At 40.9% G+C, this 72089-nt stretch overlaps 1 protein-coding gene and 1 pseudogene across 2 annotated transcripts; both read left to right on the plus strand.

Moving 5' to 3' along the window:
• The first annotated feature begins 13465 nt into the window (after positions 1 to 13465).
• On the plus strand, positions 13466 to 37623 carry AMD1 (adenosylmethionine decarboxylase 1). The gene is made up of 9 exons (XM_084889898.1): positions 13466 to 13937; positions 29795 to 29881; positions 30725 to 30851; positions 32580 to 32682; positions 34392 to 34434; positions 34533 to 34677; positions 34792 to 34884; positions 34967 to 35122; positions 35484 to 37623. The coding sequence occupies exons 1-9, from the start codon at positions 13828 to 13830 to the stop codon at positions 35622 to 35624; spliced, it is 1005 nt and encodes a 334-aa protein (XP_084746024.1). The 5' UTR covers positions 13466 to 13827; the 3' UTR covers positions 35625 to 37623.
• Positions 37624 to 55578: 17955 nt separating this feature from the next.
• On the plus strand, positions 55579 to 58493 carry LOC311625611 (clathrin interactor 1-like; annotated as a pseudogene). Its single transcript has 2 exons — positions 55579 to 57167; positions 57413 to 58493. The product of its transcript is annotated as a clathrin interactor 1-like (transcript).
• Positions 58494 to 72089: the final 13596 nt, after the last annotated feature.

A 72089-nucleotide genomic window follows, 5' to 3' on the forward strand; every position in this document is an offset into this window, starting at 1 on the left:
CTGACCACCAGGGGGCAACTCCTGCCTTAAGCATCTGCCCCCTGATGGTCAGTGCATATCATAGTGACTGGTCGTTCTGGTCACTTAGGATAGATAGATAGATAGATAGATAGATAGATAGATAGATAGATAGATAGATAGATAATGGAATGATTGTGAACCAGAGTAATGCTCAAGGCTGTGTCACCTGATAGACCCACCACACAATTGTATGCATGTGTTACTTAGCAACATTTCCCTGTCTCCTCTCTCACCTCCTGGGAAACCTGCTGAGAGGCTGTAGAACTTGGCAGGGGTGAAGGAAAATCGAGTGACTGATACTTTATGTCCAGGACTTTTCAGAGGCTATAGGTGACTTTTGGTTTTGAATCGTGGTTTTTGTCCTAGCTTTTTTCCTTTAAGGATTAAAACATATATTGTATATTAGAGAGTTTGCTGCACAATGAAAGATGCAGAACAGCCTAAACCAGATTGGCTCAGTGGATAGAGCGTCGGTCTGCGGACTGAAGGGTCCCGGGTTCGATTCCGGTCAAGGGCATGTACTTTGGTTGTGGGCACATCCCCAGTGGGGGGTGTGCAAGAGGCAGCTGATCGATGACTCTCTCTCATGGATGTTTCTAACTCTCTATCTATCTTCCTCTCTGTAAAAAATCAATAAAAATATATTGAAAGAAAGCAAGAAAGAAAGGAAGAAAGAAAGAAAGAAAGTGCAGAACAGAAACATGTTTGACTGGATAGGGTTTTTTAGCACTGGTGCCACCACACCTTCATTGCTAAAGACATTGATATTGGGAAACGCTGATACTCCCCTTGGGATTACAGCTCTGTAGAGTTAAGCAATACACTACTTCACACTGGAAACCTGAATTTAAATGAGGTACCACTGAATTTTATGTGGGTTAGCAAGGTACATGAAAAAGAAAGTAAATAAGTACAGAGGAGGAAGGAATCACTTCTATATAACTTTTCGGGTATAAGTATAAATCTGAGTTGGTAAAATAAATACTCCTTAATATAATTATAAGCCTGAGTGTATAAGGTCTGATGTACATCAATACCAGCCAAAGTAAACAAAGCTAAGCTGAAATTACTGTAATACTTTGTTCATAATTGTTTTTCAAAGGGCATAAAAATTAAGTGGGTCAGAGAAAAGGTCACCTTGGGAAGCATTCAGTGCTAAAGACTTGCTTCCTGAGGAAGAAGCCCAGAAAAGGAGGAAGAGGGTTCAACATGGCTCTTACTTAGGAAATCAACCAAAATGTCTGACAGGTGAAGATTCTTTAGATCTTTTTTTCCCTAATCCTCAACTGAGGATATGTTTTTATTTTTAAAATATATTTTATTGATTTTTTTACAGAGAGGAAAAGAGAGGGATAGAGAGCTAGAAACTACATCAATGAGAGAGAAACATTGACCAGCTGCCTCCTGCACACCCCCTACTGGGAATGTGTCCGCAACCAAGGTACATGCTCTTGACCGGAATCAAACCTGGGACCCTTGAATCCCAGGCTGACGCTCTATCTACTGAGCCAAACCAGTTTTGGCATGTTTTTAGAGAGAAGGAAGAGGAGGAGGAGGAGGAGGAGGAGGAGGAGGAGGAGGAGGAGGAAGAGGAGGAGGAGGAGGAGGAGGAGGAGGAGGGAGAAGAAGGGGAGGAAGAAGAGGAAGAAGAGGAAGAAGAGGAAGAGGAAGAAGAGGAGGAAGGAGAAGAAGAGGAGAAAGAAGAAGAGGGGAAGAAAGAAGAAGAAGAAGATAAAGAGGAAGAGGAAGGAGGAGGAGGAAGAGAAGAAGAAGAAGAAGACAGATATCAGCCGGGACCGGTTTGGCTCAGTGGATAGAGCGTCAGCTTGGGGACTGAAGGGTCCCGGGTTCGATTCCGGTCAAGGGCATGTACCGTGGTTGCGGGCATATCCCCAGTAGGGGGTGTGCAAGAGGCAGCTGATCGATGACTCTCTCTCATCGATGTTTCTAACTCTCTATCTCTCTCCCTTCCTCTCTGTATAAAATCAATAAAATATATTAAAAAAAAAAAAAAGAATTGCTACTCCTTAAAAAAAAAAAAAAAAAAGAAGAAGACAGATATCAATAGGTTGCCTCCTCTACATGCCTTGATCAGGCTGCAACGTAGGTATTTGTGCTGACTGGGACTCAAACCCACAACCTTTTCTTTTTCTGATGTATTGGATAGTGCTCCAACCAACTGAGATACCCAGACAATGCTAGATCATTTTTATCACATCCATTTCTTGGAGGCTTCATTTCACCCTGTGGATTGTATCCTTTGACACAAAGAAGTCTATGTGTGATGAAGGGATGAATGTCTGACTTTCAAAGGTGTGGCCATTGAATTTTCTCAGGAAGAGTGGGAATACTTGAACTCAGTTCAGAGGGCCTTGTTCTGGCATGAGATGTTGGAGAGCTACAGGAACCTGCCCTCCTTGGGTGAGGATAACTTTCCTCCAGAAATCAATATTTGCCCTTGGGTGTCTTTTTTATTGTGTGCTTCATGGGAGTCCTTGCCTCAGGTGACTGAGATTGAAGCTCTGTTTACTGAGACATGAAAAGGCTTCATAATGTAACATCGAGATTTTAAAGCTGCCCTTTATTCAGATGCTCTACCCACTTCATGATTCATCAGGGGTTGTTCCAGAGCATAACTGTTTATAAAGCCCTATGGCAAACTTAAAATCTACACTAATAAAAAAGAAACATGCAAATCGACTGTCACTCTGCTACACTCACAAGCCAGGCCCACCAGCCAATCAGGAGAGAGTATGCAAATTAACCCAACCAAGATGGCAGTGGCCAATGAGCTGGAATGAACAGGAGGCTTGGGTTGTCCCAGCAATGGAGGAAGCCAAGCTTCCCACCCACCCTGGCCAGCACTAGCCTCTGCTCCAGGCTACAAAGTTTCAATTATAGAAGATAAATAAATCCCAGATACTTGCTTCCAGCTGGCCCTAGCCTCCATTCAAGGAGGAGCTAAAAAAAAAAAAAAAAAAGAGGGGCTGGGAACTTGGGTTGCCAGGGGTGATCAGGCCAGGATGGGACAGCAGTTGTGGGTGATCAGGCTAGTGGGGGGCAGGGCCGCTGGGGGTAAGCAGACCAGCAGGGGTGAGCAGGACAACAAGGGGTGCAGTTTGGAGTGAGCATGCCAACAGGGGGGCAATTGGGGGTGAGCAGGCCAGTGGGGAGGGAATGTGAGGGTGAGCAGGCTGGCAGAGGGGGTATTTGGGTGCAAACAGGCTGGCAGTGGCGGGGGGAGGGGGGCAGTTGGGGGTGAAAAGGCCAGCATGCAGAGTGGTTAGGGGCAATTAGGCAGGCAGGCAGGTGAGTGGCTGGAGCCAGGAGTCCCAGATTATGAGAGGGATATCTGACTGCCGATAGGTTCTTGCTGTTCATCACTTTGAATATTTCTTGTCACTCTCTTCTGGCCTGCATAGTTTCTGTTGAGAAATCAGCTGAGAGTTGTTTGGGTACTCCCTTGTGGGTAACTAACAGTTTTCCTCTTGCTGTTTTCAAGATTCTCTCTTTGTCTTTTGCCCTTGGCATTTTAATTATGACGTGTCTTGGTGTGGTCCTCTTTGGATTCCTCTTGTTTGAGGTTCTGTGTGCTTCCAAAACTTGTAAGTCCATTTCTTTCACCAGGTGAGGAAAGTTTTCAGTCATTATTTCTTCTAATAGGTTTTCAATATTTTGCACTCTCTCTTCTTCTGGCACCCCAAAAATTCAGATGTTGGTATGCTTAAAGTTGTCCCAGAGGCTCCTTACATTATCTTCATATTCTTTTTTACCCTTTTTTCTTTTTGTTTTTCTGGTTGAGTGTTTTTTGTTTCCTCGTATTTCAGATCTTTGTTTTGATTCTTGGGGTATGTTGATCTACAGTTGAGTTTCTGTAAATTCTTTATTTCAGATAGTGTATTCTTAATTTCTGACTGGTCCTTTTCCATTTTTTTTTGGCATTCTCAGTAAGGTCTTTGAAGGTCTCATCAAGTTTCTCAGGAGTTTTTAAAAGATTCTTGAGTAAACTTATGAATGTGGTCCTGAACTCCATGTCGTCCCATAGTTTGCTTTCCCCCATTGCCCCCTTTTGTGACATACCTCTGTGTCTCTGCATTTTGTCTGCTTCCCTGTGTTGATAGAGTGGATTTGTGTGGTAGGTGACCCACAGGGGCCAGTAGCTCAGCCCCCCCAAGCACCCGAGGTGGACGGTCTTGGTACACCCCCTTGTGGGATGAGTGCAAAGTCTTGGTATACTTAAGTCTTAATTCCAGTTGGTACACTGGGAGGAATTGACCTCTAGGCCAATTGGCTGTGTTTATAATGAAAGAACTGCTGCACTGGAGACACTCTTATGGTGCAGGACTTGTTTCAGTGGGGCTTGGATGCTCACTGAGTCTGCCTCTTGACTGTATCAGTTATGAATGTGAGGAGTTGAAATCTGTGTCTCACACTGACCACTAGGTACACTGGCTTCTGGATCTCCAATGGGGTGCAGGTCAGCTACTGTCTGAGGTCACCCTGCAGGAGCTACAGCAAGAACTACAGTCCTCTCCTCCCTGCTTGGCATTTATAGATTATGGAGCTGTCTGAACCGGTTTGCAAGTTTGCTAGGTTAAGCGGTGATAGTGAAGGCCATTCATACCCAAAAGCCACTGCTTGGAGCTTGGGTGTGTTTGTAGATTGTGCAGGGCAGAATCTCAGGGCTTCACTAGGCTAGGACATGGCAAACAGCAATGTCTGGCAGTGAGCCCTCCCGCACCTCCAACTGTGTCTCCGCATCTCGTGCCCCAGTGCAGCAAACAATTATTCTTGCGCACAGCTCTGCAAGCTAGCCATCCTCACTTTCCAACCCGATGGCAGACAGTCCAGCTTCTCCCCATAGGAGTTTGGGTCTTGTGAGTCTCCCCTTCGGGTTGAAGAAAGCAATGCCCACCACCAGCCAGGATCCACAGCCAGCCAGGATCACGCACACCCGTACCTGTTTTTCAGCTTTTGTGCACTGAATGCTCCACTCTCTTTCCATCTGGTTGTAGAACTTCTACTCAGCCAGCCCTCCTGTGGCTCTGGGTGATAGATGTTTTTTGTCTTTTAGTTGTAGTTTTGAAATTGTTGTGCACGGCCGAAGTTTAATGTGTTTACCTATGCTGCCATCTTGGGTTCTCCCAGGAGAACTTCTTAACCCAGAAATGGCTTTGTGTTGTTCCAATGGGCCCCTGGAGCATCTCAAGAATTTTTTTTCCTCCTTGCAAGAGAGAGGTTTTGAACTAATTAGGCCATTTGATATGTTTTAATTGTATGGGAAACTTTGGCAATTAAGGAAATAGTTGTGCTGTATTTGTAGGCATATGTTGCTATTATTAAATGGATCTTATATATTTGAGATTATATTAAAATCTCTTAAGAGTCTATAAAATCCTAATACAATAATCATTTGTAATTCTTTTTTTTCTTCTTCTTTTTTTTTTTTTTTTTTTTTTTTTTTTTCTAATTTAGAGAGGGAGAGAGAAATAGGAACATCAATGATGAGAGAAAATCATTGATTGGCTGCCTCCTGCACATCCCATACTGGGGAATGGAGCCCAAAACCCAGGAATGTGCCATGACCTTCTACCCTGTTTCCCCGAAAATAAGACAGTGTCTTATATTAATTTTTTCTCCCAAAGTTGTACTAGGTCTTATTTTCAGAGGATGTCTTATCTTTCCATATGCCAGGTCTTATTTTCGGAGGATGTCTTATTTTCAGGGAAGCATGGTAGTTCATAGATTAATGCTCAACCACTGAGCTATGCCAGCCAGGCAATACTGAAACTTTTATTCTTAAATTTGTGTATATGTAGGTATAGACTAAACATACATGAAGTGTGATGCAGACTTTACATTAGTAGCAAAATGGACATATTATACTGGAATTGCAGTTAGTTTAATTTTCATGAATATATTTAATAGTTTCATTAAATTTTTAAAAATTAAATTTAAAAACTTTAAAATTGCCCTAACTGGTTTGGCTCAGTGGATAGAGCATCAGCCTGCAGACTCAAGGGTCCCAGGTAAGATTCCAGTCCAGGGCATATACCTTGGTTGTGCACACATCCCCAGTAGGGGGTGTGTGGGGGGAAAGGGGAGAATAGGGAGGGGGCAGCTGATTGATGTTTCTCTCTCATCAATGTTTCTAACTCTCTCCCTCTCCCTTCCTCTCTACAAAATCAATAAAAATATATTTTAAAAAATAAAAATAAAAACTTTATAATTATAAACTTGAGTTAATAATTAAAATTCAGCCGAAACTGGTTTGGCTCAGTGGTAGAGCGTCGGTCTGCAGACTGAAAAGTCCCGGGTTCGATTCCGGTCAAGGGCATGTATCTTGGTTGTGGGCACATCCCCGGTAGGGGGTGTGCAAGAGGCAGCTGGTCGATGTTACTCTCTCATCGACGTTTCTAGCTCTCTATCCCTCTCCTTTCCTCTCTGTAAAAAATCAATAAAATATATTAATATTCATATATATGTTGTCTTTAATTGTAACAGATGATTATACAGTTTGGAAGAAAAATACCAGAAAAAAATTTAATTTGTGATGTTTTTACACTTCTTTTATATTTTAACATATATTTAAAACAATTATAGTTTTAATTCTTTAGCTGACAGGATGAGTACAAGTTGAGAGCATGATAGAAGAAGAGCCCTGACTGGTTTGGCTGAGTGGAGAAAGTGTCAGCCTGCGAACGGAAGGGTCCCAGGTTTAGTTCCGGTCAGGGGCATGTACTTTGGTTGCGGGTATATCCCTAAGGGGTGTGTGCACAAGATGGCTAATCGATGTTTCTCTCTCATCTATTTTTTTTTTTTAAACTTATTCTCAGGAGTATTTGAGTTCTTTTTTTTTGTTTGTTTGTTTTAATATATTTTATTGATTTTTCACAGAGAGGAAGAGAGAGGGATAGGTAGTTAGAAACATCGATGAGAGAGAATCATCGATCAGCTGCCTCCTGCACACCCCCTACTGGAGATGTGCCCGCAACCAAGGTACATGCCCTTGACCGGAATCGAACCCGGGACCTTTCAGTCCGCAGGCCAACGCTCCATCCACTGAGCCAAACCGGTTCCAGCTCTCATCTATTTTTTTAAAAATATATTTAAGTGATTTTTTACAGAGAGGAAGAGAGAGGGATAGAGAGTTGGAAACATCGATGAGAGAGAAACATCGACCGGCTGCCTCCTGCACACCCCCAACTGGGGATGTGCCCACAACCAAGGTACATGCCCTTGACTGGAATCGAACCTGGGGCCTTTCAGTCTGCAGGCTGATGCTCTATCCACTGAGCCAACGGTTTCGGCTAATCAATGTCTCTAACTCTCTGTTCCTCTCCCTTCTTCTCTGTAAAAAAAATCAATATAGTATATTCTAAAAATAAAAATAAAAGATAGAAGAAAATACAGAAGTGCAGCTTAAAAACAGAAAAGCCTCAAAAGAAAAAATACAAAATCCTTTAAAGAGGCCATCATCTGCATAAATATTTAAAAACTGAAGTTGTGGCCAAAACCGGTTTAGCTCAGTGGATAGAGCGTTGGCCTGCGGACTGAAAGGTCCCAGGTTCGATTCCGGTCGAGGGCATGTACCTTGGTTGTGGGCACATCCCCAGTGGGGAGTGTGCAAGAGGCAGCTGATCTATGATTCTCTCTCATAGATGTTTCTGACTCTCTATCCCTCTCTCTTCCTCTTTGAAAAATCAATAAAATATATTTTAAAAAAACAAAACAAAAAAACTGAAGTTGTGTTCATGAACCACATTACAAATTATTTTCTTATTGAATACTTAATTACTCATGAAAATGAGTAAGAAAATTATGTTAGCATATCTTGCCAGGACTCCTGTCAACTACATTGTTTATAACTCTCATTGTCCATTTCCATTCATTAAATTCATTGTCTATCTCTTCTTATTTCTAACTTTATGTCTGCTGTTAAATACTTAATTCATCCTAGGAAACAATTTTACTAAATTTGTTATAGTCTGAGTTTCTTATTCTCTCTTATCAGTTTCACTTTTTCTATCATTTTTCTTTCCCTTATGTCTGCTAAGTTGAAATACAATGAAGGGGAGTTTTTCCACATAAAACTACATTCTCACCTTTGGCATATGTCCTCGCATTAGTCACACCAAAGAAGTCAACAGCTTTTAGGACATTATATCTGGGCACTTTTGTTTCACAATTTAATGTAAAACTTCTCAGGCATTGCAGTGTTATTCCATTCTTCAGTACTTTCGTTTCTGCATTTTGTAGTAATGATACCATATCTTATCTTTATTTGCTGTTTTATAGTTTTCAAATCACTTTTACAATATAATACAACTAGTGACCTGGTGCACAGATACATGCATGTGGAAAGGAAATTAATTAGAAGGTGGCTGTGGGGTGGGATTGGACCAGACAGGCCAGACATGCCCTAGAGCCAACCTCCCTCCCCCAATCCCTTCCCGGCCAGCCACACCTGGGAGGATATCTGCAGAGTGAGCAGGGTCCCTCCAGCAGGTGGGGTCCCTCAGCCTGGCCTGCGGGGATCAGGCCGAAACCAGCTCTCTGACATCCCCTGAGGGATCCCAGAGTGTCCAAGAGGGCACGCTGCTAAGTTGGCTGTTATACAAAGAGTGGAATGCAAACTCAAGTGTGCAGTAAGCCAGATTCAGGGCCAACAGTACCCCAGCAACAACATAACCCACAGCCTAAGGTGGAATCACATGGCCCCATGAGGAATCAGGCTCCCTCTTCTCTGGTTTCAGGGTGCCTCACCAGAAAACCGCTGCTGCCAAGTCACTGCAGCTTAGCAGCTTCTGAGTTGAGCGTCTGCCCTCTGGTGGTCAGTACATGTGGTAGCAACCAGTTAGAGGGACACTTAGCATATTAGCCTTTTATGTATAGACATAAGCCCTACAATAGCCTTGGATGGTAGAATAAGGTGACCAGACGTCCCACTTTAGGCGGGACAGTCCCGATTTTTAACAATTTGTCCCGCGGTGTTTTAAAAAAAGTCCCGACAAATTGTTAAAAATCGGGACTGTCCGGCCAAAAGCAGGACATCTGGACACCTTATGTTAGAACTCACATTTACGGTAGAGAAAACTAGGTTTTTAACATCACAAAGTGACAGGTTTGTGACAACCAGTGGTATACTGTAAATATTTCTCTCTTTTCCATGTCCAGCACGGCTGGTCTGGTTCTTGAGTAGGGGCTATTGGAGATTGAGAAAATGAAAGAAAGAGACAGACACAGAGATGGAAGGAAAAAGCTGGGCCAGCTGGGACCACTGTCCTCTGATGGGGAAACAGGGAACCAGAGCCAATAGAGTGTTTATTTAAAACAGCAAAAACCAGGAAGTTTTACTAAAAGTCAAGACAAAGGAGATTATGCACATTCGTGGGTGGGCCGGAGTTGTATTCATTCCTTGTGCCTGGCTGGATTTAGATAATGAAACCCACCCCCTGGTGCCTGGGCGAAGGTCCGAATGACACACTCCTGCCTCTGGCAGGTAAGGCATGTTTCCAGGACCTGGCTCTGCCAACGCCACTGGATTCAGCTGACAATTAAAGAAATTCTCATGTGCCTTTCCTACAGTATACTGGTAAATGTTTAATATCTGCTTCTTAGAAGGTATGGAGAGCCTTGCTTGCAGAGTTTACCAAGTTCCATGAAGTAAATACTCCCACGATGGCCAATTTCAAGCTATCAATATGATGCCACTGGCTCCTAAAAGTTCTGAAAACTTTTGTTTCCTGTTTTGCAAACAGGAAGAAGCCAGCTCCAGCATACCAGCCAGTTACTTTAAATTAATACAAAAGTATATGAAAGTGCCTTGTTTGAGATGAAATATCTAAATGACATGGATTGTCAATTTAGTTGACAGATTAAACCAACAATGAAGCTATTAAATGGTAGTGTGGTCTTAATTACAAATTCCTTTGGCCATTCCCAATGAATATGACAGATCCTCAATGATCCTGAGTCCTGGTATTCATGCCCTTGTGGAACGTTGGGAGATAAGGTTAGTTTGAAAGAGTTGTACTTATCAGGAGGACAGTTAACAACAAACAAGACTTAGGTAGCTTAAAGTCTAATTTGGCGGTGAGAGGGAGCCAACAACAGTAAGTAAATACAAGAGAACAGTAAGAATTATGCAGAGAATTAAACCAGAATAATATGATAGGAAGTAACTAGCTTGCTACTGCAGATTAGGTGGTACAGAAAGGTGTGGCAGGCCTGCAGATTGTCCCACACACCCATCCTTTCCCTCTTTTAGTAATATAATTGCCCAAGTTTTGACCAGGCAACTAGATACCCAGGTAGCAACCAAATTTCCCAGCCTCCCTTGCAGCTGGGAGTGAACATATGACTAACTCAGCAGAACTAATGTTACAATTTACTGATCTCATTTTCATAAGGAAATTGTTTTTCTCCACTTTCTCTTTTTCTCCTTCCAGATTGGAATATAGACAGATGAGGGCCAGCTTTAATCATGTGAATGAAGTTTGCACTCTATGATAGGACCAGGCTAGAAGGAACCTGGATCCCTGAGTGATCTCATGGAACCAAGCGGCTTGCTCACCCTTTACCACCTGCCTACCTCTGGATTGTTATGTGAGAGAGAAATAAACTGTAATCTTTTTTTGAGTTACTAAATTTGGGCATCTCTTTATTATGGTAGCTTAGCCTGTGCCCTAGTATTAGAGGTTACCTCTCAGAAGAGGTGACATTTAAGCTAAGACCTCAGTGACAAGAATGGACAAACCAGCCCAGTCAATGCTGCTCAGTGGCTGAGCATCAATCCATGAACAAGAAGGTCACAGTTCGATTCTCGTTTGGGGAACATGCCCAGGATCTGGGCTCAATCCCTAGTGCGGGAGTACAGGAGATGTCCCATGGATGATTCTCTCTTATCATTGATGTTTCTCTCTCTCTCTCCTTCTCCCTTACTCTAGCTGAAATCAACAAAAACATGTTTAAAAAAAAAAGAAATTCTGATGTTAAGATAGGAAACCACTGGAGAATTTAAAAATATTAAATTTAAAATATTAAAAAGTGTTAAGTTGGATTTATGTCTAAAAAAATCACTCTGGCTGGTCTATGGTAAATCATCTGAGGGGGCCACTAAGGGAAAATAAAATATTTTACAAAGGACCAGTCCAGTTGGTAGACACCTTTAAAATTATCCTGTATCAAATTAACAAGGACTTACCTTGCCAAGATTTTTGGCACTTTTCTATTAACTTAAATTGCATTAGGAAAAAGCATAATAGTAATTGAAAAACAACTAATTATAAGCAATTATAAGCCAAATTATGTCTGTACTACAATTAGTGTTTGAAGTGGTTTAGTAGACTGGTTCTTCATTTCAATAAGCAACATCAAAATAACTGAATAGCTTGTAAAACACAAATACTTCTTTTATCTTTATTCCAGGTATAATCACCACATTCCCTTTGAATTATTATTACAAGTAACACATTATTATTGTTTGTCCCAATCCCTAGTTTGAGTTGGTTGCTTTTATTTAAAAACATGGCAAGATTAGCATATATACCTACTACACAACACAGCTTCTTTCAACAGGTTTTATGGAGAAATTTGAATAAATAAATGTTTTTGTAAGACAAGTTCTACCCTGCAGGGAATCTAGAATGCAAACTTATGCCCTAACCGGTTTGGCTTAGTGGATAGAGTGTCAGCCTGAGAACTCAACGGTCCCAGGTTCCATTCCAGCCAAGGACACGTACCTTGGCTTGCAAGAGGCAGCTGATCGATGATTCTCTCTCATCGATGTTTCTAACTCTCTATCCCTCTCTCTTCCTCTCTGTAAAAAACCAATAAAATATATATATAAAAACATATCCAGCATTAACAGTTTAAAAAACAATAGAATGCAAACTTAAAATCATGTATTTTTTATTAGATTTTTCACACAACATGATCATATTTCACTTATAGTTAAGGAAAGTCTTTCTCTAAGGATGATAGGCAAAAGTCTTTTATCACCCTGGTAACTTTTATGTCAAGCTGCCTTTTTTTTTTATTTCTGAGTAAAAACCATAACTTTGTTATCACAATTTTGCCACCTCAGGTTAAAATGGGTATTACTTGGCAACTGTTTGACAGTTTACATTTATTGCTGAAATATTAAATACATTGTTCTTTAAAAAAAATTTTTTTTTATTTGTTTCAGAGAGGAAGGAGAGGGAGAGAGATAGAAACATCAATGGTGAGAGAGAACCATTGATTAGCTGCCTCCTGCACACACACACACACACACACACACACCCCATTGGGGATGGAGCCTGCAGCCCGGGTATGTCCCCTTGACTGGAATTGAACCTGGGACCCTTCTGTCCGCAGGCTAACGCCCTACCCACTGAAGCCAAACCAGCCAGCAATACATTGGTGTTTAATTAACCTCTAGTGATTGCTTTGGATCTTTTCCCCCATTAATTTCTATGTACATTCTGATTCACCGAGATGGTAGCACCTTAAATTTTGGAGGCAGTGGAAACCCCTTTCAATCAGTTAATCAACTCCAGACAATTTAAAGAAAAACATCATCAATTTCAAATTATATTAAATAAATCCGTTTCTAGAAATAGTTTTTGCAGAATAAATTCCCACCAGTTGACCTAATAGAGCATGGCGTGGCCAGCGCTTCATGGCAGCTGCTGCGCTTGGCCAACTCCGAGGCTTGGGCGAGCCACAGAGCCACTTGGAGCGAGGCAGGTAGAACCCGAGCCCTCCAGGCCTGGAAGCCTCCTCGCTTTTCCTTTTTTGAACAAGAAGACAACGCTTCTGGCTATTGTGTAAACGGGCCGAGAGCTGCGTTCGTTCCTGCAGCAGCGAAGGCGTGCACGAAAGCGCCTTCCCATCAGATCCTTGGCACCATGTGCGTCCAATGGGGACAAACGCTGGGTTTGAATGCCTCGCTTCGCTCGCCTGGGGGTAGGGGGGGGAAGGGACACACACACATTTCGGAGAAGAGCCAAGCACCTCGGCCACCGCGGCCAAAAGCACGGGATCAAACCACCGCGCCAGCCCAGCAGCGGGCCCGGCCCCCGCCCCCGCCCCGCCGCGCCGATCGGCCTGGGGTCCCACCCACGTGATCGCCACGCCAGTTGGGGTGCACACACAACCGCACAGCCTTCCTCTGCTCCGCTCCCCGACCCCCCGGGCAGGCAATGCCCGGCTCCCGGTCCCCGGCCCGACAACAGAAGGCCATGCTCCCGCCTAGGGAGCAGCGCGCGAGCCGAGCCCGAGCCGCAGCGCCGGGAGGCAGCTCCCCGCGCTCCCCGCAGGCCGCCGGCCGGCCGGCCGGCCAGCCAGCCGCAGCTCGGCCGCCGGGTGACGGACAGGCGGCTGCAGCTATGAGCCGCAGGGGCGGGACGTGCGTCACTTCCGGGCCCGGCGAGGGCGCCGGCGTATATAAAGCCGCGGCTCGCGCAGCGCCCTCGCTTCCACAGTATGGCCGGCGACATTAGCTAGCGCTCGCTCAGCTCGCTCTCTTAACGGGGGAACAGCGGACTGCAAGAGACTGAACTGTATCTGCCTCTCTTCTTTCCAACAGACTCACGTTCAACTTTTCGCTCACACGCATACAAAAGAAAAAAGAAAAAAAAGCCGGGAAAATTTTATTCTTTTTTTTTTTAAGAAAAAGTTAATATAAAAATTGTAGCAAAAAAAAAAAAAGGAACCTGAAACAGCTGGAACAATCCGCAGCAGCAGCAGCGGCGGGAGAAAAAAGAGATTTAATTTAGTTGATTTTCTGTGGTTGTTGGTTTGTTTGCTCGTCGCACGGTGATGGAAGCTGCACATTTCTTCGAAGGGACCGAGAAGCTGCTGGAGGTTTGGTTCTCCAAGCAGCAGCCCGACGCAAGCCAGGGATCGGGGGATCTCCGCACCATCCCGAGGTGGGTGCTGGCCGGGGCGCTCGCGGCGCTCGCCCACGGGCGGCCCCGGGGCTGTCGCCGCGGGGGAGAGAGACTACCCCTGGGCGGAGGAGGAGGAGGAGGCGGGGAGCAGCCGGGTGCTCCGCAGCCTTCAGATGGGAACAGCTCCGCCTTCGGGGGTGTATTTCCACGTCGCGAAAAAAAGGGGGTCCCCGGGGCTGGAGGGAGCATGCGGGGGCCGGGCCGGTGCCTCCCGGCGTCGCCGTTGCCGGGCCGGGCCGGGCGCAGGCCGCGGGGGAGGGGAGGGAGGAGGCCGGTGCCGCCCGCGTGCTCAGGTAACGTCCCCGCTTGGGCCGCGGGCGGCGGCGCCCCGGCTGGGAGCGGGTTCGGCTCGGCGGTCCGAGGCCCCGGGCGAGGGGAGCCTGGGGGGTGGGGGCGGGCCGCGAGGGCTCCCTCCCGGCAGGTGTGGCTGGGCGGGCTTCGTCAGGCGCTAATTCGGGCGTGCCCGCTTTGGGGGTTGGGGGGAGGAGGGAGGGAGTGAGTCCGAGCCGGACTGGTTCTCCTCGCCGCGTGCTGCGGCTCCGGGAGGATCGGGAGGCCCTCCGCGCCCGGGCAGGGGCCGGCGAGCAGGCCTGCGGCGCCCGGGCGGCGGGGATCGGGATGGGGGGGCGGTGGTTGTCGCAGAGGCTGGGCCCCACCGCCGCCCGAACGTGCTCTGCACCAAAGCCTTTCGGGGCGTTCCCGGCCGCGGAGCCCGCCGAGGCTTCCCCGCGCGACTCTTGACCTTGGTGTGTGTAACCTGCTCCCGAGGCGTTGGGGGGGTCCCGGCGAGGTGCGGGGCAGAGGAAGGTTTGTTTGCCGACATGGACGAGCCGGAGGCCCGGGACTTAATGCCTCTGAATGCAATGAGCCAGCAAAGGCCTCTGGGGCCCCGGCCTCCCGCCTCCGCCGGCAGTCACGCGAGAGAGCCGGGCCGGCGCAGCGGCGGCGAGAGGTCCGCCGGGGTCGTGGGGTGAGCGGAGCGCGGGCGGCGCGGGGCCGCAGGTGCCGGGCCCGCCCCCGGGCACGCCGCCCGCCCGCCGCGGCCCCGGAGGCTCCTCAGCACACGGTGCGGCGCAGGAACCGGCGCGGCCGCTTCATTGAGCGCCGGCGGCCAATGAGGGCCCGGCCCCGCCGAGAGCCGCCCGGCCGGGTGCGGCCAATGGGCGGCCCGGGAATGCTGGCTGCGCGCTGCGCTGTCGCCGGCAACAAGCCACTGGCGCAGGCGATCCGGGAGGACACGTGCTGCCGGGACTCGAAGGCTATGTTAGGTCTTGAAGGGTTGAGTCTCTGGTTAGAAAAAGGGTCGGGATGGCTCACGTTGCAGGTCTCGTTTTTTTTCCAAAGCTCGGCGCGGCGCCGAACAGGTTGACCCCGTGGCCAGGGTGCATCCTCGGCGCTGTATGTTAGAGGAAGCAGTTACTTTTCTTACAAGTGTTACGTGGGAGCTTACGTTTCCTCCCTTTCACCATGTGGGGAACTCCCTGTTGTTGGTGATACACTTTGAAAAAATGATTTAGAAAATCTTATTTTAAAAAAAAAAAATGAATAGCCTTGTTTTGCCCTGACTCACTAATTTTTTTTTTTTATTATTAAAGTTTTATCTGTAAGGACACGTTCTTAATACAGGGACGAGAGCTTTACCCTTTCTCCAAGTTCTTGGTAGAAATGCCAGAATGTAAGCTTGGGCGTGTGTGTGTGTGTGTGTGTGTGTGTGTGTGTGTGGGTGGTTAAGAGTTCCTTGAGTCCAGGAGAGAGGCTTATAAAACGAAGGGCAGCTTGCCTGCTTTAAATACTTGAGAACCATTTTTCCTTTGTGCCTTTATCAGTAGCAGTTATCTTACTGCTTGAATATGGCTCATGAAATGGCAAAAGTTTAATCTTCAAGGACAGAATATTCTGTTTTGTACAGTTCACAATTTAGTGCCCGTTTTGTACATATTTAACATAAGTTGAATCACTGTTTTGAGAGTTTTCTCTAAGATGTTTCAGCTGTTTTTAAAAAATTTTAAATATATTTTATTGATTTTTTTACAGAGAGGAAGGGAGAGAGATAGAGAGCTAGAAACGTCGATGAGAGAGAAACATAGACCAGCTGCCTCTTGCACACCGTCGATGAGAGAGAAACATCGACCAGCTGCCTCTTGCACACCCCTTACCGGGGATGTGCCCACAACCAACGTACATGCCCTTGACTGGAATCGAACCTGGGACCTTTCAGTCCGAAGACCGACGCTCTACCGCTGAGCCAAACCGGTTTCGGCTGTTTCAGCTGTTTTAGATGGAGTAACTCAGAACGAAAAAAAATCTATCGATTTAACTGAGAAGTCCATTGTTAGGCTTTTTTGGGAAAGTTTTTCTGTGAACTCTCAGTCAAACAAGAATGCACCGGGTAGGTTATGTTACTAGGAGATTTTAAAAGTACCTGAAAAAATGTTAGATGCTAGTAGATAAATCACTTAGAGTGATAACCTGGCCAGAGGGTGGAAGGATAATTGTCATCTAGAAGAAGATGCATAATGAAATGATGCATGGCCTCTGGAATGTCTAGATTTTAATCAAACAACATTTAATGACTAGCTGTGTGGTATATTTTCACCTCTAAAATGGAGATGATAATGGTACCTACTTCATGGGGTAGTTGTGAGGATTAAGTGGGTTAGTGTATATATAGTGCTTAAAAACAGTGATACAGTAAGTAACCGCTGTAAAAATGTTATAAGTGTTTTATATTTAACTTTAGAACAAAATCTCTCCCACCCCTCTCAACCAAGGGTGAAGAATTAAGTATATGAGATTGTAATTTAAAAGGCTACACAATAATTTGATTTAGTTCATATATATATATATATGTATGTATGTATGTATATGTATGTATATGTATATATATGTGTGTGTGTGTGTGTGTATATATATATATATATATATATATATATATATATATTGATTTTGTACAGAGAGGAAGGGAGAGAGAGAGTTAGAAACATCGATGAGAGAGAGAGTCATCGATCAGCTGCCTCTTGCACACCCCCTACTGGGGATATGCCCACAACCAAGGTACATGCCCTTGACCGGAATCGAACCCGGGCCCTTCAGTCCCCAAGCCGACGCTCTATCCATTGAACCAAACCGGTTTCGGCTTGGTGTAGTTTTTATTCAACTAGAGGAGACGGTGTCACTGGGAAGCTTTTAGATTTGTCATTCTTTAGAAGGATTAATATCATGAAGCAACCTTTAGCAGTATTGTTTTTATTGAATAATATAAAAATTTGGAAGCTAGAAATCCTTGCTTGTCCTTGCCTCGTGTCCCTACTCTCAGTAATTCCATTAAAATGTAAACAGATGGAAGGTTATAATAAAAGATTTTAATAGATTTTACTGTATATCAAATGTAAAACCTAATGACATTGAGAATGAGCAGGCACAAATGTTCTAACAGGATTACTACACATGCTGCATTAACATGTTATGGGAAAATTCCTAGAAAAAATTACTTTCCAAACGTTGGTATAAGAAGAAATAGAAATATAAGTAGTCCTATAACCATTACATACATTGAATTAGTCATTTCGTCCCATAAAGAAAATTCTGGGCCCAGGTGGTTTCACTGGAGTGTTCTCCCTAACATTCAAGGCAGACATTATTCCAGCCTTTCACACATTCTTGTGAATAGATACGTTTCCCAGCTCATTTTGGGATTAGCATAATTTTGATATCCAAATGCTGACAGTCTGTGAAGGAACCAGAACTCTGCTGGTGAGAGTGGAAAGTGAACAAACCACTTTGAGAAATGATTTAGTAGTTTCTTAAAGATTTAATTTCTAGAAAATGCATATTAATCACACCAGTGGTTGCCTAAGGGTTGGGAGTAAAGAAAAGGGTGTGGATTATAAAGAGGCCTGAGGGACCTTTGGGGAGTGGTAGAAGTGGTCACTGTCTTGTGATTGATAGTTTTACGTAGGTGTGTATGTCAGGAATCTTGTAGATAAATACAAAGATGATAAGAATTTGCCCTAACCGGTTTGGGTCTGTGGGTATTACAACTGCCTGCGGACTGAAGGGTCCCAGGTTTGATTCCAGTCAAGGACATGTTCCATGGTTGCAGGCAAATACCCAGTAGGGAGTGTGCAGGAGGCAGCTGAATCAATGTTTCTCTCTCATTGATGTTCCTAACTTTCTATCTCTCTCCCTTCCTCTATGTAAAAAAAAAAAAAATCAATAAAAAAATATATATTTTAAAAACAATCTGATTATTTTTGCATAATAACTTTATCTTTTCAGTGATTATCACCGTGCATATGATTGAATTGCCTCACAAACAGGAATATTAATTTGGTTATTAGCATATATGTTGTATTTACTGCTACAAGCCAAAGAGTAATTTTGGTTGCTGTTGAGCTCTCTCTGCCCTCCCCCCAAGTATGTAAACTAAGCAATTTGCGTCTGTATGAAATCAACTTAGAGCATTATATAGCCCCAAACTCTTTGTACAATAACAAAGATGAATGTGAATTTGGAAAATTGCTGAAATGATTTTAGAGAAAAGCTGCTTTTGTGATGTATAAAGACAAAAATATTTAATTGGAAGTGGTGTGGAGCTTGAAGAATTGTAACATGAAAATAACTCCAAAGATTTTGAACCAAGAGAGAAAGCCATAAGGTAATTTTGAAGGCAATATTCCAGCAGAGTTTGAGGAAGTGGTAATCAGCCAAAGAAAGAAGTATAATATGAAAAATCTGGCTCTTAGTATAACAGCTTGTCTTTTGAATACAGATTTTTTTAAAACTTTGTTGAAACAAAAAAAATTATGAAAATCATAATGCAAACCTAGTTTTCACAAACTGATCACACTCGTGTCGCTAAAGTTTAAGAAATATAACTAGGCAGAACTACTTGCACCTAGGAACAGTTATTTTCCTGCCCCTCTACCGCTGGGGTAACCAGTATCCTAACTTCTAACATACTGTAGATATGGAATCCTTTGGTTTGAGTCAACCAAGGCCTCCACAGTCAACATTGTGTTTGAGGTTTTGTAGTTCATTCTCATTGTTGTGCTTGTAGTTGTTTTGTGTTGATATACCAGAGTTTATCCATTCTACTGTTATGAGCATTTGAATATTTTCTAGTTTGCTAATACAAATAGATTGCATGTGTCTTTTATTGAACATTATGTATTTGTTAGGTCAGAGAGTGCATATATCTAGCTTGAGGGTTCCAGTAGCAGCATAACTTCATCTAACACTTTTTATTTTTTTTTTATTTGAACATATCAAGATTTTGTCATATAATAAAACAAAATATAAAACTTAGAACTGAATCGCTTGGCTCTTTCTCTTATCTCCTCCCAGTTCAAAATGCTTGCATCTCTTAATGGCCAGCATTCTCTTGGATCTGCAGTTAGGCTAAAGGCATTCAAGCCTCAGCACAACCTTCTTTGTAGTTTTAGCCTTTTTTTAAAAAAAATAGGCTTAGTCTGCCCACCATAACCACTCTGCTTCCTGTCATAATGCCACCTGCCCTGTGCATACAGAGAATCCTTGCCCTTTTTTTTTTTAAAATATATATATTTTATTGGTTTTTTTTATTTTTATTTTTTATTTATTTTTTTACAGAAAGGGAGAGAGAGAGAGAGCTAGAAACGTCGATGAGAGAGAAACATCGATCAGCTGCCTCTTGCACACTCCCTACCGGGGATGTGCCCACAACCAATGTACATGCCCTTGACTGGAATCGAACCTGGTACCTTTCAGTCCGCAGACCAACCAGTCCGCAGACCAACGCTCTACCACTGAGCCAAAACGGTTTCAGCTCCTTGCCCTTCTTGTACTGTTACTTTGTGGGGCTGATGCTTGCCAAACTTCGCACAGAAAATTCACTGGGTTTTAGGGATGTTTCGCTCACCAGTTTGCGAGAGCACTATCCGCAGGGAAAGATAACACTTGGCTTTTTTAATTTTAACTATTGTGTGTGTAGTAGTAGAATGTATTTCCCATCATTCTAATGGAGGCTCGCTTCCTTTTTCATATCTTTGTTACATAGATATCTTTTGTGAAATGTTCAAGTATTATTTTTTTCTGGGGTGACTTTATAGTTCTTAATATGTTATGGATGAATTCTCTGTCCAATATGTGTATTTTAAATATACCCTCTATGGGTTTCCTTATTACTGATACCTTTGAAAATAGAAACACATAAGTTTAATATAGTTCAATTTATTAATATTTCCCTTTAATGGTTAGCAGTTTTTATGTACTATGTCACGCACGACATAAGAAATATCCAAACCAGTAAAGAATCTTTGAGTTTATATGAACCAAGCTGAGAAAATTTGCTGGAAAGCAATAGACTGAGAAAGTGCTTTGGAAAATGTCAGTTTTACCACTTATTTTATACATCAGAATACAAAGTAATGCCCGTGGTCTTGATCCAGCATCTAGAAGGGTTCAGCAATCTGGTGAAGGGCTGTGCTTAAATTAAATAAGAGTCCAGAGATGAAACATAATTTTGAAAGGCATTATAGGGAGACAGAAAACTTAGCTAAAAGAACTAAGTTCTCCTAGTCTCAGGACCCCTTGTTTATTAACATAATTTGTCCTAAGGCAAGGTGGATATACACATCAAAGGGTGGGGTTTCTATACACAGTCCACTATCAGAATGGGGAATTGCCTGTGGCTGTTCAGGTGTTGGACCAATAGGACACAATATCATGTAGATTAAGATGCCTGAAGCTGTCTGGCAGCAAGCAATCATCCTTTTCAGGTTTGGGGAAATACCTTTAGCCATTTCCAACAGGCGATAACATATGTGACTCAGCCCTTGATGAGTCCCCAAGTTACATCAACCTTTTGATGAAACTCTTGCAATTATGACATGCTGGAGTTAGCTTTCAGTAACAAGGGGGGAAAACTTAGAGGGGTTACATGAAATCTCTTGGTGATTGGGAAGGTTGGAGAATGCAAAGCTTGGAAATCTCTAGAATTGGATAAAAAGACGGAATAGCCAAAACCGGTTTGGCTCAGCGGTAGAGCGTTGGTCTGCGGACTGAAAGGTCCTGGGTTCGATTCCGGTCAAGGGCATGTACATTGGTTGCGGGCACATCCCCTGTAGGGGGTGTGCAGGAGGCAGCTGGTCGATGTTTCTCTCTCAACGACGTTTCTAGCTCTCTATCTCTCTCCCTTTCTCTCTGTAAAAAATCAATAAAATATATATTAAAAAAAAAAAGACGGAATAGACAATTCTTTTACATTGGTGGATATAGGATAGCTAACTGAACAATTGACATGAAAACAGTGAGGGTTCTTTGGTTTGCTCTGGTACAGTGATTGTGCCCTGAGGGGTCTGGGAAAGAAAATGACTAAGATGTGTTGTCAGGTAGTTGCAAAAAACACAAAAGGCTCAGTTAAGAAAAAGGTTGACCTTTGTCAAGGAATATTCTTGCTTAGTACAGGATTACCTGCCAGGACTCACTTTTATTTTTTATCTCTATTTTTTTTTTTTTTTTTTTTTTTTTTTTTTTTTTTTACTTAACACTATTACAGACGTCCCCATCCCACCCTTCCCTCTGGCCACCACCACACTGTTGCCTATGGATTATGCATTATAGGTTCTTTTGTTAATCTCTTCATCATTTTCCAGTTTCCCCTCCCCTCAACTATCAGTCTGTGGTTTGTATCCATGCCTCTGTTTCTATTTTGTTCTGTATATTTTGATCATTAGATTCACTTTTAGTTAGGAAGTTTTCATTTCAGACCATCTTAGGTGGTTCTTTCCGTCTTTGAGTTTGTATGGCAGCCATGCAAGGCTCCCCTGAGCTTGTCCACAACTATTTGAGATATCTTTGTGCATCCCTCAACATTGTTTTACCTTTCGTGTTTATATTATATCTGCAGTCCACCTGGAGTTGATTTTTTTTTTTTTTTTAATGTGGCATGAGGGAATAGAACACATGTAAAGTAAAATAGACATCTTTCCAAGCAATTTTGTAATACTGGTAATCTTTTACTAATTTCTCAATGGAGATCAAAGGGACACATATAATTGAGGGGAGGGGGTTATTTTTAATAGAAAAATTTGTCTGGTATGGGCTGAGTTAAAGAACACTGGTTAATCATCTGTTGGTGGAAAGCATATCGAAGTAAATAATAAGGAAAGGATGATGTGTTCTAAAACTGAATGTTGAAATGTAAAAAGGAGTAGTATCTTAACCTGTAGTTTTGTCTACTGATTTTTCAGATTTCAAGAGTATGTATAAAAGTGTATTCATACACTAAGTTGGACCAAACAAAAGTCTTATTTTAATGGCAGTTTTGGAATGGATGGAAGTAATGGGGAGGTAGTCTGTCAGAAATAATAAATTTGCTTGGCCCTGAATCAAGGCCAGCAGTTTGCTGAAACTGCTGGTTTCAAGCAGGAGCCTAAAGAAATGTCTTTCTATGGTCTGTTGGCCATTTCAGAACTTAGGAAATGTAATGGTCAATTCATTAGAAAGAAACATCTGAGTAATAAAAAATAAGAAATTTGGTTTTAAAAAGTTTAATTTTATCTTTAAGGACATAAAGTAGGCTTTTGCTTTTGAATTCATCACAAATTTGACCTATTCTTAGTAAGAGGTGGGTGGGTTCAGGTGGGAAATTCTAGTGGAAGTAAAGAGAATAAATAAAAATTTCATTAATTGTGAGAAGCTTCCAGATAAGGTATTTTTACTTTTATAAGCTAAAGGTGGGTTCAGGTGGGAAATTCTAGTGGAAGTAAAGAGAATAAATAAAAATTTCATTAATTGTGAGAAGCTTCCAGGTAAGGTGTTTTTACTTTTATAAGCTAAAATATAACTTGCAGTAAAGTATTAGGGGCAGTTGGAAAGAGAGTAAATCACAGCTCAGCATTAATTTTCCCAGGACTCGAGCCTTATTTGACTACAGTATTGCAGAATTGATAATTTACATTAAATGAATTTACAACCCATTGCTAAAAAAAAACTTTTAGTGTAAATGCTTTGGAGTAGAAAAGTTTCCTGTTAATTAAATTCATTACATTTCTAACAGTTTCAAAAAAGTTTGAACTGCTGTCTCTAAACCACCTTTCTTTAAGAAGTGCACATTGAAAGTACCATAAACAATTATACTGATAGTGATTTAAATTTGGGGTAGAGATTTGAGATGGAGAATACTGTGATAATTGGGTTGGTTTGTTTAAAAAAAAAAAAAAGAAAGAAAGAAAGAAGAAAAAAGAACAGTACTTATTTCTCTAGATATCTTGAATTAACTGCCCTAAGAAGGCATGCTCAGAATTTGTTTTGATCAAGGCTAGGCTTTGTTGGAGAATAATCTTATGTTTTAGGGTTTGACCCAAAGATTGCTATCTTGGTAAGGTGTAGAGACCTGAATGTAAGGAAAGACGTGTTATTAGGTAGTCACAGTTGAGGGCAGCTTCAAATAGGCTTTTTTAGTAAATTGCTTTAAGAAAGTAATCCATTAGTGGAATCTAATCACATGGAGGTCTTTTAAATGCAAACTTTCAAGGGCCATCTATAGTGTCTGACCTATTGGATCTCAGAGTAGGATCAAACTCAATTCTAATTCCTTAGGTGATAAGGGTGAAAACCCTCCAGCAGCATTGTTCCCTCAGTCATTTACATTTTTAATTGTAGTTTAAGAAATCAAACATGAAATTTAATAATTTTAACTACTTTTGAGTACAGTTCAGGATTGTTAAGTATATTCTTATTGTTGTGCAACAGTTCTCTAGAACCTTTTATATCTATAAAGTACTATTTTCCCACCTTTCTCCCCCAGTCTTTGACAACTGTCTTTCTACTTTCTCTATGATTTTAACTACTTTAGATACTTCATATAACTGTTTGGGTACCTCGTCAGTGGAATCACAAAGTATTTGTCCTTTTGTGACTGGATTATTTCATTTAGTATACGTAATGTCATTCGTGTAGCAAGTGATAAAGTATTTTCTTTAAGGGTGAATTATCCATTATATGTATATTCCACATTTTCATTATCCATTAATCTCTTGATGGACATTTGGGTTGCTTCCTACCTTTTGACATTTGTGAGTTATAATGAACATGGATGTACAAATACCTCTTCCAGATCTTGTTTTGAATCCTTTTGGATACATACCCCGAAGTGGGATTGCGGGATTGCTAGATCACCAAAGGTACACTATTGTTACAATTTCTCCACATCCTTGTTCATTGCCAGCGCATGTTATACCCCCCACCCCACCCCCCCCTTTTTTTTTTTTCATCCTAAAGAGTATGAAGTGTTTTTTATTAGCATTTCTTTTATGATTTGTGTAGAGCACCTTTTCATATGCTTGTTGGCCATTTTTTAAACTGGGTTGCTTTTGTTGTTAGAGTTTCTTGTAGATCCTGAATATTGACTTGTTAGATATATGATTTGCAAATTTTCTTTTCACTCATGTCGAGTGCTTTCCTATGATACACTGAAGTTACTAAGTTTGATATAGTCCTGTTTGTCTATTTTTGCTTTTGTTGCCTGTGCTTTTTGTGTTTCATCCAAGAAAACATTACCAAATCCAGCGTCAGACTTTTCCCATAAGCCTTGAACCCATTTTGAGTTAACTTTTGCATATGGTAGGGCTGCAACTTCACTCTTTTGTGTGGAGACCCAATTTCCCCAACATTTAATGAAGAGGCTGTTTTTCCCCAGTTGTGCAATCAGGCAGGCCTGGCCGGTGCCTCAGTTGTTGAGCATCATCCCATGCACCAGAAAGGCCACCGGTTCCATCCCAAGCAGGGATGCCTGGCCAGACTGTGGGCTTGATTGCCAGTAGGAGGCATGCAAGAGGCAGCCAATAGACTCTTCTCATCCTTATTTCTGTCTCATAAAATCAATAAGAACTTTTTTTTTCTTTTGGTTAACCCTCACCTGAGGATATTTTTCCATTTATTTATTGTTGTGTTTGTTTGTTTTTTAGGGAGAGTGGAAGAGAGAGAGAAAGACAGAAACATCAATGTGAGAGAAACATTGGTTTGCCTCCATCACGTGTCCTTGGCCGGAATCAAACCTGGGACCCTTGACCCTCTATCCACTGAGCCAAACTGACTAGGGCTAAAACATTTTTTCAATTTAGTCACTTGCCTATTTTACATATAACTGAGTCAGCTGATGTAGACATCTGTCTTGTCATTTTAATCGTATGTTTTCTCATGTAAACACCTCAACTTATTCTATTTTTTATTAGACCACACACACACACCTGCAGGGAGGAAGGGAGAGATATAGAAACATCAACTATAAGAATCATTAGTTGGCTGCCTCCTACATGTCCCCTACTTGGACATAAAGCAGGGCACTTAAAATCTTTCCCTAACCAGGAGTCAGCAAAAATCTGTAAAGGGCTAGATAGAAAATTTAAAATTTTGCAAGGCAGACGGTACAGTCCATGTTGCAACTACTCAGCTCTGACCTTATAGGGAGAAAGCAACCACAGACACTATATAAATGAGTGGGTGTGGCTAGACTCCAATAAAGCCTCATTTTATTTACAAAAAGATTTACTTTTTCAGGAATGTAATTAAATGATTTGCTGGAATTCTTAGCTGTTTTGGTGTTTTTCACCATTCACTTAATGCACAAGTATAGCACTGTACTAATTTCTTCAGTTTTATTTTTCTGTCACATCTTTTTTGCTGGGGGCCTCCCCCCATTTATTATCTAGAATAATAAAAGCATAATATGCTAATTAGACCAGATGCCCTTCCAGATGAAAGCCGGGTCTGCTAGGGAAGCCTGAGTCCCTGGTGCCAGGGAGAGGAAGGCCTACTCTTGCACGAATTCAGGCCTCAGACCTCTGGTATTTTATTATATTTCTGAGCCTAGGCGCTCTCTTAGGATTATGTCTTTATAACCACTTGGTTGATAGACAATCCAACTGTGTTTAAGATGTTTTCACACAATTGCTTTCTTTCACACTGTGACTTTGGAAAAATAATGACTGCTGGAGGATTTCTGTTTGGTTGCAGAGTTTAAGTAACAGTGAGTGACTTACAGGAGCACTGGTTTCCATTAAGGTGGAATAAGCACCTTTCTAGATGCAACTAAAAACCCTGGACAGAATGCATGGTGAGGGCTCTGAAAAGTAAATGTTAGCAGGTGAGTGGAAGAAGGAAACCAGAATTCACAATGCCACTGAAACAGCCGTGGTTTCTGTTTTTTCCTCTGGAATCTCCTATGGGACTTTCAAAGGCTGCCAGAAACCTGGAACTGCACACCAGATGCAAATAAAGAACTCTAAGAAGTCCTCTTTTTCTGGTCTGTAAAGACAGGAAGGAGGGGGTCCCTTTGGCTCAAAGAGAATGGATGGGATCCCCTTTTGGTTTAGTTTAGTTTTGTTTTTTTCTTCTGTTCTTTCCTGCCACAGACAATGCAGTCCTGTAGTAATTGTAACCAGGCAAATGCTTAAATTCCAAAGAGGGGGAAACGTTTTTGACCAGAAGAACTGTGGTCCCAAGATGGAATAGCATCAGGGATATATCCCTGTTGTTGTTTTCCCTCTGTCAGCACCCCATTTGGCCCAAGATAGACAGATAATCACAGCCAGCCTGCTACAGAGTGGGAAACCTAAAGCCTTGGCTTTCTAGCCAAAGGACCAAAAAGTTCCCCTGCTTCTGCCTTTGAGCCAGAAATTGTCAGAGCTATGATATTATGGAGAGGGGAGAGAGTTGAAGAAAGTGAATCCCATGAAGATTTATATGAACACCCCTGAGCTGTTCATGTTTGTCTGACCCTAAACAGAAGATCCAAGGCTTTGAGGACTGATAGCTCACCTCCCAGTACCAGACTGGCCACTGAGTGCAGGGTAGATCTGAATACCATCCTAATATTCTAACTAGACTGGAGGCAGAAAGACCTTCCCGATGACCTTCCAGGGAAAGCCTGGGCTGCAAGGACCAAGTCCCTTGCACGAATTTCATGCATTGGGCCTCTGGTGGCATGCCTAATAATAGCCTTCCCTAACTAAACTGAAATCCTATCATAACCCATAGAAAAAGTTGTATAAGAATTTGAAGACTAAACCATAACATTTCAATTGCTTGCTAAAACGATTGTTAAATCAATATGCTCCATAGGATTTAAATAAGATTTTAAATTCTATAACTTGGCCTGGATGGTGTGGCTCACATCATCCTTACCCTGAAGGGTTATGGGTTCATTTCCCTGTCAGAGTCATGCCTGGGTTGCAGGTTCAATCCCGGTTTGGGCATGTGTGGGAGGCAGTTGATAGATCTTTGTTTCTGTGTGTGTGTGTGTGTTCTCCCCCTCTCCCCCAAGCATTTTTTTTTTTTTTAATAAAATGTTCAGGCTGCAGTGATGAATTGCTCAATTATACAGATCAGGATATTCTCGGTGTCTCTCAAAGGAAGACAGTCAACATACACCAGCCTTGAGGTGATGTAGATCAAGATTTAAAGGCAGCTGTCATAACCATTTTATAAGTCAGAGTGAATATTCTCAAAATGAAAGAGAATCTTAGCAGAAAAATAGAAGATAGAACTTAAAAATATAACAAAAATAATTACTGGAATAAAAATTATTTCATTACACAGATAATAATTTAATAAAAAAATTATTTCATGGCTTAAGTAGAAGGGACATGACAAAAGAGTGAATGACTTTATCTAGTCAGCAACACAGAATAAAAGCTGAGATGTAAATGTAAGTCATGAAACCATAAAAATCTTAGATGAAACCATAAGCAGCAAAATCTCAGATACCTTTCATAGCATTATGTTTACCCATACATCTCCTGAGCAAAGGGAACTAAGGAGAAAATAAACAACTGGGACTATCAAAATAAAACTTAATGCACAGCAAAAAAAAAAAAATCAACAAAATGAGAAGGAAGCCCACTGTATGGAAGAACATATTTGGCAATGATATATCTGATAAAGGTTTAATATCCAAAATATATAAGAAACTCATGTAACTTCTTATTTATACATACCCTTTTTCCTTTATTTTTTGGAACTCATACAACTTAACCGAAGGAAGACAAACAGCCCAATTAAAGAATGGGCAAAGGCCCAGCCAGCGTGACTCAGTGGTTGAGCGTCGACCTATGAACCAAGGGGTCTCTGGTTCTATTCTAGGTCAGGGCACATTCCCTAGTTGGAGTACCAGTTTACTTAGTTGTATATCTATATTGCTTCAGTTTTGCTCTCTATTATTGCCTGTACTACAGACTTTCTACTCTATTGAAATAGGCATTTTCCCATTTCATTAGAGCCACATTGTATTCCCAAGATCTTGTGGAAATGCTTGTACTGTTGAATTGCTAGCCAAAGGCTTTTTTTTCCCCCCCTTCATTTTTTTATAATGTTTCTCATTTTTTAATATGGTTTTCTTTGGTTTCCTTTATACACACACACACACACACACACACACACACACACACACACACTAGTGTCCCAGTGCACAAATTCATGCACATTGAAAGGAAATTAATTAGAAGAAATATTTTAATATTGCTATTCATGTCTTGCTAATGAAAAGAAAATAGGATTCTACTGAGTCTACTACCTACTCTAGGACTTCTATGAGAATCAAATGAGATGAGGCACGGGAAAACACTTTATACACATTTGGTTAAACTATAAAATGTTTGCACCTGGCTATAAAGCAAGCTGGGCTTTTGGGGAAGAAACTGCAAGGAGGCTAGTCCCTAGGGAGAGGAAACCGGGCGTTGCTACGTGACTTCATTGCCCAGCACCCATAGCCACCGTTTCTGGGCTGGGCTGGGCTGGGCTGGGCTGTGGGCCACATTTTGTGCCATGGGTGTTGGCTGTGATTTCGTGGGGTGTTGCTCTGGCGTGGTGGCAGGGCCTGTGTCCTACTTGGGTGAAGGTGAAGCTGAGTGTTGGGTTTATCAGCACCAGTTCCTGGAGCTGATTATTTTTAAATTAGAGGCGCAGTGCACGAAATTTGTGCACAGGTAGGGTCTCTAGGTCTGGCTGGTGATCAGGGCCTTCTGGTTGCCAATTTGGGCCTCCCTTCATTTTGCACTGCCCTCGGGTAGTTGGTGCACATCATAACAAGTGATGGGTCTCCCAAACTTACATGGGGACATTTTGCATATTTAGCTTTTATATATACATAGATGGCCAGTGTGGTTCATGGCAACTCCTACATTGAGTATCTGCCCCCTGGTGGTCATAGCTACCGGTCAGACAGACGGACACTTAGCCTTTTATATATATACATTTTATATATATATATGAGGCCCATACATGGATTCATGCAAGAGTAGGCCTTCCTTTCCCTGGCTGCCGGCAACTGCTTCCCTCGCAGCCCTGGCTTCATCTGATAGGACGTCAGGTCTAATTAGCATATTATACTTTTATTATTAGAGATAATTGATTTCAGAGAGGAAGGGAAAAAGAGAAACATCGATGATGAGAGAGAATCTCTGATTAGCTGCCTCCTGCATGCCCACAACTTGGGCATGTGCCCCCAACAAGAATCAAACCCCGGACCATTCAGACAATAGCCCAATGCTCTTATCCACTGAGCCAAATGGGCCAGGGCCTTGGTTTCCTTTTGAATTTCCTCTGTACATGGCTTATTCATGGTATTTGTCTTTTTCTTAGTAAAATACCAATGTCATCTTATTTGATGGGTGTCAATATAGATAAGTAACTTTGGAACAAAACTAAATGTTGATATTTATAAGGAGCTACAATAATAATGTACCAACAAATACACAATATGCTTTGTTGATCTTTGAAAAACTTTTAAATAGGATTTATAATTTCTGAGAGTAGGCAAATAGTATGATGAATTAATCTTTTTTGTTAAATAATAGATCCGAATGGGACATACTTTTGAAGGATGTGCAATGTTCAATCATAAGTGTGACAAAAACTGACAAGCAGGAAGCTTATGTACTCAGGTAAGTCCTGTAAAACAAGTGTTACCTAACACATTTCTGTCTGAATTATACTATATATAGAATAGCAAATTGTTCCTCTGGATTTTAGTCTTATTTTTAAAAATTCATTGTAAAATAAAATGTTTATTCAGATATCTCTAGGCAGTAGATTTTGAAGTCTTACCTGAAAGATCTTCAAGATGGTTGCCATCTTTACCTACATATAATGAGCAGGAAGTATCTATAAAGAGAGTAGAATGACATTGTACCTTTACCTTGCAGATTGGGATCTTCCTTTTGGTATATGCCTCTCAATATCAGAACCTTAGGCAAAGTGAAGTTAGCAACAGAAAAAAGCCATTTAACCTTTTTATAAGTACTACAAAGATAATTTATTCAATAAGTATGTTGAATTCTTATACATATAATGGGCCTTGGATTGAACAACTTACCATAGAGATATAATGGTGATTAAAAACAAACATTCATTGCTTCGCTGAGCTTATTTAGTGTAAAAAGTAATGAGATGGCTGTAGAAATACATGTGAGAATGGATGGTGCAAGATGAAGTAAAGTATGAATTTAATGGGGGGATGGGTGAGGAGGAAAATTTAGTAAAAAAGAATGTTTGTAATGAAATAATATGCTTTATAACAAATTCAAGGACTGTTTCTGTGGGTTCTAGAATTTAAACTGATTTTTGTATAATGGAAGAGAAAGACTACTGTACATTATTTGCTTCCTTGAGGTTTTAACATTTAAAATTAGCAAAAACTTATATTGTAAATTATAGTCCAACAATAGGTTAATTATATCAATAGTACATAAACAGCATTATAATATTGTAACTTTTTTCAATTGTAGTGAGAGTAGCATGTTTGTCTCCAAGAGACGTTTCATTTTGAAGACATGTGGTACCACCCTCTTGCTGAAAGCACTGGTTCCCCTGTTGAAACTTGCTAGGGATTACAGTGGGTTTGACTCAATACAAGTAAGTAATGAAAACCATTATTTAATCCTTTAAGTTATAAATAAATTTGTATACTTATTGCTATATTCTTCCTGATGCTAAAGAATAGCAGAATGTGGAGGAAGCAGAGAATGAGTTGGGGGGAAAAATGCATATGGGAGAAAGAAATGGAGAAACCAGACATGTTCAATATTTAACTCCTTGAAGTGTTAATATGAAGGGCAAAGAAACTAAGTGAAAGCAAGAAAAATTAATCCAGTTTTCATAATAAAAAGTTGATTATGTTAAGGCAACAGTATAGAGTTAAATTCTGAAAACATTTACAAATTAAGATGAGAGCCCGGCTGGTGTGGCTCAATGGATTAAGCATTATCCCATGGACCAAGAGGTCCCTGGTTCAGTTTCTGATCAGGGCACATGCCCAGGTTGTGGGCTCGATCCCCAGTAGGGAGCATTCATAGAACCTAAAAGAAAGTTTTCGTTAATTTTTTTATTTATTATTTTTAATATATTTTATGAATTTTTTTTTTTTTTTCCAGAGAGGAAGGGAGAGGGATAAAGAGCTAGAAACATCAATGAAAGAGAAACATTGACCAGCTGCCTCCTGCACACCCCCCACTGGAGATGTGCCCACGACCAATGTACATGCCCTTGACCGGAATCGAAACTGAGACCTTTCAGTCCGCAGACCAACGCTCTATCCACTGAGTCAAACCGGTTTCGGCAGTTTTTGTTATTGATCCTCATAAGAAACTCAAACAATATGTTCTTAGTTTTTGGATCACTGACTCTTTCTTTTTAAATATATTTTATTGATTTTTTTTTACAGAGAGGAAGGGAGAGGGATAGCTAGAAACATCAATGAGAGGGAGAAACATTAATCAGCTGCCTCCTGCACACTCCCCACTGGATATGTGCCTGCAACCAAGGTACATGCCCTTGTTTGGAATGGAACACAGGACCCTTGAATCCGTAGGCTGACACTCTATCCAGAGCCAAACCAGTTAGGGCTACTGACTCTTTTTCTTTTTCTTTTTCTTTTTCTTTTTTAACCAGTATTTTTCTTTCTCTTTTAAAAAAATATATTTTATTGATTTTTTTCAGAGAGGAAGGGAGAGGGATAGAGAGTTAGAAACATCAATGAGAGAGAATCATCGATCAGCTGCCTCTTGCACACCCTCCACTGGGGATGTGCCCGCAACCAAGGTACATGCCCTTGCCCGGAATCGAACCCGTGACCTTTCAGTCCACAGGCCATCCACTGAGCCAAACCGGTCCCGGCGACTCTTTTCTTAAGGGTATATTTTTCATTGATTTTGGAGAGAGAGAAACATTGATGTGAGAGATAAACACTGATTGGTTGTCTCGTGTGCATGCCCCGAAGGGGAACAAACCCAAACCCTGGTATGTGTCGATTGGGAGTGGAACCCATGATCCTTGAAAAAGTATGACCAGAGTTACACTGGCCAGTGCTGAATCACTGACTCTTAAAGTTTAATGTACACATGTTCTCCCACAAAATTTTGGCTTACGTGTCTATTTAAATGCTCATATCAGAAACCACTGCTCTATTGTTTCGTAATTGCTATTATTTTTATGACCCATCATCTGTAGACTGGGTATTTTAGTTCGTAGAAAGTCATTGATGCACTCTGTATTATTAATGCTCTGTTGAGACTTCTCCACAGCTTACGAAGTTGTTCCTAAGAGCACTTGACTCATGGATATTGGTTTATCTCCCTTTTTTAGAGCTTCTTTTATTCTCGTAAGAATTTCATGAAGCCTTCTCACCAAGGGTACCCACACCGGAATTTCCAGGAAGAAATAGAGTTTCTTAATGCAATTTTCCCAAGTAAGTTTAAATAAATAGAATTGAAACCTGCTTTATTAAAGTTTAAAAGTATATATTTTCAGAAATCTTTTATATGTATGAAAACACATTTATGCAAATGTAGCATGTTTATAATTAAGATAAGTGTATCAATATGGTTGATTATAAGTTTTATATTTATGTGTGTGTGCTCACATCAGGTCATTGTTAAAGTGATTGGAAATGAAACGAATTAGTCACCTGCTAGAGGGAGATGATCTAGTCACTTGCTCTGATTTATATCAAATTAGTGGATATGAAGGCTTTGATCCCTTCATCCAGAAAAATGCCCAGTGAGTGACTGCATAATCCTGTGTGCACAGTGAGTGACTGCATAATCCTGTGGTAAGACACCGATCCAGCATTCTATACAGGAATTGAGCTGATTTATAAATTACAAACACAGTGAAATCATAGAAATTCTGATGAGTGAGCTTGACCCAGCAGTTCTGGATCAGTTCTACATGAAAGATGGTGTTACTGCAAAGGATGTCACTTACTTTTCTTCTTACTAGGCAAGTTTTTCCCCCCATTCATTTAGAAAATGTTTATTTACAGATCTTTATTTAAAATATATATATTAAGGATATGTGGAGGGTTTTGTTTTGTTTTTTGCTTTAGAGAGAGATGTGAAAAAGAAACTGTTCAGTTGCCTCTCATGGCCTGAAGAGATATCAAACTTGCAACTAGGATTTGAGCCTGCAACCTTTTTTTTTTTTTAAACGATCTTTTTTTCTTTCTTTTCTTTTTCTTTCTTTTTTTTTTTTTTAATATATTTTATTGTTTTGTTTTTTTTCAGAGGAAGAGAGAGGAATAGAGAGGTAAAAACATCCATGAGAGAGAAACATAAACCAGCTGCCTCCTGCACGACCCCCACTGTGGATGTGCCCACAACCAAGGTACATGCCCTTGACTGGAATCGAACCTGGGATCTTTCAGTCCCCAGACCGACGCTCTATTCACTGATCCAAACCGGTTTCGACCCTGCAACATTTTGGTGTATTGGGCGATGCTCCAATCAACTGAATCACTGGCCAGGGCTATAAACCTTTCTTTTTGAGGTGTAAGGTCAAGGAACTAAGGGTTATCTAATCCAACACCCTTACATCCCAGATAAAGCTGATAATTTAGGATCATTTGAAAATTTGACAAAGTCACTCACTGGCATGATTTTAAAAGAAAATCATATTTCTATTCTTATCTACTAATATGAAACTAAACTGATCTAAATCAGAGAGTGCTAATTATAATTAGTGTGAATATCTACCAATTGTTAATTTACTGTGTTGAGTGAGGCTTTGAAACTATGGAAAGTATTACATAAAATAAACTTGTATTTACTTGGGAGAATAGATAAATGGGTAACCAAATTCTATTTCCCTAATGGACTTAAGGAGAGAAGATGCCATAGTTTTCTCAGCACCACTTAGACTGACTCACTGGCTGCTAAAGAGAATTTCTAAATGACTGTCAGTAAAATATATACATATATTTTTTTTTTTTAATTTTTTTTTTTTTTTAAGGGTAATGGGGAAAGTCTTGCCTACTTGTGAATTCATCCACTTACTTTCCTTCACTGATATTTCTGATAGGAGACAAATAGTATCATCCCAGCTATTGGAAGGGTGAGAAAAAAACCATCCTATCAAATGGAACTGTTGCATTTATTTTACTTTCTCCTCCCTCAACAGATGGAGCAGCATATTGTATGGGACGTATGAATTCTGACTGTTGGTATGTTGGACACAATCTTACGGATTTTTTTTCTTATATACAAGATTACTTTAAACTGCCGTTGTCATTTTTAGAAATGATTTTTTACTTTTGTATAGGTACTTGTATACTTTGGATTTCCCAGAGAGTAGGGTAATCAGTCAGCCAGATCAAACCCTGGAAATTCTGATGAGTGAGCTTGACCCAGCAGTTATGGACCAGTTCTACATGAAAGATGGTGTTACTGCAAAGGATGTCACTCGTGTAAGGATTTTCAATAATTCTGGATTCTGCTTGGGGACTAAAATATATTAACACATTCTTGTTTTATTTTTAAAATTTGTATTTCATTCAATCTCTCTCTCCTTTCCTTTTCAGGAGAGTGGAATTCGTGACCTGATACCAGGTTCTGTCATTGATGCCACAATGTTCAATCCTTGTGGGTATTCAATGAATGGCATGAAATCGGATGTAAGTAATAATATTTGCTTAATGCTTATTTAAATATTTAAGTGTGCCCTTTCCATTATTAACACAAAACTGTTTCTCTAAGGGAACTTATTGGACTATTCACATCACTCCAGAACCAGAATTTTCTTATGTTAGCTTTGAAACAAACTTAAGTCAGACCTCCTATGATGACCTGATCAGGAAAGTTGTGGAAGTCTTCAAGCCAGGAAAATTTGTGACCACCTTGTTTGTAAACCAGGTACTTTGTTTTTTGACAATAAAATCTTCCAGAAAATAAGGGTAGTGAGGAATGTCATAAAATGGCACCTGTCAGTCAGATACGAGTTGAGATTTTTGGGATGAAAAGCTTCCTGAGTTTCATTAAAATTCTATTGGTGCTTGTTTTATATGTAGTTAATTGTTGGGCTTCAGCTGCTGGCAGGATTGGGATGGTGGCTGGTGGACATAGTTATCTTATCTCACTTAAGCCCATAAAAAGGCAGCTTAAGATATTTCAAATACCATAGTTTTATGAAGATGAATGTTTTAAATATTTGTGGCATTCCTGTGAATCTTTTGCAGTATGGAAGCTCTAACAGTTATTTAATTTTCTTCCCCAGAGTTCTAAATGTCGCACAGTGCTTTCTTCGCCCCAGAAGATTGAAGGTTTTAAACGTCTTGATTGCCAGAGTGCTATGTTCAATGATTACAACTTTGTTTTTACAAGTTTTGCTAAGAAGCAGCAGCAGCAGCAGAGTTGATTAACAAAAATGAAGAAAAAACGCAAAAAGGAAACACACATAAAAGAAGGTGGTGGCTGCTTTTTAGATGTTGATACCGGGGGCCATGCTTTCCAAAACCACCACTTTGTAGTTGCAGAAAGCACTAGATGTAATGATAGTGTAATCATTTTGAATTGTATGCATTATTATATCAAGGAGTTAGATATCTTGCATGAATGCTCTCTTCTGTGTTTAGGCAACCTATGCCACTCTTGCTGTGAAATTGAAGTGCATGTAGAAAAAAACTTTTACTATATGAAACTTTACAACACTTACGACAATTCAATTTGGTTTATGCACAGTGTAATATTTCTCCAGGTATCCTCCAAAATTCCCCACAGACAAGGCTTTCGTCCTCATTAGGTATTGGCCTCAGCCTAACCATCCGGGACTGTTCTATTAAATTGCTGCCAGGATGTTACATCCAGTTACCTCCAATTTCTAGAACATATTCTCTACTAATGTTATTGAAAACAATTTCTACTTCATTCAGATATTTTTTGCAATGACAATTAAAGTTTTTCTTCCACGAGTGGAGTCCTCTTAAGAAAGTTAACCATTTTGTGTACTACTGTTTTAACATTATTGCTTCCTGAGTTTGTATTCCTTTCATTGATTTTGTTCCTCATCATGGTGTCTCCCCTCCCAACCCTGCCCCAATAAAGCAATACACTGTTACACTGGGTCTATACCAATCTTATACCCCAGTGGGGGAAAGGGATGGGCCCTAGGATTTAATTTTCTTTTAAGGTCAAGGGAGTTTTTATTGGCATTGGCTCTTTTAGAAGGTGGTGACAAAAGTAAACTTCTAGTGTTGATTAGCAAGGAAGACACAAATTAATTTTAGACTATCCTGGCAGAACTATATGGTAACTATGCCATTCTGTGTTCCAGTAAAATAAGATAGCTTCACATGAGGACCGTGTCTTTCTTTACTAACTTGCTAAGTAGTAGTTTTTTAAAAAATTTATCACTAAATATATATTAACAAGGAGAAAACAAAGGTTATTTATACTGGATTCAGTAAGTCAGATCCAATCATTCACCTAAATTTTTATTTCAGAGCGGCATGCGTGTCATTCTGTCTTGTGACCTGAAGTTCTGTGACTGTGATGCACATGATAGTGTTCTGACTTTCTGTGTTCCTCTTCTTAGTGGTGTTTTCTTCACAGTTTCAGAGGATCATGTGAATGAGAACTGTTCAGGTTATTCAGACATACGCAGTGAAGCAGAAGGCTGTCTATAAAACATACAAAAATCCAAAGTGGTCAATGGGAAATGACTAGAAATACGGGCTTTTTGGAGTTGGCCTGTTTAGTTATATTTTCAAATACTATAAGATTTAAGCAACCTAGGAAACAGCAAAGTTTACTACATTTTTAATTCTTCCCCCCACCCCATCTCTCCCCCTTTGTGGCTTAATGCAGTGATGTTTTTGTTCTGTCCGTATTTATCAACGAAACACTTTTTTTTAAGTGTTTCGAAACAAAATCTACTTGGTTTGAAATCAAGTGGTTGGATCACTTTTGACTTATTTTAAGCACATTCTTGATTCAGAGTTTCATTGAAGAAGCTTTCAATCAATGAATCAGTTTGATTCTTAATTAGCACACAGTACCTACTGTTTTGGTGCTGATTTGAGGACCAATACTCAAAGTGGATTTTCTTGAACAGTGTCCCAGTGGGTTTGACGACATGAGTTGGCTTGAGGTCTAATTTTTTTTCTAATACATTTAAGATTTCTACCTAATGTTGAAAAACTACATAAATTTGTATGAAACAAGACCTAGAAAAATGAAAACTGTAGATTAAGTAGTAAAATTAATCCTCGTATATTATGCTAGAGGAGGGAAACTTTTGATGCCATAATTTCTCTTCATGGTGGTGTTGGACTTAAATCAGGTGAAATGTATTTCTGTACCACAATTTAAGCTTCAATAAAAGTTTGCTTAATTGATTGTCTAGTGACATTCATAAAGTTTTCTGTTGATGTATTTTTTTAATAGTATACTTTATCAAATATTAGGCATCTAAAGTTTTTTAATTAATTGAAAAAACTATTAAATTATTATTTCCTAAGATTTGTGAGTTATGAAGACAAAAAACCTTTGAGCTCCTGGGAGAATGGCTAATTGACATTCAGACTTAAACATCTTTTTTTGTTAGTGGCTTTATTACCTGAAGCTCAGAAGAACTGTTTGGACTGTGTACTGGGATATCAGAGATGAGAAAGGGTAAGTAGTAAGAATTAGAATGTGTTGCCGGGAATTGTCCAGCATGTAATAATTACAATTAGGGAGCTCAAGGGTTGAATCAAATGTAATTACCTGTTGGAAGGGCTGAAGGCACTTGCCCCAAACCTGAATGAGACTGTCTGCTACATGACAGCTCAGGGCATTTTATTGCCTCCTGTTGGCAAAACACCTGAACAGCTGTAGGCTATTCCCCAAAATGACAATGCTTCTGTACCCAATCCTTTGAAGTGTATTATCTCCACCTTGCCTTAGGACAAATTGTGTTAATAAAAGCAGGGTCCTAAGTCAAGGAGGGGAGTCTTCAGTTCCTTTAGCTCAGTGATTCCCAAAGTGGTCTATATCGACCCCCAGGGGTCTATGACAACCTGCAAGGGGTCTACGTCAGCGGGAAAAAAAATTTGGGGGTCCATGAAATGAAAATGGGGGTCCACGATAGTGGATCTCAACATACACTGATAGTACCTATTTACTTACATCATATTATCTTATAATATAAAAACATATAAATTATTTATAAAAGTACCTATGAAGTAAAAAATTTATTATATATGTTTATAAAATTGTGTAAGTTGTAGGATAAAAACCTGCACATAATGATATACCAGTATCATCTTGTTACGAGCATACGGGCAGTAAACATTCTTGCCAATTTTTGTCTCAAAGCTTCGCGAACTTGCACCGACTTGTTCAATTCGTCACTCTATAAATATGAATGTGAGAAAAATACGTTCATTCGTTTCCTGAATCTTGAATAGGAAAGTGCTGAGAAAATATTTAAAAAAAATATAAACTGGTAGTTTATCATACAAATTATAGTGAATCAGTGTTATTTTGTTTGAGAATGCCGGAGAAAAGTAGGTACATTATTTTTTATTAAATTTTAACACTAAACTTCACTACAGTTAGAAATTTACAAAAAAATCAATATCAGGTAAGTAGGGGGTCTACCCAAAACCGAAAAACATGGCAAGGGGTCTACGGCACAAACAAGTTTGAGAACCTCTGCTTTAACTGAAGATCCTCTGGCCCCAATGCCTTTATTTATATATATATATATATTTTTTTTTTAATTGATTTTTTACAGAGCAAGAGAGAGGGGCTGAGAGTTGGAAACATCGTTGAGAGAGAATCATTGATCAGCTGCCTCCTGCACACCCCCTACTGGGGATGTATGTGCCCACAACCAAGGTACATGCCCTTGACCGGAATCGAACTCAGGACCTTTCAGTCCACAGGCCGACGCTCTGTCCACTGAGCCAAACTGGTTTCAGCCCAATGCCTTTGAAAATTATCTTTCTTCTTGGTGTACTCAATCATCTACGCGCAGCCCCTTTCTCCAGAATGCTGGACCCTTTGTAAGGCTGGGAAAAGAACCCCAGCAATGTTTATTTGTGAATTTGGTCTTAGGAGTCAAAGGTTTGAAGGTACAATGTACAACGTTTATTTACAGAACAGTCCTCATAATGGTGGAATAGAGCAGAACAAGCTGTGAGCTTCCTTTATTTAATTGGTGGTTATTTCTATTAACTAGAACATAATTATAGACGATCATTTTGCCTGCAAGAACTTTTTTGTTAATTCTCACCAGAGGATGCCGGTATTTTTTTTCATTGCTTTTCGGAGTGGGAAGAAGGGACAGAGAAACTGGTTGCCTCTCATATGTCGTGTCCTAGTCTGAGTGAACCCACAACCCAGGCATGTGTCCTTGAACAGAATTGAACCTGAGACCCTTCAGTGTGCAGGCCAGTGCTCTGACCATTCAGGCACAACAGCAAGAGCTCATATGCATGTTTTGTGTTTCTTTGGTAAAATTCCAGCTCCTCAGTCTCCTTGGCTACAGTAATCACAATTCTGAACATCAGGATTTTATGAAAATGTCTATTGATAACTTAGAATAAGCTTATTAGAGAACTAGAGGCCTGGTGCATGAAATTTTGTTATGGGGTGGGGTAGGGAGGCGTCCCTCAGCCCAGCCTACACCCTCTCCTGTCTGGGACTCCTCAGGGGGTGCCAGACTGCCAGTTTAGACCTGATCCCTCTCTCAACCACTGGTTCCCAACCACTTGCCTACCTGCCAGCATGATCAACACCTAACTGCTCCCCTGCAGGCCTGCCCCCCCCCCCCCCCCGCAACTGTCCTTCCCTGCTGGCCTGATCACCCACAAACTGCCCTCTCCTGCTGACCATCTTGTGGCCATCTTTGACCACACGGAGGTGGCTATCTTGTGCTATGGTGGGTCAATTTGCATATTATCTTTATTAGGATAGTTCATTGGCTTTGCAACCTGTTGATTGCTTGCTCTGTATAGCATCTTATCCTATTTAGATTTTTTTAAATTGGTTTGGGAGATATTTGAGAATGGCACAAACTAGAGGTAAGTAGACCTACTAGATGGCAACACTAGTATTCTACTGAGCATCTCACTGATGGGGAGGATGAGTTCAAGCTAGCAGAATACGTTTTCATTAGAGGCCTGGTGCATGAGGATTGGTGCATTTGTGTGTGTGTGGGGGGGGGGGGTGTCCCTTAGCCTCGTGCCTGCATACACTCGCAGTCAGGGACCCCTCAGGGAATGTTCACCTGCTGGCTTAGGCCCTGGGGTATCGGATCTAAGCTGGCAGACATCCCTCTGGCAGCCCTTAGGAGATCTGACTAATGGCTTAGGCCCGCTTCCTCGCGCGCGCCCCCCCCCCCCCCCCCCCAAACCACATTCAGACATCCTTAGCGCTCCAAAGGAGGTGAGTGAGGCTCCCACCACCACCACTGCGCATGAGCCCGGATTGTGGCTGAGCAAAGCTCCCCCTGTGGGAGTGCACTGAACACCCAGGGGCAGTTTCTGTGTTGAGTGTCTACCCACTGGTGGTCAGTGCATGTCAATGACCAGTCATTCCTGGTAGTTAGGCTGTTATGGTCAATTTGCATATTATCCTTTCATTATGTAGGAAATTTCCCAAAATTTGAGTAAAGTATTTCTTAGCATAATACTCCCCAGGTCCCTCCATGCTGTCTCAAAGAGATCCTTCTTTTTTACTGTTGCATAGAGATACATATATTCTTTCTGATTGGTGTTCTGGATTTCTTAAGATAGAGTATTTACTCTGTATACTAACAGTTGCCAACTTTTTGGACCTCGAGGACCACTAGTGGCCCGTGGGCCCCTGGTCGGCAACTGCTGCTTTATACAGTGCTCTCATTTAGTAAAAAAAAATTTGAACCATGTATTGAGTAGTATTCTTTAGTATGAATGTACCACTTTTTTTTTTTTTAACCCACTCTGTTAATGAACGTTTTACAGGTTTCCTGTTTGGGGAAATAAGAATGAAGCTGCTGTGAATGTTTACATAAAAAACTTCTGTGGCTTCTGGGTGTGTATATATAGTATTAAACTGCATTGCTCTGATAAATAATTTAAAATTTTTCTCAGCAGTGTCTTGTATGATATTTTCTCATGCATGATTTTTAGTATTTTATGTTTCATGATGCTGGGGAATTTATTTTTCTAATTGCTAGTTTATAGATAAATAATGTTTAAATTTTGTATCAAGAGACCTTGCTAAGCTCGTTTTTTATTTTGCTGCTTTATTACACTGGTTAACACCTCTAATACATATTGAGTATTAGTGACGACAGTGGGCTGTGACTAAAGTGTGGTAAATAAGACACCAAGAGAGCAAAATTCAAGGAGGGGCTTCAGGGCGGTGGCAGAAGGCATCTGAGTGAGCACATCCTTGCATTCCTCCTGGAGGCTCTGCCTCTGTAGTGTCCTGGTCCTGCATGAAGACCGTTTTGTTCAAATTTTAGGAAGACATTCAGTATTCCATCCATGTTTGCTGTTGGGTTTGTGTAGGTGCTTAGATAGATGGCGTCTTACATGGTCTTTGTTTAGTTCTCATCAGGTACCCTTTTCCCCCACCCATTGAAATGGTCATAGCCTGTACCCTGTGAAGATACTATTCCTGTTTGGGGGGAGTTTAGTAATGAAACCTTAGGACTGAAAGAGGCCCCCAAACATTGGAGACAAATGTCTTGTTTTATGCCCAGATTACTGTGCAGTGGTGGCCAGTATGGCAGTGACTAAAGTGTTCTCTGAGGTGGCAACGGGAGAAACCAAAGGTGGCACATGTTCCTGAAGCAGAAGCAATTTTAGTTGATTTGACACGTTGACTTTACAAGACCTCCAACGGGTGACACCCCTCCATCTATCTGCTCACGTGGAAGGACCCCTCAAAACATCACTGACAGAAAACAGCAGCCTTTTGCACCACCTCTTTCAGCAGTAGGCCAAAACTGTCAGGAGCAACAAGGACCAAGCCTGTCTCGAGGGCTAGAGAATTACAAACAACCCGGCATTCATGAGGAGACAAGTCTTAAACACCCCCACAGGTGCCTCCCATCTTATCTGCTCCGGTTGCACCCTGCACCCAGCATTGACCCACCCTCACCCACACATATACCCCTGCCCCTTGTGCATACCACTTCTAATGTCAAAACCTGTGTATTTTCCTTGGCTTTAAAATGTGCCGAGCCATGGTTAAAGGGCATGTGTGATGTTAGATGCTAGTCACAAGCACCCTGACTCCAGACAACAGGCCGCTCCCCAGTCCTCTGGAGATAAAGAGCATGTCTGCAGCCAGGCAGCCTGGAATTACTGGATCTTTACCACTTGAAAGTAAAAACTGCTCTCTTCCACAAGTGCCCGAGTCCATATTCAAACTGGCTCATCAATCACTCAGCTAAACCTTTTCCACCTAAACTAAACCTTGGTGGTTCAGTTGTCTCACATATTTACAATTTTAGAATTATTTTCCCATCACCATGTTTGCTTGGGCTTCAGTTTTAGCATTTTAGTAGTAGGGCAGTTTGAGGTGAACTGAATTGCTCTAGAAATCTTAAAAAAAAAAAAAAAAAAAAAAAAAAAAACCATTTAGGAGTCAGAAATGCTGCCTTAACTAATCCCTTGAAGTCCTTAAACTTGATGCTCCCGCTCACCCATGTTTTCCTCACCAGCCCTGACTGGTTTCAAAGCTTACAATAGAAATTGTGAAACCAAAGCTGATGAGACTTTGGAAATAAAGCAGTTAAACCAATTGGTAGCCTTGAACAGAGTTCCCAAGGAGGGTAAACTGGCAATACATATTTAGCTTCAGGTTTTTTCAAAATAGCCATATATAAAGTTTGCATGTAGTTACAATTTAGATATCAGAATTTAGGGTGCTGGTTAGTTATGTCTAGGCAGCATAATTACATTAAATGTTTAAAGGAAACTGGTTCACTGTAATAAGTAGGTAAAACTGCAAGAATGTTCTGTGAGTTTACAATGCTGATTATGAGTTAAATTTAAGTCATAGTGCTAGATGATAATAATAAAAATGAGCCACTGTCACAACCTAACAGGAAGGTGACGTGGTGATAGGCATGTGGTGTAAGAGCACAGAAGAGTGCCTTTTGCTTAAGGAGGTTGGGAAATAAAATTGGAAGAGGTCATCTTTGAACTAACAGCTCTAGGACCCCACTAAATACCAAGCCAGGGTGTGATACTCATTGTAAGGCAAATATTTTTTAAAAGGTCAAGGTGAATTGCTTCCTCTAGAAATTTCAAGAATCCATTTAGGTGGAGGGGTTGAAAGTGGAGGGAGAAGGGGAAGTGGTTACCATGGTGGTGGAAAGATTGTGGTGGATGCTAAACTTAGATTTCATTTCCCCTTCCACTTCTGCCTTCAGCTCCAACTCATTGAGTATTGGCTACTAGCAGCTCACTGCTCAGTTCCTCCCTAGAAATGGTTCTCAGCTAAAGATTTCTGTGTAAGAAAATTTCTTAAAACTTATTTTGGCACAAATTATTTTATTTTATTGATTTTTTTACAGAGAGGAAAGGAGAGAGAGAGTTAGAATCATGGATCAGCTGCCTCTTGCACATCCCCTACTGGGGATGTGCCCACAACCAAGGTACATGCCCTTGACCAGAATCGAACCTGGGACCTTTCAGTCCGCAGGCTCTATCCACTGAGCCAAACTGGTTTTGGCTATTTTGGCAGAAAATTTAAAGGGACAAAAATAATCCTGGAGAGAGCTTCAAAATGGATTTCAGTCAGGTAGACTGGATGCCAGGAGACCAGTTAAGACTACTACTGGATTCAAAAGAAGACAAAAGGAAGGCCAAGAGGCACATGAAAACATGCTCAAAGTCACTAATTATCCGAGAGATGCAAATCAAAACAACAATGCGGTACCATCTCACACCTGTCAGAATGGCTAACATCAACAAATCAACAGACAAGTGTTGGTGAGGTGGAACTCCCATTCGACCCAGTAATCCCACTCCTAGGAATATATCCTAAGAAACCAGAAACACCAATCAGAAAGGAAATATGCACCCCTATGTTCATAGCAGCACAATTTACAATAGCTAGGATTTGGAAACAGCCTAGGTGCCCATCAGCAGATGATTGTATCAGAAAACTATGGTACATCTACACAATGGAATACTATGCTGCCATAAAAAAGAAGGAATTCTTATCATTTGCAGCAACCTGGATCGAATTGGAGAACATCATGCTGAGTGAAATAAACAGTCAATGAAAGAGAAACACCACATGACCTCACTCATTTATGGATAATAAAGAACATTATAAACTAATGAACAAAAAGATAGATACAGAGACAGTAAAGCAACTAACAGACTGTCAAATTACAGCGGGGAGGATAGGGAGATATGGGGGAGATAAGAGATCAACCGAAGGACTTGTATGCATGCATATAAGGAAAACCAATGGACAAAAAACTCGGGGGGGGGGGGGGGGGAGGGGGGGATGGCCAATGGAAAGATATGTACACATATAATACCTTAATAAATAAAAAAGACTACTACTGGAGGAGAAGGTAAGAAACATTAGGACTTGAAGTTGCAGTGACCAAAAGAGGTAAAAAGTAGAAGGCCTAAAGTTTTCTGATTTGGTTCTGACAACTCAGAAAAAGGAGGGGGATTAGGCTGATAGGTAATAGACTTGCTTTTGGTTATGTTGAGTTTAGTGAGCCAAAGATGGATAAAAAGAAACATTTGTGATGTTAGGATGATGAGATGATGGTCATTTTTTAATAAAGAATGTTTAATCTTTTCTGCAAACTTCTTAAGTTTGTTTACTTAAAATGTGAAAGAATTGCTTAATTTAAGTGAAGTAAACATGTACAATAGGGATTTGTAGATTTCACAGGAATGTGAAATAATAAACATGTTTGACATTGTCATCTTGGTGATAGATTTATGGGTATGCTTTTACTCATCTCTCTACAGTGTACATCAACTGTTTGAGTAGTACATAAGAATAATAAAGCAAGTGTTCCTGCCCTTGCTCCCCAATCCCCTGAGCAACCTACCCTGTGGGTATATGCAGGGAAGTAAAGAAGTGTGTGAATGAGAGCTCCCGTGCTGAGCTGAGCATGTGCACCTCATCCCTGATGCATATTATAGAGTATCACTTCCAAAGCTAGGATGGAGGCAAACGATTGGGTAGGTTCCAAGATCAAGGCCATGGCATTCGTATATTCAAAACGGTTGGATTCACACAGGAATCAGCATTTTCCTGATGGCATTTGAGGTAAAGGGTCATGTAGACTAAAATTTTTGACATGAAAAAGCAGTTTTTCCCAATCTGTCACAGACTGATGACTACAATAAGTCAATAACTATTAAAATGAATTTCTCAATAGGTGCAGCCTGATTTTTAAAATTCACTCAGAAGACAAAAATTATTCTACCAAATAATTACAAAAACTAAACACTTGCCCTCAGTTTCTGTACTTACCTGGTTGAAAACTGGTAACAGCTTGGTGCTTATACCAGTCAGCAGACGTTTTGTAGCCTAATCTAGTCCAGTTTATACTTCAGGACTTACCAGCTGGGAATGGGAGAGAGGGACATGAAGAGAGGGTCATTTTCTTGTCTTTGTGGAAGTCATGTCTCCAGATAAAAAGCAGGGATCCAAATGGCATTTGGAACCAGATGCTACCCCGACTCCACATCTCCCTTATTCATTAGGTGGTTCAAAAAACGTGAGTGCTGGTACTCATACCTTCAGAATGAGCTCTATGCTAAGGCAGAATAATTCTGGGTAATTTTTAGAAGATTTTATTGGACATTTATAAAGCATTAAAATACATGTGAAGTAAGGAAGTACAACACCACCCACATCCTAGGACACAATGTTAATAGGGATTAAAATACCATCTCACTTAAAATAGTCATTGTTACTATCCTGGGGCAAGACTGTTCAAAGATATTGTTAGGACCTGGTGAAAGCTGTTTCTTCCCTATCCTTGCACCCAACCCTAGTAACATTTTTAAAAATATATTTTATTGAATTTTTACAGAGAGGAAGGGAGAAGGATAGAGAGAAACGATGAAAGAGCAACATCCATCAGCTGCCTCCTGCACACCCCCTTCTGGTATATAGAACCAAGGTACATGCCCTCGACCGGAATTAAACCCTGGGACCCTTCAGTCAGCAGGCTGATGCTCTATCCACTGAGCCAAACCGCGTAGGGCTGTCTTGTTTCTTTATTTTCCAGGTATGGAAAAGACTCCAGGCTGGACCCGGGCAGGGAGAATCCAAGCAAAGTTTAGCTGTGCCATGGGTTGAGAACTTAGAGCTGTGTGTTCAGAGAGGCCAACACAGCCAGAGCTCACAGGATAGGGCCCCACAAGTAAGAATACACAAAGGCTTCGAACACCGATAGAGGGTTCGTGAATAGTAATGTGTTGATCAGTGTGTGATGACACTACCAGAGCCAGAGGAAAGAGTCACCGGAGGGGCTTAAGGAGAATGATCCTTGGGGCTTACATGGGGCTAGTTAGTAATAGTTCCTTTTCCTAGCAGCAACACTAAGAACTCTCAATTCACAAGATTCAACAATGAGGCAAAATTAGCCCTAGACCAAATCTTATCTGTTTTTGCAAAGCAGGACCCAAAAGGATCCAATTGGTTTTAAATAATTTAACTGCATTCCAGAACAAAGCTCAGGAAATTAGAATTTACACTATCATGCATTACAAAATGACTTGGTGTGCAAAGAAGCAGGAAGATATAGTCCACACTGAGGAGAATAATAAATTATAGAAAATGCAAACTATTCTGTAGTGATAGGAAGCAGAGCTGTGGCTACCTAGGAAGGGGATGTAGTCTGAAGGGGCAGGAGGGAAGGATTATAAAAGGGCACAAGGAAATTTTTAGAGGTGATGGATATGTTCACCACCTTGTCTATTGTCATAGCTGTACACATGCCAAAATTTATCGAGTTGTTCACTTTTTAGTACTATGTGTAATTTATTGTATGTCCATTATACCTAAATAAATCTGTCTTAAGATTCTGAAAGTTAAAATTTAGTTACAACAAAACTAAATTTTCTAATCATGATTTTACAAAATTGGCCATCCTACTTCTGCATAATAATAAGGGGTTATCATGGTCCAAATTTTGTTTTGGACTGAGTGGATCAATTCAGATTTAAAACCAAGTACAAGCTGTCATGCCAGGGTTAGTTAGTTCTAAAAGAAGCCTGAAGCTTATGTATGGGTGGAGATTGGCCACCATCTGAACCTGTTTCAACAGAGTGTCTATTGTATGAAGTGAAACTGCCTTAGGCATTTTTGAAAACTTATCTAGATTGATAGCTGAGGTGTTTTTCCCACATTAGCAAAGCCCAAATATTTTAATTCCCTTATTTTCACAAACACCAATGCTTTTGTCAGTTCTCCTACATCACATGTATGCACATGAACATGCACTTTTTTCTTTGAATGTTAAATTTGGTAAAAGTTACAACTCAGAGAAATCGCACTAGTATATAAAATAAAAATGTGTGGGATTTTCTATCTATATAAAAACTTCTATTCATATATTTCTCAGTTCATTTTAAAATTAATACTTCTGCACATTATGTTAAATAACCAAATTCATAAAAACGCAAATGAAACATATATAGGGTGAAATTTAGTCACTCTCTTACCTCAATCTCCCACCCACTCAGTTCTCTTCCTCAGTGGCATCCAGCTTTGCCAGTTTCTTGTAGGAACTGCCAGAAGTCTGTGCCTATACAGGCAAATATGTGTGTTTGCATATGCAGGTAAATATGCACATACATATATGTCTTAGTAGATAGAACACAGTCTTATTATAACTTTTTCCAGGCTGGTGTGGCTCATTGGTTGAGGAAGTCATGGATTCCCAGTAGGGAATTGCCCAGATTGCAGGCTCAATCCCCAGTAGGGATTGTGCAGGAGGCAGCCAGTCAATGATTCTCTCTCATCATTGATGTTTCCAATTCTCCCTCTCCTTTCCTCTCTGAAATCGATAGAAAATATCTTTTTTAAAATGTATAACTTTTACATAGGTAACACACTCATGTGTTAAAATTCAACAGGCACAATTCTTTTTTTATTATTAAATTATTATTTGTGTTCATATTTTAACCCCCCCTACAACAGGCACAATTCTTGAGGTTTCCCTTCCATCGTGTCCCTGCTTTTAGCTCATTCCCCACTTAAACAACTCATGTTGCCAGCTTGTTGTGCTTCCTTCTGGACAAAGTCTGTGCATATATAACCAGGTTGTTTCTTTTTACTAATAACACAATCTTGCTCCACATGTACAGGGCCTACTGATTTGGTTTACTGTGTCTTCCCTATGCACCTAGCAGCTCCTGTCACATAGTAAGTGTGCAATAAATATTTTTGGGATGAAACAATATAAACAGGCATCATCCGTACCTCCCTAATCTCTCTCATCTTCATTTTTAAATATATAGAGCAAATCCCATTAACTCACCAGTGGGTTATTTTCTGTTTCATACCTTTCTTGCTTTTTCTTTTTTTTAAATAAATATTTATTGTTCAGATTATTACAGTTATTCCTCTTTTTCCCTCCAATAGCTCCCCTCTACCTGGTTCCCACGCTACCCCATGCCCTTACCCCTCCCCCCCATTGTCCTCGTCCATAGGTGTACGATTTTTACAGTCTCTTCCCGCACCCCCCTCACCCCTCTCCCCCTGAGAATTGTCAGTCCTCTCCCTTTCTATGCCTCTGATTCTATTCACCAGTTTATTCTATTCATCAGATTTTGTATTCACTTGATTTTTAGATTCACTTGCTGATAGATACGTATTTGTTGTAACTTTGTTGTTCATAATTTTTATCTTTACCTTTTTCTTCTTCCTCTTCTTAAAGAATTCCCTTCAGCATTTCATATAATCTTGGTTTGGTGATGATGAACTCCTTTAGCTTTTTCTTATCTGTGAAGCTCTTTATCTGACCTTCAGTTCTAAATGATAGCTTTGCTGGGTAGAGTAATCTTGATTGTAGGTTTTTGTTATTCATTACTTTGAATATTTCTTGCCACTCCCTTCTGGGCTGCATAGTTTCTGTTGAGAAATCGGCTGACAGTCATATGGGTACTCCCTTGTAGGTAACTGTTTTTCTCTTGCTGCTTTTAAGATTCTCTCTTTGTCTTTTGCCCTTGGTATTTTAATTATGATGTGTCTTGGTGTGGTCCTCTTTGGATTCCTTTCGTTTGGGGTTCTGTGCACTTCCTGGACTTGTAAGTCTATTTCTTCCACTAGGTAGGGAAAGTTTTCTACCATTATTTCTTCAAATAGGTTTTCAATGTCTTGCTCTCTTTCTTCTGGCACCCCCATAATTCAGATGTTGATACACTTGAAGTTGTCCCAGAGGCTCCTTACACTATCTTCATATTTTTGGATTCTTTTTGCTTTTCCGGTTGGGTGTTTTTTTCTTTTTTGTATTTCAAATCTATAACTTGATTCTTGGGATCCTCTAGTCTGCTGTTGGATCTCTGTACATTATTCTTTATTTCAGTTAGTGTATGCTTAATTTCTGATTAGTCCTTTTTCATACCTTGAGGGTCTCACTAACTTTCTCAGAGGTTTCTAGAAGATTCTTGAGTAACCTTATAACTGTGGTTTTGAACTCTATATCCAGTATTTTGCTTTCCTCCATTTCTTTCATTTGTGACTTATTTCTTTGTCTCCGCATTTTGGCTGCTTTCCTGTGTTGATAGAGTGTCCTTGTGTGGTAGGTGTCCTATAGGGCCCAGTGGCTCAGCCTCCCTAGTTATCTGAGGTGGACACTCTTGGTGCACCCCTTTGTGGGCTGTGTGCATAGTTTTGTTATAGTTAAGCCTTGATTGCTATTGGTATCACTGGGAGAAATTGACCTCCAGGCCAATTGGCTGTGAGGACCAGCTATGTCTACAGTGGGAGAACTTTTGTGCTGAAGACACCCTTATGGGGCAAGATTTACTTCAGTAGGGCTTTGGTGCTCACTGAGTCTGCCCCCTGAGTGTGTCTCTTATGGATGTGAAGAGTGGTAATCCAGTATGGTCTCACACTGACCTCTGGGTACACTGGCTCTTGGGTCTCCAAAGAGGTGCAAGTCATCCACTGCCTGAGGCGACCCAGCAGGAGCTACAGAGAGATCTGCAGATTCCTCCTCTTTGTTTGGGGCTGGAAGTGCCCAGATGAGACTCAGCTGTGAAGCAATGCAGGCTGCTGCTGCAGGACTTAGGCCTTCTTTTGGAAGCTTTGGAGCTCTCTGACCCAGCTACAGTTTGTTAGGTTTTAGGTTGCAAAAGAACAGGCCATTCATATGCAAAAGGTGATGGACGGTTTCTTAACCTGCTTTGAAGTGTGAGCTACATTCCTGTCACCCAGTTGGCAAACTATACCACTCAGAAGTCATCCACACTCTCCCCAAAGCTTCACCTAGCACTATCCCTCCTCCTTCATATCCATTTTATCTTGCCTTTCTTCCTTCTTTCCTTCCTCTCTCCTATTTTTTCCTCTCTTCTACCCTTAGGCCTCCTTGGACTAGTTTTGGAGTATGGAGACATAATTGCTTGCATATGATATATTACATTTATATTTCTACTAGAGGCCCAGTGCACAGTTAGGGTCCCTAACAGCCAGGGCCTTCCCTTGTTCTGTGCCACACCCTGGTGGTCAGCGCACCTCATAGTGGGCGATCGAACTCCCAGTGGGTCAAACTCCCGAGGGGACACTTTGCATATTAGGCTTTTATATATATAGATGTTATATATCATTACATATTTTCAATTGTGGGTATCCAGATTTTTCCATTAGATATAATGTCCTCAAAATATTCTAGTCTGTTCTTTGGTTACCCTTTGTACAATATATTCATTATTAACTCATGAAAAACATTTTGATTTTCTTTATTTCTTTTTTTAAATATTTGATCTTCTTTCACATTCCCTGACTTCCAGAAGAACTAAGACAATAAAATATACAGAAAACGCTGAAGCCAGTTTGGTTCAGTGGATAGAGCATCAGCCTGTGGACTGAAATGTCCCAGGTTTGATTCCAGTCAAGGGCATGTACAGTAGGGAGTGTGCAGGGGGCAGCTGGTTGATGTTTCTCTCTCATTGATGTTTCTAGCTCTCTATCCCTCTCCCTTCCTCTCTGAAAAAAAATCAATAAAAAATATTTAAAAAATATATACATACAGAAAGCTCTGCCTGGTGTAAGTTGAGACAGGCTGTTGGCACCTGGAAGAGAGGCCCCAACCAAGGGACACAAGAACAAGGCTGCATGCCTAGAGCTCCTTCCTCACAGAAAATATGAAGTCAAAGTACCTTTTGGTTTGCTATAAGCAACTGATCTTAACAGTAAACCTTGAGTTATTGATCATTCTGAGCACTATGAACACTGCATATGTTTATTATACATAAACACTTAAACACTTCTTAGCACCTTAGTTGTGAAGGCACTGTGATTTCAGGGTACAAGGAGACATTAAACTCTTCTTCTCTGTAATAAACTTCAAATCTAATGTGATATAGACCCAATATGTCACCCAATAAGAAGCCATCATCAAGGGCTGTAACAACCAATTAGTGCTTCATAGAGAAGGATGAACCTGGTCTGACCCCTGGAGAAAGGATCAAAATTTAATGAGCATACAGTGGATAGAGTGTCAGCCTGTGGGCTGAAAGGTCCCAGTTCAATTCTGGTCAAGGGGGCACATACCCAGTGGTGCGCCGGGGGATGGGGTGGGGGGGGTGGGGGGTTGTGCAGGAGGCAGCTGATCGATGTTTCTCTCTCATTGATATTTCTAAATCTTTTTCCCTCTCCTTTCCTCTCTGTAAAAAAAATCAATAAAATATATATATTTTTTAAAGTTTAAGGAAAAGCAAATAGAGCATAAGCAAAAGAAAATAGATACTATATGAATATTATATTCTTTCATGTGAAATTCCATTTTTTTAATGGTTCTTTTCAGATTATTGCATGAAGGAGTTATACTAGCTCAAGATAAAAACAGACCCCAAATGACTAAATTATTTAAGCTGTGAGGTTTTTAAACTTGTGGACAAGCGACAGAAGGGAAATTCTACTCATTGCAAAGAAATCCTCACTTGGGCTTCAGTGAGCCAAAAGCACTTAAAACACATGAACTGTCAGCTGGCCGTCCTTAGCCAGTCCAGTCTCAAAGAGGAACTGGCATAAGTTCTTGTGCTGGTCACCCTGCAGCTGAATTACTTCTCCATTTCCTGATACTCAATGACATTACCATTACAGGCAAATTTCGTCTTAAAGGCCTTCACTAGTTTCATTTTATCCTAATCACCAGCGATCCCTTGGACAGTGGCAAGGGATCTGCTGTTTCTCTGTTGAATTCATATTTTATCTAATAAACAGGAAATATGCTAATTGATTCTCATGCCATCACAAAGATGGCAGCACCTACAACCAATAAGGAGGAAATATGCTAATTGACTGCCCCACCCTGAAAGATGGTGGTGCCACAGCCACAAGATGGTGGCACCCAGTCCCTTCAGGCCTGCTGGGGTGACAGGCACACTCCAAACTCCTGCCTCCAGAGTCTCCCAGTCCCCTCAGCCTCCCAGCCGCCCAGGGCTGGCCCAGGCACAGGCAAACCTTGGATGGCAGATGTCCAGGTGCCCAGGGCTGCCCGAGGCTCAGGTAACCAGAGACGGCCAAGGCTTGCACTGCTGGCAGTAGCAGCAACAGAGGTGTGATGGGGGCATTGCCTTCCCCTGATCACCGGGTCACCTCCTGCCCTTGAGGGCTCCAGACTGTGAGAGGGGGCAGGCCAGGCTGAGGGACCCTCCCCCCTTCCAGTGCATGAATTTTCATGCACCAGGCCTCTAGTATGGATATATTATAATCCCCAGTGTCAGTGGGAAGAAGATCATCACCCTCCCTTGCATTAGCAAAGGGATTGAAGGAATGGAGGTTCTGATAGCGGACGTACTATACAATTCCTTTTCCTGGTGGAAACGGCCTGTGGAAGGCTGTGGCGGGAGAAGCATGCAGGGTGAACAGAGCTTCCAAAAGCAAAGGGAGCTGAAAGGGAGGTTGCTGAGTCCTCGCCGGCGGTGCAGTGACTCAATGTGAAATTCCATTTAAAAACTAGGCTTCATCATTATTTTGTAGACAAAGAAATCACTCAGGGGACGTTCACTGAGTACCTACCGTCTGCAAAGCACTATGCAAGGTAGAGTGGGATCTCGACATGAATGGGATGTGACCCCTGCCCTATAGGAAGTTACAATATAGTGGAGAACACCAACATGTTAAATACCTGACTCATAACTCGCAGAATGAAGAAAGCTTAGAGCTGCAACCCCAAGACGGAACAAAATGTCCTGACCACTGTGGTCAGTCTTTCTCTTGAACATAGAAAATCCCTTTTAATGGCAAATATGGACAAAATGTTATAACTATGGATGACATCAGGTGAATAACAGAGCTGCACAAATCCACCGATTCGCATTACTGAATGGTGATACCGTGTTTTACTGTGTCATCATCTTTATCATTACTTCCGCAGTAACTGTCTTTGGTCAGTTCCTTGTTTCAGCCAGGAGACCTTGTTGTTTCTGAAAAAGCATTACGCAAGTTGTGTGGAGGGATCTAGTATTGTCCAATACAACTTTATCATTTTATAAACAAGGCAGCTGGGCCGTGTTAAAGAAATTGCTTAGCCAAAACCGGTTTGGCTCAGTAGATAGAGCATCGCCCTGTGGACTCAAGGATCCCAGGTTCGGTTCCAGTCAAGGGCACGTACATCCCCCACTGGCAGCTGATTGATGTTTCTCTCTCATCGATGTTTCTAACTCTCTGTCCCTCTACCTTCCTCTCTGTGAAAAATCAATAAAATATATTTTTTAAAAAGAAAAGAAAAGAAAAGAAATTGCTTAAAGACCATGAGGCTCTTCGTTTCCTTCATTTCAAAACTTACATTTAAGCCGAAACCGGTTTGGCTCAGTGGTAGAGCGTCAGTCTGCGGACTTGAAAGGTCCCGGGTTCGATTCCGGTCAAGGGCATGTACCTTGGTTGCGGGCACATCCCCGGAAGGGGGTGTGCAAGAGGCAGCTGGTCGATGTTTCTCTCTCATCGACGTTTCTAGCTCTCTATCTCTCTCCCTTCCTCTCTGTAAAATACCAATAAAAAATATATTAAAAAAACAAACAAAAACTTACATTTAAGTTTTATATTGTAATTTGTCGTTTCGGGTCATTTTTGGACTTCCTTGCTCATGACTGATCCAGATGGACATCTGTGACAGCCAGTTAGCGTGACATGGTTAAGTGCTCTAAGTACTTCTGTTGCTCATCCTCACAACCCCACTCTTAGTACAACACTCTCTCCCCACGCCAGTTAAAGAAGAACCCCGGTTATTTTCCCAAGAAGCACATCAATATTCTCCAATGCAATAATACATAAGAAATTTAAAGTTACTTTTTATTGTTATATTTTATCTTTTTTTCCAAGCTCCAACTCTAAATGACGCCCAATTGGATTGGGTAATATGCTTCTGAACAGAAACATATTAGGTTTGAATGTTAGGAATTTTGGAAGAACTGAGGTTTCTTTGTTTCCCCAAGCCAATCCTTTTTTTTTTTTTTTTTTTAGCCCTTATGTACTAAATTTTTATCTGCAAACTGGAATTCTGCAATGAATTGTTCCAATTCAACAAGTCCATATCAACCTCCTACCACGGGGACTGTTTTGTGCTTAACGCCAGAGAACACGTTAAGAACTCACACATGGCCCCACACTCTCACATTGTTTCTTAGGTACTGGGAAGTGTCTCATGGAACAGAAGTCCATGAAAGGTGAATAGAAGCTGTTAATTTAGCATCACGTAAGTAAAGTGTTGTTTTTCTTCTTCCTAAAGTGTAGCTAAAATCATCAGGGGCTTATGAAAAGCCCACATATGTGCCTCACCTACCAGAATATGTCCCGCATAGAAAATTGTGATGAATCATTGCCACTTCAGCAAGCACCTCCTTCCTCAAACAAAAAAAATTAAAAACCCAACCCAGGTGTATGAGTTAATTCCTGAGAAAATAAATGTAAACGGGAGGATTCAGTGAAGATGATACGCAGTGCTTTTCACTGCTTATAGTAAAGATGTCATTTTAAAGAATGAGATGAGCATCTCGACGTGTCACCGGCAGCGCCGCGGCTGGGGCTGGAGCCGAAGCCGACTGGGAAGTTCTAGGGTTAGGGTTAGGGTTAGGGTTAGGGTTAGGGTTAGGGATCGGCCCCGGTGCAGAAGGGTCCCAGGTCCGTGGGGAGCAGGAGAGGGAGGTGCCGCCCGGCCCACGCGCTGCACAATGTTGAACTTGTGGAAAGTGCGGGAGTTTGTGAACAAAGCCACTAATGTGGTTATGAATTATTCCGAGATCGAGTCTAAGGTTCGATAAACAACGAATGATGATCCTTGGGGACCTTCTGGGCAACTCATGGGAGGGATTGCCAAGGCCACATTTATGTATGAACAATTTCCAGAACTTATGAATATACTTTGGTCACGAATGTTAAAAGACAACAACAAAAAAATTGGAGAAGAGTTTATAAGTCATTGCTGCTCCTAGCTTACCTCACAAGGAATGGATCAGAGCGTGTTGTTACAAGTGCCAGAGAACACATTTATGATTTGCGACCCCTGGAAAATTACCACTTTGCAGATGAGCATGGCAAGGATCAAGTTATAAATATTCGCCAGAAGGTGAAAGAATTGGTTGGATTTGCCCAGGATGATGACAGGCTTTGTGAAGAGCGAAAGAAAGCGAAGAAGAACAAAGACAAATATGTTGGGGTTTCCTCAGACAGTGTTGGAGGATTCAGATACAGTGAAAGATATGATCCTGAGCCCAAATCAAAATGGGATGAGGAGTGGGATAAAAACAAAAGTGCTTTTCCATTCAGTGAGAAATTAGGTGAACTGAGTGATAAAATCGGAAGCACAATTGATGACACCATCAGCAAGTTCCGGAGGAAAGATAGAGAAGACTCTCCAGAAAGATGCAGCGACAGTGATGAGGAGAAGAAAGCCAGAAGAGGCAGATCTCCCAAAGGTGAATTCAGAGATGAAGAGGAGACTGTGACGACAAAGCATATCCGTATCACACAAGCCACAGAGACCACCACAGCCAGGCACAAGCGCATAGCAAATCCTTCCAAAACCATTGATCTTGGAGCGGCAGCACATTACACAGGGGACAAAGCAAGTCCGGATCAGAATGCTTCAACTCATATGCTTCAGTCTTCAGTAAAGACTTCAATGCCTACTAGCAAATCATCCGGTGACCCTGTTGACCTGTTTGATAGCCCCAGCCAATCAACAGGAGGATCAGCTGATTTATTTGTCGAATTTGCTGACTTTGGCTCAGCTGCTGCGTCAGGCAATTTCCCTTCCCAAGTAACTACAAGTGGGAATGGAGAGTTTGGTGATTGGAGTGCCTTCAACCAAGCCTCGTCAGGCCCTGTTGCTTCCAGTGGTGAGCTCTTTGGCAGTGCCTCACAGCCAGCTTTAGAACTTCTCAGTAGCTCACAACCAGCTTCAGGTACATCTCCAGCTGCCTCAAATTCTTCAGACCTATTTGATCTTATGGGCTCATCCTAGGCAACCATGACCTCTTTTCAGAGTATGAATTTCTCTATGATGAGCACTAATACTCTAGGGCTGGGTTTGCCCATGTCAAGATCACAGCCTTTGCAAAATGTTAGCACAGTGCTGCAGAAGCCTAATTCTCTCTATAATCAGAATACAGATATGGTCCAGAAGTCAATCAGCAAAACCCTGCCCTCTACTTGGTCTGACCCCAGTGTAAACATCAGCCTAGACAACTTGCTACCTGGTATACAGCCTTCCAAACCCCAGCAGCCATCACTCAATGCAATGATTCAACAACCCAATATGGCCGAAACCGGTTTGGCTCTGTGGTAGAGCATTGGTCTGCGGACTGAAGGGTCCCGGGTTCGATTCCGGTCAAGGGCATGTACGTTGGCTGCGGGCACATCCCCAGTGGGGGATGTGCAGGAGGCGGCTGGTTGATGTTTCTCTCTCATTGATGTTTCTGGCTCTCTATCTCTCTCCCTTCCTCTCTGTAAAAAAAATCAATAAAATATATTTAAAAAAACAAACAAAAACAACCCAATATGCAGCAACCTATGAATGTGATGACCCAAAGTCTTGGAGCTGTGAACCTCAATTCTCCATCAAACATGCTTCTTGTCGGGCCCCAAATTAGCCCTTTGATGGGGGGACCCATGCCTATGAGCATGCCCAATGTGATGACTGGCACCATGGGAATGGCCCCTCTTAAAAATACTCCAATGATAAGCCAGAGCATGATGGGCATGAACATGAACATAGGGATGTCAACTGCTGGGATGGGGCCTGACGGGCACAGTGGGAATGGGCCTGCCCAACTTAGCTATGACTTCTGGAACTGTGCAACCCAAGCAAGATGCCTTTGCAAATTTCGCCAACTTTAGCAAATAAGAGATTGTAAAGGAGCAGATTGAATGAAGGATTTTTTAGTGGTGCAGATAGGTGATGTTGGGATGGAAAATGCTAATCAATTCCCCTCTTATCAGTTAATTAAAGTAAACCTATGTAAAGAACCAAAAAAAAATGTTTTATAATAGTGAAATATCTAGTATTTCAAATTGCCAGGCAAGGGCAGTTCAGATGAGACAGTCAAACCATTTCCCCAGTGAGAATTGACCAATGGGGAAGTGAGACCATTAAAAAAAAAAGCCTTTATAAATTGAAGAGCCCATTTTAACCCATTTTAACATCATAATTTGTGGAAGGACTGCAATAGAGCTGAGTAAATATGTTTGAATCTCTAATTTTATACTTTTCTTTTCCTGAGGAACTTGATTTTTCTGTCCCTGAATCACCTTATCATAATTGGATCTGTTCCTTTTACTACCACTCTTGAGCACATATATTAAATCATTAAAGTTGGGTGATCAGTTTTTATAAAAAACATATATTTTTATCCAAAAAAGGCATACATATGTGATTATGGCTAAATCAAAGGTAACTGGAATGTATATACTTTTGCTAATGTTCCAGCAACACTGCTAGTATACTATCCAAAATTTTATTGTAACAAAACCTCTTTAAGTAATTGGTGATAGCTATGGGAATTTTCCCATATCTTCTGCTATAATTATCCTGTGCAAAACTAGGAAAAATATTTTTTTCAGGACTGCTCTATTGTTTCCTTTAAAAGAAAAGAAAAAACAAGCAAACAAACAAACAAAAAAAAACTCCAGGCGTAACCGGTTTGGCTCAATGGATAGAGCGTCGGCTTGGGGACTGAAAGGTCCCGGGTTCGATTCCGGTCAAGGGCATGTACCTTGGTTGCAGGCATATCCCCAGTAAGAGGTGTGCAAGAGGCAGCTGATCGATGACTCTCTCTCATCGATGTTTCTAACTCTCTATCTCTCTCCCTTCCTCTCTGTACAAAATCAATAAAATATATTAAAAACAAAACAAAACAAAACAAAACAAAAAAACCTCCAGTATTTTTGTTTGTTTTAGCAGTCATTATTTACAATTTGCAGTGGTTAAGTTGGCAAGGCTTCCTTCTGTGTTTGTCTCTGTAGCCACCACTTAACAGTTAGCAACAGTCAAAAAAGAAAAAATATTTACTTTTATTTTTTGGTCTCTTTTCAAAAAATTGGAAAGATAAGAATCCACTAAGACCTAAAGTTAAGTATAAATGTTAGAGCTCAGCAATGTTGACTTTTAGGTTTTATACAGTATTTGTTTTGTTTTGGTTTCGAGTGTGTATAATAAGGCATTAGCAATATGGTTCCAATAGAGAGAGGTTAAATATATATAATTAAAGGAGACCTGTAGCAGTCAAAGATTTTTTTGATTTAAAGGCAAATAAAGGGTCCAAACTGGTTTGGCTCAGTGGATAGAGCGTCGACCTGCGGACTGAAAGGTCCCGGGTTCGATTCTGGTCAAGGGCATGTACCTTGGTTGCGGGCATATCCCCAGTAGAGGGTGTGCAAGAGGCAGCTGATGGATGATTCTCTCTCATCGATGTTTCTAACTCTCTATCCCTCTCTCTTCCTCTCTGTAAAAAATGAATAAAATATATATTTAAAGACAAATAAAGAAAATTAATTAAAAAATTTTTTTCCTGCTATAATTTTGCATTAAGCTCACATGAGAAATCATGATTCTGGAGTTTGGAATGCAAAATTGTTTCACCCTCAAACTTGGGAATATTTTCAAAAATAAATACTATAATATAGGTATCAAATTATTACTTCCCACTTTGTGTTGAAATTTTTTTGATAAAAGTTTCTTTCCATTGTATTCATAATGTTCTGTTATACATAACATTAAAATGTTCATTAAAATAAAGAATGAGATGAAACAAAATAAGAGAAAGATCCTATGACAGCTATTTAATTGCATTCTTTTAGAAAAAAAATACTGGAAATTTTTTGTTTAATGTTGAATGCTATTGTTCTTAACTAGCTGCTCTCCTGCATCACTCAAAATATGAAACGAGACATTATCTTGTGGAAAAATCACAGCTTAGTACAGCATGATGTGATCTAATCAAATTGCATCATCGACTTTTTTTTTTAAATATATTTTTATTCATTTTACACAGAGAGGAATTGAAAGGGATAGAGAGTTAGAAATGTCGATGAGAGAGAAACAAGGTATGTACCCTTGACCAGAATCGAACCCGGGACCCTCCAGTCCCCAGGCCGACTCTCTATCCACTGAGTCAAACCGGTTTTGGCTGCATCATCAACTTTTGAATGTATTTCCATATTCATGAATACATGAAAGAGCATCATGTACTGGAGGAGCTTGATAAATATTCACTGGCTCTACATTTCTACAGCAGGCAGTAGGTTAGTTGGATTTTGGGTGTTTTTGTTTTTTACCTTTTTTATGTTTTGATTATCAGTGCAACAAAAACAAAGTGCATTTTACTTATGTTCACATTAAAAGGTATTTTTCTTCAGATCTTAATTACCAAAGACACATTGGCACCAGAAATATGGCGGCACCCTCACAGTGTTAGACGTTACTGAGTCAGAAAGTCGTGTTCTAAATGAAACCATGTACAGCCGCACACCTTGACCAGCTGCTAATTTTCACTATTGTGAAAGTGATTTGATTTAGAATTAAATGGATTAAAAAAAAAAAAGTCATGTTCTATTCATCTGGAAAGAAGCTGTTTTATGTCAGGGAGCACAGATTGATGAGATTGTAACTAAAGTTTAGCTATCTCTCACAAAATTGTCCCCTTAAATATGAGAAAAAAGTGTGTTCCAAATGTTTGTGCTTAATACTCGGAAGAAAGGGCTGATTGCTGCTTTTAAATTGTTGCTATAGCTGGGACCGGTTTGGCTCAATGGATAGAGCCTCGGCTTGGGGACTGAAGGGCCCCGGGTTTGATTCTGGTCAAGGGCATGTACCTTGGTTGCGGGCATATCCCCAGTAGGGGGTGTGCAAGAGGCAGCTGATCGATGACTCTCTCTCATCGATGTTTCTAACTCTATCTCTCTTCTTTCCTCTCTGTACAAAAATCAATAAAATATATTTTAAAAAAATAAATTGTTGCTATAGACCTGGCTGGTGGCTCGGTTGGTTGGAGCATTGTCCCATACATCAAAAGGTTCTGGGTTTGATTTTGGTCAGGGCACATACCTAGGTTGTGTTCGACCCCTGGTGGTGGCATATATGGGAGGCAACCAATTGATGTCTTTCTCACATTGGCGTGTATCTCTCTCTCCCTCTCCCTCTCCCTCTCCCTCTCCCTCTCCCTCTCTAAAACCAATAAAACATGTCCTCAGGTGAGGATAAAAACAAATAAAGTAAAATCTACATATATAAAAGCCTAAGCAACCTTTAGGACAGAATGACTGGAATGACTGGTGGCTATAATGCTCACTGACCACCAAAGAGCAGATGCTCAACGTAGGAGCTTCCCCCAGCCTGCAGGCCCTGATCGCAGATGGGGCCTGCTGGCCAACCTCCCAGCCCCTCCCTGTGGCCAGTAGGCCCCCATCACCTGATTGAGGCTGGGCCCCCCAGCTGGGATGGGGAACCAGGGGTGGGTGGTGGTGGACATGGCTTCTTTCGCAGGGGAGCCAAGGGCCAGTGGCCAACCTCCCAGATACCTCCCTTCACCCCGCCTCCCCCCATGGTCCCTCACTGTGCTGGCAGTTGGCCCCTGCCCCCTGCTGGCAGGCCCTGATTACCTGACTGGGGCTGGGCCCCAGACTGTGACGGGGAACCGGGAGTGGGTAGCAGAGGACATGGGCGGCAAGGGAAGGAGGATGGAGGGAAGCCAGGAAGCAGGGAACCACACGGTGGTGGCTTGAGGGCAGCAAGGGAAGGAGGAGGCAGGGAACCTGATGGCCCTGATCATCAGCCAGACCTAGGGATCCCACCCATTCACGAATTCATGCACCGAACCTCTAGTAGTTACTATAAAACTCTTGTTTGCAGAGATGAGCTGAGCTTATAGCAGACATTTTGCTCTCTGGTTATTTATGCTAATCTCTATAGTGATAATAACTCACTTCATACACAAGAGTGCTTTGTTCACAAAGGATAGTGCTGGAAATCCAGTGCACTTAACTAAAAGCCAAGTATTATTATTGACCCTCTATCTACACCCTCCACCCCCTTTTGCTCCTCAGAGCACCTGTGGCAACGTTGATATAAGGGCACATGAGTTAATTGTCCACTCTATACTTAATATGTCCTCACAATATCTGTGTGGCTGTTAATGGCAGAGTGATTAGATATCCTGAGGAGGTCTAGGTAGGATGTGTGTTCAGGGTGACAAATGAAAACGTTTCCTTAGTACTATTAGCACCCACTGAGTGTTAACATCCTTGGAAGACAGTGCAATTGAAGCAAGAAAGAAAAACTTTTTTTTTTTAATATATTTTATTAAGTTTTTACATAGAGGAAGAGAGGGATAGAGAGTTAGAAACATCGATGAGAGAGAATCATCGATCAGCTGCCTCTTGCACACCCCCTACTGGGGATGTGCCCACAACCAAGGTACATGCCCTTGACCGGAATCAAACCTGGGACCCCTCAGTCCACAGGCCAATGCTCTATCCACTGAGCCAAACAGGTTTTGGCGAGAAACTTCTTAAAGACCCATCTGATGTCCTCCAATTTCATTCCAACTTCAACAAAAGTAGAAACAGCTAGCACAATAGAAACATTGAAGAAAACAAAATTGAATCCTTGGAGAGTTCAGAGCTGATCACTTTACATTTACATCTCTGATTTGATCCTTAACCTATGAGCACATGAGATTTTATTTTAAATCCTCTTCTCATTCTGAAAGAAAATGCTTCCATGTTTAAGGAGAAAATAGGAGAGAGAGGAAAAAAAGAGAGAGGGAGAAAGAGAGAGAGAGAGAACTTTCTGAGCTCAGCAACTCTCAAATGAACAAAATATGGATGTTTTATTCTTCCATCCACTAGAGCAGTGGTCAGCAAACTCATTAGTCAACAGAGCCAAATATCAACAGTACAATGACTGAAATTTCTTTTGGGAGCCAAAATTTTTAAACTTAAACTTCTTCTAACGCCACTTCAAAATAAACTCACAGGCTGTGGTATTTTGTGAAAGAGCCACACTCAAAGGGCCAAAGAGCCGCATGTGGCTCGGGAGCCGCAGTTTGCAGACCATGGCACTAGGGCACCAGCCTACTTTTATTAAGTATCTGTTGAATGAAGAGACTATATTAATTGTTCTTCCAGCTAGATTTTTATCTCCATTGTTCAAGTCAGATGATGCTATATATTATAAAATGATGCTATCAACCAAGATTATTATTTGAGTGGGTGTTGCTGAAAAAACTGATTCTACAGTTACTGGGTGTGGTATTTTTCCCAGTTGAGAATGAAGGTTTGGCCGGGACCGGTTTGGCTCAGTGGATAGAGCATCGGCCTGTGGACTGAGGGGTCCCGAGTTCGATTCCGGTTGGGCGTATGTACTGTGGTTGCGGGCACATCCCCAGTGGGGGGTGTGCGGGAGGCGGCTGATCGATGATTCTCTCTCATCGATGTTTCTAATTCTCTGTCCCTCTCTCTTCCTCTCTGTGAAAAACCAATAAAATATATTTAAAAAAAGAATGAAGGTTTGGCCCTGGCCGGTGTGGCTCACTTGGTTGAGTGCCATTCCATGCACCAGAAGGTCTTCAGTTCGATTCCCAGTCAGGACACATGCCCCTGTTTCAGGCTCGCTCCCCAGTGGGAAGCATACCTGAGCAGCTGGTTGATGTTTCTCTCTCTTTCTCTCTCTCCCTCTCTCCCTCTCTCTCTCAAACCAATAAGAACATATTTTTTTTAAAAAAAAAGAATTAAGGTTTGAAGGCATAATATCTGCAATTTACTCTTAAAAGGTTAAAAAAAAGTACACACACACACACACACACACAAAATACATATAGAAGTGTGAAGTCTGGGGATTCCTTGACTACTCATGCAACTTTAAAAGAACTAATTCATTTATATATTAACTAAAATTAATTATTATAGGCTGGTCCGAGTGCACTGGTGTCTTACAACTAATTGATCACAGCCAGTTACAGATTTCTTTGTTCCTTCTCCACCCCCACTGCTTCACTTGACCGGCCTTTTAAAATTAATTATTATTTAAAAAATTAATTATTATAAAACATGTATTCAAAGAAAGTTTAAAAATTCTATATCTTTTAAAAATATATATATTTTATTAATCTTTTACAGAAAGAAAGGGAGAGGGATAGAGAGTTAGAAACATCGATAAGAGAAATATTGATCAGCTGCCTCCTGCACACTCCCCACTGGGTATGTGCCAGCAACCAGAAATGAACCTGAGACCCTTGAGTCTGAAGGCCGACGCTCTATTCACTGAGCCAAACCAGTTAGGGCTATCCCTTTTGTTTAATAGCAGAACTTGTGTTATATTCTCATTAGATGAAATACTAGAAAACAGTTTTTTATATTTTTATTCAGTAACTAGGTTGTCAGAAATAATTAATACCAAAAAGTAAAATACCAGAGTACCCTTCTACAATAGTTGCTAGATAAGGTGCTAATTAATTCATGAAACACTTAATAAAGCCAATTGGATTTCTAAAAACAACAATGGCATTTTAATCTTCAAGCAAAATTCTCTAATTTTAGCCCTTTGTTAACAGCAAAATTAACTATATTGCACAACTTTTATTCCTGACCCAACTCTTTGACCTTAAGCAATTTCCTCAACCTCTCTGGACCTAGCCTCTTTCTAAAAATTAAAGGAGTTACATGAAATTGTCTTTGAAGTTCTGTCTAGCACTAACATTTACTGTAAGTTACTTTTTACAAATAGGGAAATAAAAATTCTAATCCTAAGTGACCTTCCAGGAGTCACATGATAAGAAGAAAGGCTAAATTTAAGAGTCCATTAATCACAGTCAGTCTGGATACATATGCCAACAAGGAGCCCATTGTAGAAAAGCTGTCAGACTTCCCAGGCACATCTGCTGTCAAGGATCTGTCCTTGAGGTATCAGTTGCCAAAGCTCATCTCACTGGAAAATGGGAGGGCTGGGGCGCTGTAAACTCTCTGGTTTGGTCTTGGGAACTTTTTCTGTCTGTCAGAGGCGACTACACCCCTGGAGGCCAGCGTAGAAGGAAGAGGCCAGGAGGCAGCATGATCTCCACAGAGACTTGGGGCAGGAGATGACTTGGCTCTAGGACTGTTGCTACAATAGTCTTTGTGTTTTGTTACCCTCTGCAGCTACACAAATGCTTTCTTTTAAGAAAGCACGTTAGACTCATTTTGAATCCCTGCCCTTTTTATGCGATTTTAATTATGGGGAAGCAATTCAAAAGATTGAGTACTGATCTCTGGCTCATCAGCATGAGGTAAAAGAACTAAGATGTCTTTGTTGTAGGTCTACCCTGCAATAAGGCGGTATCCTGGTCTGACGTGTCTACGTCTCTACAACAGAAAAGGAGAAAGGAAGAAAGGACAAACTCTGAGGGTTAGGTTTTCTGTAATAAGACGGGTTTTTATACAGAAATGCACTACTTTTGTTGGAAAGTGGATACTTATAATTGATCATGGCAAACGTACGCGTGGTGTTTACACTGTCAGGCTCTGTTCCAAGCACCTCACAGGTTCTGACTCATTTAATCCTCACAGCCACTTATGGGATAATTATACCGTTCTTCCCATTTTATAGAGGAGGAAACCAAAGCACAAGGCTGTCCAGAACAGCATGTCCAGAACATACATTTAGTAAGTGGTAGATTCTGTTGAGCCCAGGCAGTCTGGCTCCAAGGTCCATGCTCACTCGCTCCCAACTGGGGCTGGGGATTGAACCTGTAACTGAGGTACATGCCCTTGACTGGAAATTGAACCCAGGCCGACGCTCTAACCACTGAGCAACCAGCCAAGATGGAAGACTACATATATAGTATTAATAAGCATCCCAAGTGATTCTAATTTAGGGCATACAGTACCATACAGAGAAATACTGATTCCTAAGAAGGATTCTTTCTTCTGAGAAAAAAAGCATTTTATTCATCTACTCAAGAAGCATTTATTGCCGAGACCGGTTTGGCTCAATGGATAGAGCGTCGGCTTGGGGACTGAAGGGTCCCGGGTTCGATTCCGGTCAAGGGCATGTACCTTGGTTTCGGGCATATCTCCAGTAGGGGGTGTGCAAGAGGCAGCTGATCGATGACTCTCTCTCATCGATGTTTCTAACTCTATCTCTCTCCCTTCCTCTCTGTACAAAATCAATAAAATATATATTTAAAAAAAAAGAAGCATTTATTAAGTACGAACTGTAAATTCACAATTGTATTAATTCTAAAGTTGGTATATTCAATTATTGGGTCCTTGACATGAAGGAACTTTTACTCTTATTGCAAAAGCTAAACATAATACACATTAGTTAATTTTAACAATTCAACAAGCATCTTCTGAACAACTTAACATGTATCAGTCATTGGGTCAGCTTACTTCTATAAAAAGAAATAATGTTAACAGTGAAAAAGTAAGGGTCACAAATAAGTAATACGGGGTCCCAATCAAAATACTTATGGAGGCTGAAACCTGTTTGGCTCAGTGGATAGAGCGTTGGCCTGGGGACTGAAAGGTCCCAGATTCGATTCCGGTCAAGGGCATGTACCTTGGTTGTGGGCACGTCCCCAGTGGGGGATGTGTAGGAGGCAGCTGATCGATGATTCTCTCTCATCGATGTTTCTAACTCTCTATCTCTCTCTCTTCCTCTCTGTAAAAAATCAATAAAATATATTTAAAAAAAAATACTTATGGAGGCTTGCCTTGGCCTGTGCGGCTCAGTTGGCTGTGAAATCCTTTGCACTAAAAGGTCCTGGTTGGATTCCAGGTTGGGCATATGCCCAGCTTTAGGGCTCGATCCCCAGTAGGAGGCGTGCAGGAAGCAGTCCATTGATGTTTCTCTTTCATCCATGCTTCTCTCTCCCTCTGCCTTCACCTCTCTCTCAATCAATAAAAATGTATTTTAAAAATACTTATGGAGGCCCTGACTTGGTAGCTTAGTTAGTTAGAACATTCTCTTGATACTCTAAGATTGCAGGTTCCATCTTTGGTGAGGTTACATGCCACAAGAATCAACCAATGAATGCATAAATAAGCGGAACAACAAATTGATCTTTGTTTCTCCCTCCCTCTCCCTTCTTTCTCTTTAAGATCAATCAATGAATAAAAAAATGCTTAGGGAGTCCCAGCTGGTGTGGTTCAATTGGCTGAGTGTTATACCATGCACTAGGAAGTCGCTGATTCAATTCCTAGTCAGGGCACGTGTGTGTGTGTGTGGGGGGGGGGGCGGGGGGGTAGCTGGTGGGGATGAGGTGGGGTGGTGGGTGTTGGGGCTCAATCCCCAGTAGGGAGCATGCAGGAGGCAGCCGGTTGATGTTTCTCTCTCAGGACATTTCTCTCTTCTTCTCCCTTCTTCTCTCTGAAATCAATAAAAACTTATTTTTAAAAAATACTTATGGAAGAGTGTATAGTGCAGACAGAAGCCTTTCTATTGAATAATCTATAACTTAATCCTCAAAGCTGTTTGGACTTAGAATAACTTCTAGTCAAGTGTTTCCCTCAAATTCATCTGAAGGAAATTAAACTAAATGTCAAGTTATTTAATTAATTTATCCATCCATTTACTCCATTATGTTAATGAACCCAACTGTACAAAGAAGCTTAAAATATTAACTCAAGGTATTTACCCAAGGGAAGAAAAAAATACACATATGCAAACTAAAATGCAAAGTAGAATATGAATAATAAGATTTAAAATTGCATACAGAAATTCATATAACAAGTGTAAATATTAAGTACAGTACTCAGAAAATGTGGCTTTGGTGAATGAATGTAAGATTAGAGTACTATAGTAAGACAAGATTTTTGGTGTAGCAGAAGCAATGGACATCGACTGAGAACTAGCAAAAGTCAGCCTGGTGGAGCGAATGACATTAGAAAAGACCCAGTGGCAAAAAAAAAAAAAAAAAAAAAAAAAAAAAAAAAAAGGCAGGATATAGAGTTTCAACAGATTGACTTGGTTTAGAACAAAAGGGTTAGTTGGTGGGTGAAAAGGAAGAGTGTGAGGTTTGATAAGGTATGGTACATTCTGATACAAGTCAAACTGTCATGACAAATTAAAACATTTGAAACGCCCTAACAGTTTTGTTCTTAGGACTTTGATGTCTTTTCTTGTAATGAATTGGCAATAAAACATTAATTCTACCAGACCAAGCTATTTAAGTAAGTAATATTTTGTACACAGAGTAAAAGGAAATGCCAGCAAGAGGATAAAGCAAAATATAATGGATTAAATTTGAGAGATTATCTTTTCTAATTCAACCCTTCTTTTACCAGAAGTGAGGTCACGGATCCAGGCAAGGTAGGGTGCTCTCTAGGGCCGTGGTCGGCAAACTGCGGCTCGCGGGCCACATGCAGGTCCTTGGCCCCTTGAGTGTGGCTCTTCCACAGAATACCACGGCCTGGCCGAGGCTATTTTTGAAGAAGTGGCGTTAGAAGAAGTTTAAGTTTAAAAAATTTGTCTCCCAAAAGAAATTTCAATCATTGTACTGTTGATATTTGGCTCTGTTGACTAATGAGTTTGCCAACCACTGCTCTAGGGTATTGAGGAAGCCAGGTGAGGCTGTTGCCTCACTTACAGACAGTTGATAGAATCTTTAATGCTTACAACTCTACCTGAATATCATGATTATAATTATTTGATGATCAATATGAAAAATGTGAAACATAAAAATTATAAAAAGAAAAGATAAAGACAGCATATACAGAAGATGATGAAATCTAAGGGTATGACATTTAGACCTGCCTGGATCAGGGCAATAACTGAAGGAAATGAGAGGAGAGGTCAAGAGACATTCCAGTTGAAAAGATAATAGTACTGCCCAGCCGGGTATGACTGAGTGGTTGAGCGTTAACCTATGAACCAGGAGGTCCTGGTTCAATTCCAGGTCAGGGCACATGCCCGGGTTGTGGGCTGAATCCCCAGTGGGGGTGTGCAGGAGGCAGCCGATCAATGATTCTCTCTCATCATTGTTGTTTCTATCTCTCTCTCCTTCTCTCTTCCTCTCTGAAATTAATTTTTAAAATATTTTTAAGCCGAAACCGGTTTGGCTCAATGGATAGAGCGTCGGCCTACGGACTGAAAGGTCCCGGGTTTGATTCCGGTCAAGGGCATGTACCTTGGTTGCGGGCACATCCCCAGTAGGAGGTGTGCAAGAGGCAGCTGATCGATGATTCTCTCTCATCGATGTTTCTGGCTCTCTATCCCTCTCTCTTCCTCTCTGTAAAAAATCAACAAAATATATTTAAAAATATTTTTAAAAACATAATAGTACTTTGTCAGAGTGACTGCCTGCATAAGGAAGCCAACAGATAAAATAAAGCAAAAGAACAAAACACCAAACCCCAAGTATGAACCTGAGTATCAGACCTGAAGTTGTTCAGTTGTATAAGGCAAAAAGTGGTAGCATTAAAATATATTTCATTAGTAAAGTAATTTTTTAAAAAGTAATTCTTTGCAAGATAAAAGACTTCTCGAAATTGGTTTAACAACATTGTGAATATACTTAACCACTGAGCTGTACACTTTAAAATGGTTAAGATGGTAAAATTTATTTTTTTTAAATTAAAAAATCAGTGTCCATAATTTTTTCAAAAAGCAATTATTTTTTATTAATTTAAACTTTTGCCCCATCTACTTTGGAGCTTTATCAGCTTTTTCTATTGCAGGAACACAGATCCACTCAAGTCACCTCAGTTAATGGGAAGTCTATCTATTTTAAGGATACTCGTGACAATAAAAGAGATAAGAATATCATAGGAGCCTAAGAATAGCAGTATGATTGGGCTTCGGTTGGGAACTAAAATGAACATGGAACTGGACAGATTCCATGCACACCTAAGACTGGGCTCACTTGTCACTCTTGGCTGCTGCTAGAATGCAATACTCCCCAGCCACAGGCTGTCACTGTTTCTCTCTGTCTCTGTGACTACCAGCCAACCACTTCACTTATAGTTTCTGCTTATTCATGGTCTCTCTATATCCAACTTTCAATTTCTCTCCTCACAATCTACAGACTGATTCATCCTGTGCATACCACTTAAAATTCTTGAAAGGAAAAAAAAAAAGAAAAAGAAACCTAACTGGCATAGTTTAATTTTCTTTTTTTTCCATATTTAAAAAAATGTATATGTTTTTATTGATTTTTTAGAGGAAGATGAAGGGAGAAGGAGAAACATCGATTGGTTGCCTCCTGCACACCTCCTACTGGGGACAGAGCCTGAAACTCAGGTATGTGCCCTAACAGGGAATGGAAACAGTGACCTCTTTGGTGCATGGGTTGATGCTCAACCACTGAGCCACACTGGTTTAGCTCAATTTTCAACTTAATTGTGAGTCAGAATCACCTGGAGAGTGTGTTGAAGCATAAATTATTAGGCCCCATTCCTAGCATTTCTGATTTAGTACTCTGGCCTAGGGCCTGAGAATTGGCATTGTAACAGAATCCCAGGCAACGCTGACTACACAGACCACAGCCTGCTTAATCACTCTTGTCTGTTTGGATAGAGCAGCTGGGCTCTACCTCACGTCTCCAATAGTGTACTTCTGCACTAACTCTCAGGCTCATAATTGGGAGATTTTTAATAAAACTTCTTTCTCTTTTAGGCCTCCTCATATATATAGTCACTGGAGTCCTATCCCTTTTTCTTGTTTTAAAATAATTTAAAAAATTTTTTTCAATTACAATTGACATTGTATAATATTACAATATTATATTAGTTTCAGGTAATTAGACATTATATAACTTACTAAGTGATCATCCCGATAAATATCCTATTCATCTGACCCCATACATAGTTATTACAGTATTATTGACTAGATTTCCTAAACTGTACTTCAAATCTCCATGACTATTCTGTTACTACCAATTTGTACTTCTTAATCCCTTCATCTTTTTACCCATCACCCCAACTCCCTTCCATCTGGCAGTCATCAAAATGTATCTGTATTCTCTGTATCTATGAGTCTATTTCTGTTCTGCTTGTTCCTTTATTTATTTATTTATTTATTTTAGATTCAGTCATTAATAGGTAAGTATTTGTTGCCATTTAAAAAAATTTTTTTTTTAATTTTTTTATATTTTTATTGATTTCAGAGAGGAAGGGACAGGGAGATAGAAATAGAAACATCAGCCAAAACCGGTTTGGCTCAGTGGATAGAGCATCGGCCTGCAGACTGAAAGGTCCCGGGTTCGATTTCAGTCAAGGACATGTACCTTGGTTGTAGGCACATCCCCAGTAGGGGGTGTGCAAGAGGCAGCTGATTTATGTTTTTAACTCTCTATCCTTCTCTCTTCCTCTCTGTAAAAAATCAATAAAATATATTTAAAAAAAAAAAAACCCAAAAAACAAATGGAGCTAGAAAAATTGTTGTTAAAAAAAAAAAAAAAAGAAACATCATACAAGACTGTGCACACAGACCACAAAGGGGTGCACCAAAAGTGTCTATCTCAGGTAACTGGGGAGGCTGAGCCACTGTGCCCTACAGGACACCTAGCACATAAAGCCACCCTATCAACTCAGGGAAACAGCCAAATACGGAGACAAAGAAACAAGTCACAAAAGAAAAAATGAAGGAAAGCAAATTACTGGATATAGAGCATATAGTGACTGAAATAAAAAATATTATACAGAGACCTAAAAGCAGACTAGAGGATCACAAGAATCAAGGCAAAGATTTTAAATACAAAGAATCAAAAAATACCTAACTGGCAAAGCAAAAAGAAAAAAAGAATCCAAAAATATGAAGATAGTGTAAGGAGCCTCTGGGACAACTTCAAGAGTACCAACATCTGAATTTTGGGGTGCCAGAAGAAGAGAGAGAAAGATACTGAAAACCTATGTGAAGAAATAATGATAGAAAACTTACCCCACCTGGTGAAAGAAATAAATTTACAAATCCAGGAAGTGCACAGAACCCCAAACAAAAGGAATCCAAAGAGGACCACACCAAGACACATCATAATTAAGATGCCAATAGCAAAAGACAAAGAGAGAATCTTAAAAGCAGCAGGAGAAAAACAGTTACTTACAAGGAAGTACCCATACGACTGTGAGCTGATTTCTCAACAGAAACTATGCAGGCCAGAAGGGAGTGGCAAGAAATATTCAAAGTGATGAACAGCAAGAACCTACAACCAAGATTACTCTACCCAGCAAAGCTATCATTTAGAATTGAAGGTCAGATAAAGAGCTTCAC

The sequence above is a fragment of the Pipistrellus hanaki genome, assembly GCF_964339955.1.
Source record: "Pipistrellus hanaki genome assembly, chromosome: 7".
NCBI classification, from domain to species: Eukaryota; Metazoa; Chordata; class Mammalia; order Chiroptera; family Vespertilionidae; genus Pipistrellus; species Pipistrellus hanaki.

Coding starts and splice junctions, on each gene's coding strand:
- AMD1 (XM_084889898.1), top strand. CDS start 13,828: ATGGAAGCTGCACATTTCTTCGAAGGGACCGAGAAGCTGCTGGAGGTT. Junction 34,435..34,532: donor CGTATGAATTCTGACTGTTG/GTATGTTGGACA, acceptor ACTTTTGTATAG/GTACTTGTATACTTTGGATT. Junction 34,678..34,791: donor CTGCAAAGGATGTCACTCGT/GTAAGGATTTTC, acceptor TTTCCTTTTCAG/GAGAGTGGAATTCGTGACCT.